Source organism: Chinchilla lanigera, unplaced genomic scaffold (assembly GCF_000276665.1).
Source record: "Chinchilla lanigera isolate Chin_1 unplaced genomic scaffold, ChiLan1.0 scaffold00006, whole genome shotgun sequence".
NCBI classification, from domain to species: Eukaryota; Metazoa; Chordata; class Mammalia; order Rodentia; family Chinchillidae; genus Chinchilla; species Chinchilla lanigera.
Window position 1 is genome coordinate 35023180 of NW_004955407.1, and position 72089 is coordinate 35095268.

Sequence of the window (72089 nt, forward strand, 5' to 3'; positions counted from 1 at the left end):
CAAAACAATAGTGTCTTCTTGCCCCAAACTTTGTTGAGAACAAGAAAAACCAAAGGTGTAGAATATCTATTGTGATAATTATGAAATACATGGAATGCTAGATGCAACAGGTCTGTAGAGATCTTTAGCCTTAGCCTCTTTTGTTTTCAGACCAGGAAACAGAAACCCACAGTCACATAGGGTAGTAAAGGTCAAGAGTCTAGCTTTCTGATTTCCAAACCAGGCTGATTTCCATGATAGCGAATCACCACCCACACTGTCGCTTTCCCCTACAACGTGACTTAAGAAGAAAACCAAGTACTCAGCCTAATTCATTTCAGGAATGTCATCTCACCTCTGCCATTCTATGTCTCCTGGCATTTAGAGACAGTTTCAGAATAATTCTAACTGGAATCCATCCTCAAAGAATAGTGGCAAATGAAAGTGAAAAATCCACTCTAAAATTAAAATCCTGGGGCGTGGTGGCACACGCCTGTAATCCCAGCACTCGGGAGACTGAGGCAGGAGGATCACTGCAAGTTCGAGACCAGCCTGGGCTACAAAGTGAGCTCAAGGCCAACCTGAACTGCATAGTGAGACCCTGTCTCAAAAAGACAAAAAAGAAAAAAAAAAAGTTATAAAATTAAAATTCTGTGGATATTTTCCCCTGGTTTAAAATGGAGTCTCTTCCTAGTCCCCACTAAAAAAAGGGAAAAAAAAGAAAGAAAAAGAAGAAGTAAAAGAAACCTCACAACATTAGTAAAGCTCTGACTGGCTGACGAACTTCTACCAGAACATGGAAGGAGATGGTACTAATTGGAAGGTAAATCCAACACCTGATTCTATGGAGCCCCAATTCTCACCCATCTCCACCCTCAGAAACCCACATTTACATGCACCAGAAAACCACTTGCCACTCCCACTCTGTGTGGTGCAAGTTCTTAGGCAGTTTTAAGCTCTTCAGAGCCTCGTCTTACACTTTTATCTCAAGGAGGAAACTAATAAAATAACCTGAGGATGGGCACGAGGGGTGAATAGGCTGGGCGCTGTAGACAGGAAGGGGCAGTTCCAAGGCCGGAAGTGACCCAGGAGCCCCAGCAAGAGATGAGGCTGGGGTCCAGTCTCCGGGATTCCACCAGGCCAGAGTGTCAGGAAAGCCATGACAACGAGAGGTTCAACTTTAGTAAGCACTGGGAGAAAAAAATAAATAGCTGGAACTTAAATTGCTGCTGGTGAGACCTGGGAAAATGGCAAGGAAATAATATTTGTCATTTTAATTAATATCTGCTGTAGGGCTGGTAAGAAGACTGGGTCAGGCCGAAGACAAAACCAGGATTAGGAGGGAAAATCTGGTGCTCAGGATGAATGGGAAGAGACAAGGAGAGCTAAATGAAGAATGAAAAGAACGAATACTACAATCAACACCAGCACCTTAGACACTACGAGTTCTTGGGGAAGAAACCAGAGGAGCTGAAAAAAAAACTGCAATAACATAATTATAAAACAATATATGAAAACTTAGAAGAGAGTTCAAAAACTATTCAAGTACATGGAGGGAAAAATTGCTTCACCAAGTTACACCCTTAGTTGATGAGAGAAGCCCCAGCAGGCACATATTCACCACTCCCAAAACACACAGGTAGATTAAACACACGTAAACTCATGCAACCAGAAGAAAAAGGGGAACAGGTTACCCACCACAGAAGGAGGGTACCTATAACAGAACAAGCAGCTGTCGCTCTGCTGGCACTGAAAACTAAGAGAAAATGCAACCACAATTATGACTAAATTTAAGCTAACAGGTATGCTCTAAGAGACTTACACTAAACAATCAAGAAATGACTCAAAAAATGTTTTATTATGTGAAAGGACTGGTGGTAAACACTGAAAATTACTAATCTAAAATAAAGGATTTTTAAAATACTGACCAAACTAAATAAACATGTAAAATACCTCTTTAAAATACAGAATAAATTTAAAAATCACTTAATGATAATAATCTGAACCTAAAACTCAGTTTATATTTTTAAAATCTCATAATTGATAGATTTTTTTTTAACTTTAAAGAGAATTGGAAAAAAAAGAGCAATAGCAAAATGCCAACAACATAGACAAAAATAAAACAAAGCAAAAACAGTAAGAATGCTACAGGGTTTCAGAACAAAATGATAAGGATTAACAGTGGCTGTTATATTACATATTTTTATCTTCATCAAAGTTGGTCAGATTATCTGATGTAAGAATGCAAGATTAATCAAACCTTTAAAGAGAATAAAAAATAAAAGCAAAAAATTATAAATGATACGGAGTTTCACCAAACATGATGATAGGAATTAAAGTCTCATAAATAAGAAAGTGGAGTAAAACAGAATAAATCCTTGTTTGATATAGAGAACTGTTGAATTATTTCTTTCTTGGTTTTTATTTTTATAGAAATGCATATTTTACATGTTTTTATAAAGTTAAGGACATATAACTAAAATTAAAAGTAAAATATACCAACTTAATCACAAGAGAAGGTACAGGTTAAAAAGAAGGCATAAGAACAGAAAACAGCAGATAGAGAAAGAAAGCATTTGCTCTGAAAGGCAGAAGTATGGTGATAAAAAATAATAAAATGGTTGAATTAGACTTTTTAAATTACACATACTCTGCCCCCAAGATGATTGAAAATAAAATGACCAGAGAAGGTACTTTAAATGTGCAAATACTAATCAGACAAATTTTTAAAGTATAGTTAAAATACTAGAAAAGTATAGCATTAATATTTTTGACAAAGTCAAATTCCAGGTATACTATTCAACAAGACAGATTGAAGTTATATATCAATAAAGACAGAATCATCCTTTTTCTCCCTTCGCAGTCAAGTCTCTTTCTGCTTTTGCCTTCTTTTTCTTCTGCCCTTCTCTCAGTGCTACCATCCTGTGATCTTCTATAAGTGTAACTAGTACATTCAATAAAAAAAAGATAAAATCCAAACTAAATGCAAAACAACAATAAACATTTTCTGTACAGCACAACATTAAATGTATGAAGCAAAAGTTACTACAAATTATTATGTAAAGAATAAAAGGCTGTATCTAGACACAGTACACATTCTGCTAAGTAATCCCTGACTAGAAAGTTAAAACAAACCAATAGACAATCTATTTTTTAGAGATAAAAGATTTTAAAACCATATTATCAAAACTTTTGAGACAGACTCAGTTCTCTAGGAAAGTTTATTTAAATTCTCTTGAAATTGAAAAAAGAAGAATAAAATTAAATGAACTAAGCACTCAAACCAAAAAGCAAACAAATCTAAGGTAAGTAAAAATACTTTCTAAAAAATAGAGCTGTTAAACTTTAAAATTACCAGTAATAGGAAAGTCCTGGGGCAGATTCTTTGGAAGACATAGATACAAATAAACATGTCTAGTCACTCAAATAAAGAAAATAAAAACAGACCTAAGTAAATGAAAGATAGAAATGATCACAAATGAAAAGAAAGTTCAAAGATATAAAAGCATATTTTATGTAGATCTATGCTAAGGAAATCTTTACCAAACAGCAGATTCTTCTAAGAAAATGTTCATTATCAAAGCAAAAATATGAACCTCTCCCTTGGAGAAGTCAAAAGCTGTAGGCAAAAACCTGGAAAAGTTATCCAAAATTTTCTTGCAAGAGTCTACAGATCATAATGGGTTTTTAAAGATAAGCTCTTTAAATAGAGAATAGATTATTTTTATATTTACATCATGTCAGAACATAGAAAGTACAGACAGCCTGCCAGCGTAGTTTACATAACTGATCTAATCCTGAAACCAAAACGAGATAAGAGAAAAAAGGAAATCCAAAAGAGGAAAAAACCTAGAAACCTATAGCCTGATTTCTTAACTATAGAAACAAAAAATCTAAATAAAATACCACTGCAAGTTATTTTGCAAGAATGACCCACCATAATAAGATCCATATACAGGGGCTGGGGATTTAGCTCAGTGGCACAGCGCCTGCCTGGCAAGTGCAACTTCATGAGTTCGATTCCCGATACGGGAAAAACAAACAAACAAACAAAAAAAGATTCACACACAGAACCCATGGACTGTTCATAATGAAGCATTGTGTTAATATGACACGTCAGAGGCAATTAAAACTACGTAACACCCAGCCAAATTAAGGAAGTCCCTAAAGTCAGCTGTTCCCATTCTATCTAGATACTGAAGAGGAAAAATAAATCCCCAAGCATCCAGACAATTCCTTAAGAAAATCAAAGTGTAACTATCCAGATATCTGGGACTGAAATATTCAAACAGCTTATCATCTAGGAAAGATAAACATTGTATATCAAGGTCTGTCCTCATTTTTATGAGCAATAGAAACTCCCCATTCTACCTAAGAAAGCCTCCAGAGCTCCAGCCTTACTGTCACTGATCACAGGTCATTGCCCCTCTATTAAGCCATAGACAATGCTCAAGTCCAATTTCAACCTCCACCCCCAAAGTTCCTAACACCCTTTTCTCTTCCTCCCCTCCTGGGCCCTAAACAAAACTCTCTCAGAATCCTCTGTCCTGATAATTATTTTTTTTGTCTGTCAGCCCTGAGAACACAAACTCCAGAGGTCCCAGTTTATGTCACTTAATTTCATTATCCTACCCTACAACACAGAGCAAGCATTCAATTAGTGGTGATTCTTTCATTAATCAATATACCAAAAAATTTGCAAGTACATAACTGCATTGATTTCTGTACAGCCATTCAAAATTCATAACTAAGTCAGAATTTCTCCCAAAAAGTCTGAAACACTCACAAATATACACACACACATGTGCATACATACACATCAAGCAAGTTTTAAAGGATTTCCTGATTTCAGCTTTTAAGACTTGAATCTTCAGAACAAAAGCTAAAAAGCATTCCGCTGTCATTTTTCTTCCTGGGTAGGTTTCATCTGTGTAGACAATGAGAAAATGCAACTAGGCTAATCCAGGTTTCTCATTTCAATTACCCACTGGTAAGGGGTAATCTTCAAATGAAACTTTAACCCCAAGAATTTACCTGACTCAGCTAATGGCCTAAATGTCTCCATCAGCAAAACCCAAGTAAACTTCCTTCTCTTTTAAGAGGTAACTTTATAGTTTTTCACATTTCCTGTACCCAGTTGTACAAACTAAGACCACACTAGCATGGCTACCTTCCACTCAGTAATTTGCCGGTCTTCATGGGAATAAAAATAGCTCTAAGAATTCTAAATACTGCATTAATTAAAGGAGAAAGAGACTGCTATGTTTCATTATTCTCACATTGAAATTATAACATAGATTAAAAACCCCTGGAATCCACCAAGTGACTGAAATAAATATTCAGTCACGAAAGAACATATTTTATTTTTGTCTGTTGCTCAATGCATCTTGCACTAACAGCTCTAACAAGTTTGGTGCTCTGTTCTCTATTTGGATTTTGAAATAGGTTCTCTTAAAAAATCAGTCTTAAAAGTTCAGGTAAACAGAAGGGAGGCTGATGCAGCATAGAAGAATAAGACTGGATTTTGTGAAGAAATAGTACAGCAGACAGACGAGATTAGCATTCATAGTGAGACCATGTCTGCATCATACAAAAGGAAGAGAAGGCTGGCGCACATCCAGGAAACCTGAGCTATGAAGTCAGCAGCTCCACATTATTCAGTACAAATCCCCATTTGCAAGAGAAGGGCCAGGTCTATAAATATAGCCACAAGCCTGTGGGCTAAATTTGAAGAAATTTGCCTAAATGTTTAGATACAGAAGTAGAACATCTACTGTGTTAAAAAGCCATTTTTACCCATCTTTTTATATCACAAAGCAATTATTGTACAGTCACCACTTTAATTTGTACTGACAGCCTAATGTCAGATACTACTAAAGAAAACAAATGAAAAATAGAAAAAATAGTTAGTCTCCTATATGATATATGTTTATGCCAAAAAAAGATTAGTTAAAAATCCATCTTCTTCCACCTGAATTCAGAGTATGTTTGAAGGAACTGTCACGAAAATCATTACTAATGAAGTACTAGACTATGTGAAACAATGCTTAGAAAGGAAACAAAGATAAATGCAGTTGCAGATGTCACAAATTTTTCATTAGTGAAGGAAAATGCTGGGAAACTTCACATTTTTGCAACAGCCTGTGATAATTACAAGTAACCTCAGCATCCAATCTTATCCAGGCCTGTGTTACTATCCAATTCTCAGCCTTCTCCCCACCTTAGACTCCTCCCACTATGTTTTGGCAGTAGACCACGCCTATAAAAATTGCAGAGCCAGTAACTGTGATCCTCAATTTTCACCAAACCTACTTTTTGGTAGTAATAAGCCGTCTATTTATAATTATTCACTCAAAATGACCTATAAACATAAAAACCATCATAACTCACCTCATTCTGAGTCATCCCCAAGTACCAATATGGGGCCCTCAGAAGACAGCTTTGCTCATGAAAGAGAAGGGCCTCCATCTAGAAATGCACACCTGTATGCCTCTGGCTCTCCAGGTTCTGTCATGGGGACTGGAGAGCAGCAAGCACTCAGAGAGGACATAGAAAAGAAAAGGACAGAAGTGGGGGCCAGCGTGGGGTAGTTTTCAAAGTAGGTTCCAATGATTCATCTCTGCGCATGGACATTCCCATCATGGCCTTTATCTAGTAACTTGATCTTTTCCAGTGGCTCTTGTTTGAAGGAATTATGGGGCGATGTCTCAGTGAGAAGAGAACAAGAATTCACTGTTCCCTGCACTTCTGCGACATTTTACTTTCAGTTTCTTTTCACCGCCACGTGAGCTTCCTGTGGCTCTGTCTACCCAGCCACTGGCCAACGCTGCCTTTCCCCCATTTACCAGAAGCTAATGCAAAAAGCTATTGTAACTCGTGTGCAGACTGCTGAATGAATGAGTAAATGATCATTCAGGAATCAGTTGGCTCCATGTCCACTATTCCTGCAGAGTACTTTTTAAGTAAGTGAAATAAATCGGATCCACATGTGTAAACATCATATTGTCTCCCTACTGTAAGAACATGAAAGAGTAAATAAAACCCAAAACATACAATGGATATTATGAAAGGGAAAGAAATTGCTCAAAAGAAGAAACAACTGGGGTAAAGGAAAGGAGAAAAAGAAAGAAAGAAGGAAAATATATATATGTATATGGAAGGACAGCTGGGATAACTGCAGTGCTGATATCTAATGGTTTACTGAAAGGAACAGTTCATGCTTTGTTTATTTATTTACTCTTTTTGGCCAATGTTGCATGCTTATACCTGGTAATCTGAACAACTAATTTGAAGACAACAATATGCAATATAACAAGCATTGTTGAATTCCTACCATCTTGTGTAGTGAAACTGTATCATTTATAATTTCTTTTGTTTTTACTTTTTATTCTCTTTAGTGGTTTGATCAATCTTGAATTCTTACATCTGGTAATCTGAGAAACTTTGTTAAAGATAAAAATATGTAATGTAACAACCACTGTTAATGCCTATCAGTTTGTTCTGAAACTCTGTATCATTCTTATTGTTTTTACTTTGTTTCATTTTTGTCTATGTTGTTGGTATTTTCCTTTTGTCTTTTTTTTCATTCTCTTTAAAATTAAAAAAAAAAAAAACACTTTAAGTAAATACACTCAATGAAGAATCTAACGAAAACCTTCATGGTAAGGGACTACAAACCTGCAAGCCAGTTCAAAGTCTTCAATTTCCTTTCTTTGGGTGCACAAAATGCCAAGATCCAAAATCGCCACATTTGTGAGATCACTTAGTGAGACTCCAAAGGTAAATCAGCCAACTCTATGGCTTAGACATCATTTCTGAATCCATAGGACTAATATTGCTGTTGTGTCAAGTACAGTTTTGGTTAGAAGTAATACAATTTTTATTTCCACAATGGGAAGTTGACACAAAAGTCGTAAAGCTTAAAACTCAGCTCACTTGTGCAGAGGAGAAAGAACTTGACCAAGTACTCAAACACAGACATGAAGGCTGTGCCAAGGCTCTGGACTACATACCCCACCAGCAACCCAGCCTGTGCAGGACTTAAGAGCCCTGGGGACAGAAGGATGCAAGATTCCAGAGGTCTGTACTTGGTCTGCATTGGTAATAGTGCAGGAACACACCAGGGGTGAGAAAGTACTCCTGCCAATTGACTGCTTACCAAAAGTCTCAGGACAGAAGAAGGGAAATAAAGTTGGAGATGCAGACGGGATGGACAGGCAGGACACTGCAGCTCACTAGACTCAGAGAAGGGAATGAAAGTTAGACTGGGCCTCATTCACTGGAGAAAATGAGCTACTTAGTGCCGTATTGGGACAGGTAGAAAGACTGAGCTGGAGTGAGCGTGCAGATCAAAGGGATTTTATCACACACAGCTGAGTCCGGCTGGGATGGACAGCGTCAAGACAAATCAGATACTTAGAGGCAGGGTGGACAGCAGCTCAGGTACATTTTACCTCCATGAGGAAACCTTGCAGCCTACAAGTCTGGAAACAGAACTTTAATGACAGGAGCTGCTAAGAAGCTGAGTCACAGGTTAAATGAGGCACTCGTTCACTCAATAGAAATCACTGCAGAAACACGCCCTTCATTGCCCAAACCCTTACTGAGCATATGCAAAATGCTGGTATCTAAAGATGAGCTGGTGGTGAATGTGAACACATCCATCTCCAGAAGAATCAAAGGGACACAGAAAGTTTAAGGCCCCCCTTGTTAACTTCTCAGTGACTTTGTATTTAACAAGTGCATCCATCACTGCTTAAGAGTCAGAGATCATGTTGACAATAGCCTTTTCAAATTGCATTTGCCCTTGGGGGATTTTTTTGTGCTTGTTTTAAACTAAGTTCTCTCTCCAGGGTTGTTTTTAAGACATTTGCTCTTTTTTGTGTGTGCTAAATTCATTTACACATACTATGTATTTCCTTGGGAAATTTTATGATGTATCTAATGTATACCTGCGTCACAGGATATGCAGCAGCTTTTGGGATCTAATTTTTTTAACTTATCACTATAGAAAGTATAAAATTAATAATGTTTTTATTTTACTTAACACTTGCTGCCAATCACACAACTGACGTATGACACAGAAATGCAGCTACAAGAACATTTCATACTCTCTCATTGTTCGTATGAACTGTGCTCCATAAGGCAGCGTTCCACTGAATCGAGTAATACAAGGCCCTTTAATGAAAAATACTTTCTCACATTTCTCTCTGTTCATCTTTAGACCCCACGTGGTCATTTGGTGTTTGAGGATGGGATGATATGCACGCTTTGCCATGGTTAATTTTATACGTCAATTCACTGGCCATGCAGTCCCCAGATTGGACATTATTGGTTCTCTATATGAAATGTTCTCTATAGCTGCATTTAGTAAAATAACCTAATTTCACCCAGATTGGATGTGCCTGTTAGGCTGTCTCCAGATGAAACTAGCATTTGATCTGGTAGATGAAGTAAAGCAGATGGCTCTACCCGAGGTGCATGGGCCTAGGGACATTCCCAGAGGGTCTGAACAGAAACAAGGCAGAGGGCAGAAGAAGTCACCTGTTTTGCTTGCTGCCTGCCTGTTTGAGCTGGGAGAGATCACCTCATATTCTTTTGGCTCCAGACAAGGAATGATACCATCAACTTGCTTGGTGACTGAAGTACACCACTAGCTTTCTTGGTTCTCTGGCTTGCAGACAGCACATCACAGAACAGCTCATCCTTTGCAACACAGTGGGCCAATTTCTCTGTGTGTGTGTATGTGTGTGTTTGTGGTGTACATGTGTAGTCATGCATTGCTTAACGATGGATATGTTCTAAGAAATGAACTGTTAGACAATTTCATCACTGTGTGAACATCATAGAGTACACTTACACAGACTAAGACGGCTATCATGTCACTAGAAGATATAATCTTATGGGACTATGTGATATGTGTGGTATATGTGGTTCTTCAGCGATATATGCTGTTATATGGCATCTAACTGTATATGCATATGGTTTGTTCTATTGGTTCCGTTTCTCTGGGGAACCTTAACCAAAACAGTGTTCCTGGAGTGATTTCCACTCAATACCAAATGTATCAGATCTTTAGTATAAGCAACTTATTTAAATCATATTTATTAAATGTGAACTTACTGAAAACTAGGCATAAATTCCTTTGGAATGAAATCTCTTCTCTAACTATAAAATTAAAATAACATTTTAAATAAATGAAATTAAAATGGCAAAAACTTCATAAAATTGTACTAGGCATAGTGGTATACACCTAAAATTCCATCATTCTGGAAGGCTGAGGCAGGAGGATTACAAGTTTGAGCCATTTAGTGACTTAGTGAGACTCAATAATTAAGAGCTGAGGATGCAGTTCAGGGTGAAGGTCTTTTCACTCCCCAGTAACTATATACACATACACAAACAAACACACAGCCATAAAATTTCAAATCAGTGAATATATTTGTACATGTCAAGTGGTGATGTGACTGTAAGTGAAACTGCTGTGGTCTAAGCCTAGGCTGGGGCATCACCCCACGTACCATGAGCTGTACCATGTACCATGAACTGGGTAGTTCTTGCCACACTTCTTTCTACTCAAACTGCAATGATCTTGGCTGGTACAACAATCGATGACAACCTGGGTCCTTCACATGGAGAGAAATTCAGTGTTTTTATCCCATTTCACTGCTGTCCTTTTTTTGGGGGGGGGGCATAGGCACATGCCCATATTCAAGTCTCTACTCTTTTGTTATGCCAGAGTCTCTTTACCAAAAATATGCGCACAGAATGCTTACCTTCACCTCCTTAAGCAACCTCACAATGCACCATCTCTCCCCTGTCTCTAGCCTCAGTCTTTCCTCTGTTCAGAGACATACTGCTAAAATGTCTCTTGAAATCAAACTTGGAATCATGTCCCATATTGTGCTAGATTCCAGAAATGCTTATGGAGTTTAGATTCCAAAACAAGCAACCAGGCCAAAAGGGGGGAAAAAAAAAAAACCTAACATTTAATCACCCTTGAAATTTTCTTGAATTGTCGATCAAGCATGAGATACATAGCTTACCTATATAGCATTGTATTGGCAGTCTTATCCCACTAAAGTTGATAAACTATTGAAATAAATTGCTATAAACAATGCTTATTCCCACAAAATTCACTGGTTGAAATCCTAATACTCAAGGTGATACAACCAAAAGATTTGGGGTACATGATTAGGCCTTGAGGCCAGAGTACTCATGGATGGGATTAGGGCCCTTACAAATAAGAGACCCCTGGGAGTTCCCTCACCCTTTACTCTGTCTGAGGACTCACTGAGAAGAAATCATCTATGAACCAGGAGGCAAGCCCTCACCAGACACAGAATCCAACAGCACCTTTATTTTGGACTTCCCAGCTTTCAGAACCATGAGATATAACATAGTTTTTTCCCCCTGTGGTTAATAAAACACTCAATCTAAAGGAATTTTATAATAATATCCTACAACTGACTAATACACAAACTAAAAGAAAGAACAAAAAAAGTTTCTCCACTGAACTCTGGGCACCCAAATCATCCAGCACATTAGACAACTCTAGTCTCACAGGTTGAACAGGAGGCCAGTAGAAAAGTCTAAGGTGTTCTTATTTTCTATAAGAATTTACTTCATTCCTTTCCAATATTGAGCTTCCAAGTGTAATAAATAACTGTTACTTAGGTAACATATAAAATTTCATGCTTAGATCCAGCCATGTCGTGAACCCTAAACAAAATACTGTGGAGTCTCATCCTAGAACAAGTATGTAAGGGAAACAGCTGAGTTGAAATGGCATGTAAAGCAAATGTGTAAATCACATTGCATTGGAGGATGATCATATTTTCTCACAGTTACCACACAGCAAAAAAAACTTTTTCCTAAAATCTTCCTTGAGCAAATAAGATTAATTTGGTTGAAAAGTACAATTATATATGTATTTACTTTTAAAAATGAATCTTATTAAAAATGAAGGATAGCATTTTGTGCCCAAAGAATTAGACCGTCATTGGACTGAGGATCAGAAGAAACCTATGTTGCATATAAAAGTGCCAATCGCAGAAAGAATGCTTGTTATAAGATAGAGGCTAATAGCATAAAGGACCTACTGCCCTTAATTAAACTAAAGCAACAGCCAGAATGTTTGTTCTGCATGGCCTCTACAAATATTCAATCATAAGAATCAAATGATTAAGGTAACAAAAATAGAAATAATAAATAATAAAATAAGTAGAATCAAAATGCCTGATTCTGTCACATTTTCCCCAGGTCTCTCTCCACTGAGCTCTGGCCTCCTAGTACAAAGAGGAATTTTTTTTATGTTCATAGCTTCTGCTCATTCTAGAACCTCTTGGCTCTGATCATCTCACTGCCATCCAAACCTCATCTTCCTCCAACAATTCTGCAACCAAGTGAGGGCTCCATGTTTTCCAGTGATCCCTCTGAGACACCTAGAAGCCGTCTTCCATGCCTCTGCTCTCCCTTCTCACAATTCCAAGCAATCACCACACCCTGCCATCACCCCTAGCTAAGAGCCAGACTATCTTTCTTCACCTGCATCACCATCCAAGCCATGTCATTTCCCACCTGCACCACTGAAACTAACACCTAATTACATCTACGTTTCCTGCCTCCTGAGGATGCTCCCTACCCAGCACCCAGAATATCTTCTGAAGATGCAAATCCATCACGTCCACACACTTGACCCTTTGACTTACTGCCCATTCATCTAAGAATTACAACCACTACTCTCCACCTGCCAGACATTCTTTTCACAATCCAGCTTCTCAACAGTCTCTCCCAGGGAAGTTCTCTCAGACCTGCTATCGTCTCATGCTCTGTGCCATTGCAGAAACTTCACACATCCTTGGTCCTCAGCCTGAGGTACCTATTCCTTCCTGCCCATCTGACTGACTCCATCAATGTCACTTCCTACTAGAGTCTCCCTATAGTTCTAGACTACTCCCCCTGCTACATCTCTCATGGTGCAATGGGCATAATAATGGTCCCTCCAGTGATGTGCATACCCTAATCCTTCGGACCTGTGGGTATGATACTTAATATAACGAAGAGTGCAGAAATTAAATGCTTGAATTAAGCATCTAGAGAGATGGGAACATGACTTCCTTTAACCAAGTGGGTCAAATGTAATCAAATGAGCCTTTAGGAGCTGAGAACCTTTCCCTTCTGTAGTCAAGACAGCCAAGAGGGCAGAAGATGAAGCAGAGAGAAGTGAACACTGCTGGTTTTGCAGGTGAAAAAAGGAATGCCATGAGCCAAGGAATATGGGCTGCCTCTGGGTGGAAAAAGCTTAGATTCTCTGATACATAAGAAGGGAATAATAATTCTGATCTCCAGGGGATATACTGAGAATTTTTTAAATAATATAAAGAAAGTATTTGGCATAAGGACTGACAAAGAGTGAAATGTCAGTAAGATACCATAAATACTGTGATTTTATTTGTGTGATTATTTGCTTTCCCCATAAGGTTATAAATTCTGTGAAGATAGACACCATGACTTTGTTACATGTGGTAATTCCAGGGACAAACACAGAGCTTCACAGAGAAGGTATTCATGTAATAAATGATATTCAAGGAAGATATGAACAAATGGGTCTACATGTGAAGTTCTTTAGGTTCAAAGAGCCATAACACACCCAGATGGCTCAACAACAGCATAAGCAGTTGCTATGTGTGCTAGACACTATGCCAGGTGCTGATGAATGGCGGGGGGATCTTTATTTTCTATAAGCTTACAGCAGCCCAGGGTTCTCAACAGGTATGTATACAATGACAGCACTACACAGCACGGGCAAGTGTGAGGAAGGTGACAGAGCATGAAGATGCTTTAGACATAGGAAGAGGAAACCACTTCATTGATCTTGCATGGGATGGTAAGTTCTCCTAAAGGTGGTGAGATGTGAGCGGGTCTTTGAGCCCAGTCAAAGTTTCTATTGGACAAGGAAAAATATATTGGTAGTGGCACACAGTGTGCTTCTTTGGTTCTGCATTCTGTTTTGTTTTGTTTAAATGGGAGGAAAATAAAGACTTCAGGGAGATGCTGACTTTCACTTTTAAAATTTCTCAAATTTGCGTCCCTGGGCTGTCTTAATATCTCCATGTGCTTTGTTTAAAAGCTGCTGAAAAGTCACAGTGCACTCACTGACATTAGGAAATGAGGGTTGAGCAGCTCCCACACTGGAGTTTCCTATAACTCCCCTCCCATAGTGTCAGCGCTGCAGTCCTGTGCTCTTGGACAGTGCAGTTTCAGGCCGCAGGTATTGAGGTACTGAGAGCAGAAAGAAGAGGTGGTCACATCCTCAGCATCTTTGCCACGAACCCCAAAATCTCAGTCTGTGGGTGACAGTCCTCCCCATCCAGACATAACACTGTCTGCCCTGCAAAAGTAGATTTCATTCCACAGTCGCTGACACAGACACAAAAGCCAAAGCCTCCCTTCCCCTGGGAATCTCAGATCTCCAACAGGCAGGTACGGATCTTTCTCCACCCTTGCTTTGAGATGACAAACTCTATTACAGAATTTTGACTGGAGAAAGGTACCAAACTGGAATTTATTGCTATTACAAATAGTATTTAAACATTTTCCAAATGGTTTCTGAAATCAGTTGTGTGTATTTTTTCAAAGCTTTAAATGTTTCCAAGCTCTTTCAAAATGTGTAGTGATTGGTACAGGTTTTTAAGCCTAGTGTAACTGCTCATGTCACATTTTCTCCTGATTTCCAGTCTTTCCTGGTACCTTCAACTGGTAAGTCATTTGATTTTATCTTTTACTGAGAGCCTTTGAATTTAGCAAAATATTGAAATGATTCATCAATCATAGTAAAAGACTTCAAAGGGACCCAAGTTAAATTTTAGAATTCTGAAATGCATACCAGAGTCAACTCCTTGTGTTTCAACTTCAGGATAATGAGTCTACTAGAGAACTTTGCTAAAGAAGACCTAATGAGTATGTTAGTCACATCTAAAACTCATCTGCTGTCCACATGTTAACATCCATATATATAACATGTGTGTGCATTTCATCCGACATCCATTTATTATGTAGCAAGATATGTCTTAGGCTATTCATTTCCACCAATCCATTCCCTGAGTGTCAGAGGTCACCATAAAAGAAAAATAAGGTGGATTCCCCAGAGTGGGATGCATGCCTGACAAAATCCAGAGAAACTATCCAGTACTTGCCTTCAACTTTGTCTATATGGGCTCCAGTTGAAACATAAAGGCAAAACCCATCAAATGTTTCTAAATCAACAATTCAGTTGATTTTTTCAATTCTATCTAAATTTAACCTTATGTTTTCAAAGTATCTCAGTGTTTGATTGTATTACTTAAAAAATATATAAAAGACAGTCTGTTGATAGTTTAATAAAGATTTTAGAATAGTAGCAGACAGTGAAGCTTTAAGAAGGAATATATGGATCCAAATGAAAAGACCCTCTTTCTAAAATATAAATTTAAATACATAGTCTTCCATTGGTCGCAATGGATTAAGTGGATGGCTATAAAATGAAGGTACTGAGGAGCATAAACAGCAATGAAACACATCCCTAAGGTTTCCAGTAGAAAATACATACCTAACTGCCCACAAGGCTGGAAAAACTGTGATAAGTAATAAAATAGGGGTAACAGTGGCACAGATTCTGCAAAGAAATGGCAATCTATTCTCACTGCTGGAATCTGGAGGGTCCTCTCATGGTAGATCCATTTAAATTGTCTTAAAAAATTAATTAAGATTTCAACAGCCAAGAAGTGGGCCCTCAGTCCACAGCAGCATGGCTGTGGGCCAAAGACATGAGATGACAGCTCTGAGGCAGCTGGCAGCCTGTGGACTAGAAGTGAGGGCATCTGACAACATCTGTCACTGACTGAGATGGTGAACTGGGGTCACAATGTAGAGGGCTCCAAATGCCAGGCCACGGAGTGGAGACACTTCTCTGCAGGAAGGGGTCCAGAGTGTTTGAGTAAAGTACTTTAGATAGATGGATCTGACGGATCTAACGGACTTGGTGAAAGCTGAAGAAAGGAAGATTCACTAAGAGATGAGTACACTGACTCATGAAAATCAGGTAGGCTTCAGCCTGGAAGGTGGCAGTGGTCGAAGGAAAGAACAGGTGAAGTCAGAGGTAAGTCCAACCCTTTGGGAGGAGATGATGATTCAATACTTTCTTGCTGGGAGAGGAAGAAAAGGGTGTAGTCAAAGAAGACAGAAAAGATAAGAGAAAATATGATTTTTAAAAACATGTAAGTAGCCAATGCTTCCTTTTAAAAAAGGCCTATGTGAGTCTCTTAAAGCTCACTGGTTAAAAGAAATAAAAGTGCAAGAGGGGCCATACTCTTGCAGAAAGATGGGAAGCTATGAGCAAAGCTACTGAAGTGAAACTCTGAGAACATCACAAATCAGGGAAGAGGACGGACACATGAAGTAGGGCCTCAGCAGCAGGAATGGTGGAGAAGAAAAATAAACGGGGAGCAGGGGATTCAATCGCATCACATTATTGCTCAAATATGGGGTTAAGATCCGGGGCTCATCCTCAGGACCTGTATGGGTCCCACCTGTGCATCCAGAAAGTCTCTCAGGTCCCAGACCTAACTGACCTCTGGGATTTTGCTCCCGCCTCTCAAACGGAGGATAGATGCACAGGAGGAGACACACTGAGGGAAGATGGCTGATGCCGTTTGAGCATGCTGAGTGCAAGGTACCAGGGACACAGAAGCACACTGGCTTTCTAAAAACAGTGATGCGGTGCGGAACCTAGGGAAATAAAGACCAGATATAAAGAGAAAAGAAGTGAGGGCCATTACCATGGAGGTAGCAAATAAAGCCAGGAGCGTTGGTGGTGTCACTCTGAGAGAGCAAGGAGAGCACGCAGTACCTCTCTGCAGACGATAGCCAAAGACTGAATGCTACTTATGTTTGAGGAAAAGAAATAGTCTTGTAGTAGTATCACAGAGAGGTAACAAAAGATTAAATAGAACAAATGACAATGGTGGCAAAGGACTACTTAAAGATTCACTTAGTGTGCTACATACTATTACATTGGTGATTGTCATCATTGTTGAGCAGAAATTTTGTCTAGTATTGGAGTCATCAATTCCAACCAATAGAAATGTCTGTATTTTCACCTGGACACCTAGGGGGATGCAACCTGTGTTGCATCCTGTGATACACGTTCAATTGAATCAAAGCCTCACACTTCCAACTTTCCAATTGAGCACGCAACCTCAGTGGCAGTGCCCTTTGCAGAGCAGATTAGGAAAAGCCTGTCTAATACTCCAGGTAAAGATGAGAGAAGTCTTGATCTTAGGATCCTATTTAGAAACGTTTAAGAGTTTAAGGGTCCTTTATTAACAAAACACTTACTTTTGGAAAACTAAAAGGGATCTTTTCTTCACAGAGCTCATGAAACAGCATGCAGCTAACTGCTTGTCACCTGGACTCACCCTCAGGACCTGTATGGGCCCCACCTGCGCACTGCATGGAGCTCTCTTTCTGCAGCTCACATCAGTCTAGAAAGGGCATGACATCATCTTGAGTGGGTGCTCTCTGAGGCGCTGACACCACACTTCACAGAAGCCTGAGAATGCAGCGACTCAGCTCATTCCATCAGCATGGCCACTCAACATGATCTGTCGTCCTGGAGCTCTATAAAACGACAAGTGTCCAGAACTTGTGGTCTTCAATTATTAAATGGAGCAACCAACGTAACCAAAGGCTAATAACCTCATGGGCTTGCTGACCGTCCTGTATGAAAGAAGCCAGTAGTCCAGATCAGTAACACCGGGGCTCCACGCCCAAGAGGAGGTGCAGGGGAAGAAAAGCCAGAGCTTAGGCCAGAGATTAACCCTTAATTACAGATGAGAATGGCTCATGCGTGGCTTTCCACCCTGGGTTTTCTATCTCCTGTCTCTCTGCCTGCCTGCAGCCCCCCAGGGAGGTTGTGTCCTTCTTTCATTTCTTGTGTCAGGTTTCAGGCTGACACGTGGTAATTGATTCCATTGCTGGTTAGACGGGTGTTAAGTGGGAGGGATGAAGTTTCAGTGAAAACAAATAGCACTTCATGGGTCTGACCTTTCCTCTCCAGCTTCTGTTGTGGTCGAGGCTGGCGTGCAGTTCAAACCCGTGTGAGCCGCCTGTGTTGTCTATGTCTGCAGTTCCCCAATTCACCTTCACCAGCTCTCAGGGTGCGATGACAGCTAGACTGTCTCAGTGGCACTTCTGGCTGGATGACGGCCCAGCAGCCGGTGGAGGCTCTGGGTCACACCCAAGAACTGGTGCCCAAGAGGCAGAGATGGTGAAGTATGGCCTGAGCCTTCCAGGAGAGCACACCTTTGTGGGAAAGATGCATATTCAGAAAATAGTAAGGATAAGTATTTGAATGACAGTATATTTGGTCCAAGTGCTGCTTCCTACCTGTGGCACAATGTTCTGCTCTGCCCACCAGAGAAGCCTGGGTGCAGTTCAAATTTCCATCAGTAACGTTCTGGTTGTGCTCACTGTTGCCCTCTGCACTTCCTAGGCCCTGCTTGGAACTAAAGAATGTGTTTCCTTGGGGCCAGGAGGATGTCAGGTAACAGTGCACAGCTGTCTGTCCCTGGCTGATGCTGCCCTTGGCAGAAGAAAGCCACCTTGCCCAAGGTCACACCCTTTCCTGGGGTAGCCGCCACCAATGACTGACTGATAGGTCAGAGGCACGACTGTCCGACACTCCAGCCCTAACTCAGCACAACTCTAACGCCACACCAGTTCCCACGAGGTAATGAAAACCCCAAGACTTCACCTCCCCCACCCACTCCGTTTTTCTCCTTTCCTGACCACAGGGGTGTCCCCTAACAAACATTCCAAAGGCTAATCCCCCCACTCCAGAGTTGGCCTCCTGGGGACAGAGGGTAGGATATTGGAGCCTGATCATGCTGCCAGCCAGCGATGAAGACCCATCACACTGCCCCAGCTCAGAGTAGCAGCCAAACTGTCGATTCTGTCCTCAGAATGAAGTTAGTGGTCTGTGAGGGGAGAAAGTACATAAGTCCCCTGCGAAGCACTGGAGAAATACATAAGAAAAGAGCAATGACAAAGCTGGTGGAACCACATGGCTCTTGCCAAGGGCAACTGATGCCTGGGAGCAGGACAAAGAAAAGCTGAGGACATCAAGCATGATATAATTCAGTCAAAGGCTGGCAGTCTGAGGATCAGGTGGGAGTGGAGATGGTGAGTGCTGGTATGAGTCCTGGAGTCCAAAGACTCAAGATGTTGGAGGTTCCCAGCTCAAGAAAAGAGAGGGAAATCACCTTGCATTATATTCTGACCCTCAGTGGATTGGATGATGCCTGGCAGTATAAATGTCTTGGTTACTTTTTTCTCGCTGCTGGAACAAAATACCTGACGCCCAAAATTAAGGAGAGAAAGGTTTATTTCGCTTACAGTTCATGGAAGTTTTAATCCGTACTTGGCAGGATTATAAGGCAGAGTGGCACATTGCAGAGAGCTGCATCTCAGGGCGGCAGCACACAGCTAACCCGCAAGCACTCACCAGGGTGGAATGGGAGAGGAATGCCCCCAAGCAGCTCCTTCCTCTCCCTTACATATGCAAACTATCCACTCCCGGGTGGGTGCAGCTCTCACACCCATATTCAACTCTAATAGCCTGCCCCATATCCGCAGGAGGCTTTGGGGGGACACACAGGCATAAACCATAACAATAGATAAAGGCGATTTTCAATACTCAGTCTACTGATTCAAATGCTAATCTCTTCCAGAAATAACCTCAGAGACACATCCAGAAATGCTTTATTAGCTATCTGAGCATCCTTTGTTCAAGTTAAAATTGACTATTTTGCAAGACAGAAAATTTACCATTATACAAGATGGCAGCAGGATTGGTTTCTTCTAAAGTCTCTATCCTGGGCTTATCGATTGCCATCTTCTCCCTATGTCTGAAACATGGTCATTCCTCCATATATCTATGTTCTAATATTCTCTATCTTCTGGAGACACTGGGCATATTGGATTAGGGCCCACCCTAATGACCTCATTTTACCTAATCATCTCTTTAAAGACTCCATTTCTAATACCATTAAATTCTGAGGTACTGGGGGTTAGGGCATCAACACTGAAATTTGGGCAAGTAGAACACAAAACTCCAGTAAGAATCTCAGGAGGTGATCTTAGCATGACACTAAGGTGGTTCTTGGAAGCTTGGAGCAAGAGATGGTCATGCAACATAAACCGGAAATGCCAAAACTACCACTGCAGACAGCAAAGGAAGTCCAAAAGCTCAGGGGAGTGGGCAGTTACAGTGGACCTATATCTAAAGCCAAAAAATTCATCAGAAGCTGTTCCATGGGAAGTTCAGTGGGTACTCCTCTTACCAAAGGGGGGATACAATCACCCATCTCAGCAACTGCAGTCCTCTGCAGGTAAGGCTGATAGTAGGATATATCTAACAATCGGGATGATATGATCTCAAAATATTAGACACCAAAAGGTTATGCTCATCTACCAGGAGACAAATAGAAAACAATCTTAGCATCCTGAAAGTCATCCAGGAAGAGGCAAGAGATAAATGTCAGAGAACAGCATCCCTTAGGGAATAGGCAGAGAGCAATCATCAGAAGAATCAATGTTGGATGATCAGAAATCTGCACCAATAAAAAATTAGGATACTTATCCCAGTGGCCAAACATGAAACAGTTTTCAGACGCAGAATGATTGACATTGATACCTGGTGGCCTGACATGTCCAAATGGTTCCCTATTCTAGGCCATTTTCTCCCAGGTAATAAGTGGCATCTAATTCATAGTAGATCTTCTGGGTGAGGGAACCCATTCCACAGTTCTATCCCGTCGCCAAATATATACTGGAAATGGACATATTTGGTAGTTGCAAGCTATCAGTGAGAATGACCAAAGGAAAGTTTCCAGAAGTGCCCTCACCCCAGCCAAAAGAGTAATTTTTTTTAAAGTCACACCCTGGGGTGGGGTCAGGATTTTGAAGCTTAGAGCTACCCTTACACATTTAAATGATGCAGAGGTGTGGCTTCTATCACACCACTATTTAAGGAATCAGTCTGGCCCCTGAGGAAACAGATGGGTCCTGCAAGAGGAGACTCCTGTAAACTTAAACAAGTAGCAGCGCAAGCTGACACTGAAGATCTCTTGCCAGACGTTGCATGTCCACCAGAGCACTGGCTTACGTACATGGTATGCGGCCTTTGATCTGGGGACTGTGTTCTTTTCATCTATGAAAAAGAAGGATCAGAAAACATTCACGTTTGTTCAGAACAGGCAACAGTATTCACTTAAGTGTTGACTTAGGGGTATGTTAATGCTCCCTCTCTGTCATAACATAGTCTGAGGAGACCTAGACCAGCTGGACTCCTGCAGAACATCACTCAGTGATGACATCATGTAAGCCAGACCAATGAGCAAGAAGTGCTAAGTATGCTGAGGGCTTTCATAAATCAGAGTCAAGCAACGAGCGGGAAATAATCTCTGTCAGGACTCGGGAGCTGTCACAACAGTACATTTTTAAAGGTGCAAGCACAATGTGATGTGGGCATGCTGTGAAGGAAAACAGCGAATGCTTATATCTTGTCTCTCCTAAAAAATGTAACATACCTTGGAGCTTTCTTTGGGTTCTGAAAATACTAATTCCACAGCTGGGACTATTACTTATAGCAAGGGACACACAGGTAGCCACTTTTTAATGGAAACCAGATGGAAAACAACTTTGTAAAAGGTCCAGGCAGGGCAAATTGCTGCATAGCCTGGCCATGTGGAACTGAAGCCACTATGACATTAGAGGTATTGGCAAAGGAAAAAGACACTGTGTGGGGTTTTTTGGACATCCACATGTAGCAAATCACAGCTCAGACACTTAGTTCTAGACCAATGCCATGTCAACGGCAGCAGAGAACTGTGTCACAGTAGGAAGAACAGCTCCTCACACGCTACTGAGGCACCGAGGAGAAGGAGCACCTGACCATGGAACACCCAGTGACCGATCATTCATGATGAGCCAGTTCCACCACACCCACAAAGCCACAGGTTGGGCAGATTCAGCGGATCTGTTGTAAGACGGAGGTGATATGCCTTAGTTTGCTTTGCAGCTATAACAAAGTACCTGAGACTGGGTAATTTAAGTGGAAATTTATGTCTCTGTTCTGGAGATTGGAAAACCCCAAGATCCTTACAATCAACAAGCTGCTTGTTTGGTGAGTGTCAGTGCCTTGAACATCACATCCCCTCGAGCCCAGAAATGCTGTGGCCTTGTGTGGCAGAAAGCAAAACGGCAAGCAGCCAAACACTGCACAGAGCCTCTTTTATATGGCCTCTCATCCCACTCACAAGGGGAATAGTCCTTGTGATCGCATCATCTCTTAATGGGCCACCTCTTAACACTATCACAGTGGCGCTTAGGTTTCAACACCAAAATTCTGGAGGAAACACACCTGAACAATACCATTGTGTATCCAGATCAAGGGCATAAGCAAACTACATAAGCTGGCACCCCAGAACCCCATGTAATTGACCTAGGTGGCATCAGAGCCTCACTTCAGCTTCTACTGCTGTCCACATGGGAGATGCTTTATGAACAGCTGATATAAAAAGAAAAACTCAAGCTTAGTTTGCCACGAGTCATCAGAGTGTGAGGGTACAAGCCCAAAGCAGCCCATTTCTACAGTACACCTTGTCAAGGAGTGGCCTTCCAGGACAACACAGCTTTGGACAGCACACACTTTATATTACAGGAAAACTGCTAGAGGATAAATGTTGTTAGCCTCTTAAAACTGGACTGGACTTGAGTAGACAGCAGCATGCTTGGGTCGTGTATACCTTCAAAGCTAGCTGAATATTGGAATCACCTGAGAAGCTTTTCAAGAACTCAATTCTTCAAAAGCCCCACACCAAAATTACTGATAGATGCTCCAGATATGGATCCCAGCAATCTACATGTTTCAAGAGATCCTTAACTGATTCTGATATCGCTAGTCCTTGAATTACATTTAGGAAACATTTGTCTAAGTGATCAGCAATGGCATAATGAAAGACAAAATACTGATAAGTGAAAAAATATAACACTATGCGTTTTAGTATGTATTTACTTTTGGCTTCTCAAAATGACCCTATAAGGTATGTATTATTATTAATCATACCTTTTGTTTGAAAAAATTGAAGTTAAGTGACTTACGTGCATTGGCAAGTAAATGATATAGTCTCATTCTATAGAGACCTTCTGCTTAACCATGATGTCACGGTTTAAAAAGCAGTCAAGGAAAGAGAATGTGATGGGAGACCTGTAATTCAAAAAGCACACAGAGCCTGTTGGGCCAGTTTCTGTTTTTGCCTAAAATGAAGACATCTTGTTTTCCCCCTCTAAGTTCAGTTTTAGAATCCATTTACAATAACATGTGAGCACCACCTAGTGGCTGTACAGGGTGGTTTGAATAATAACTGCTCTTTTAAGTTAAGTAGGATCAGTTCAGCAGAGTGGAAAAGTTGTTACCCAAATTTAACAGATGTAAGTTTCTAACTAAAGAAGGAGTAATTCCTTAACTTCTGGAAAAAGTTTTTAAATGTAATGGTGTTATAAAAAGGAAAAAGATCAAAGCAGGTGAAGTCAATAATAGCAACAGGAATGATGAACAGTTTTTAATGCAAAGATAATAGTAAAACATAAGAGAAAAAGCCTTATGCAAATCATTTTTAAGTTTATAGTCTTATAATGAATTTATTACAGTCATACATTAAAAACTTCTCATGACTAATAGCAATTTCCCAGTTATCTAAATTCAGTATCTTCTTCCTGGCCCACTATTAGGATATTATCTGCTTCCACCACGCTCCAGGAGGCCTCATGGCCACATAACAAGAAGAAAACTGTTAAGAGGTTCAGAAGGCCCTCTTCCTGATTTCTGTGAGACTGTGTTTCTCTCTGGATCTGCTGAACCCACTACAGAAAAACAAAGCAAGGCAGCCGCAGTTACGGGCACTGTCAGTACAGAGCGCACACAAAGGGAACCATGGAGACGTAGAATCTGGGATGGGAAGAAGGTAGCAGGAGCCATGAACAGTAGGAGATGCAAAGGCCCCAAGTATCCCACATCAGGGCCAAAACCAGGATACCATACAACCGAAGACAGAAGGTGGCCCCTTGAATGCATTCTGGCCCCTACAGCCACTGAGGACCTGTCCAGACTCTCATCTGTGTCAAGATTATCCCATGGGTCCTTAAAGCTCCTCCTCAGCCTAAATAGAAGGGATGGCTCTTCGGTGAGATTTATATGTGAATGAACTTGAAAACATGATTCTAAGCAAAGGAAGCAGGACACAAAAGACTACATATTGTTTGATTCCAATTACATGAAATAGCCAGAATAGGTGACTCCATCAAGACAGGGAGTAGACTGGGGGTTGCCAGGGGCTGTGAGTGACAGGGAATGACAGGATAAATTGCTTTCACTTTGCAGTGATGGAAATGTTTCAAACACAACATGCTGCTACACACTGGTGTGCGTGCACCAAATACCACTGAACTGTTCACTCTGAAACGGCTCATTTTAAATTATTTAAAGTTCACCTCAACAAATACATATATACTTCTTTCCATGGCCAACCCAGAAATATCACAAATTTTAGAATTCTCTCATCTTAGATTTTTAGATCAGAGTCCTTTACAGTTTGAACATGGTGCTAGTTCAAACTAGCACATCATCTGGACATCAACTGGGACTGGATGATTAAGAAAGATCCCACAGCTGGTAACACAGTAACTGTCCTTGCTGTTTCATTGGGCTCTGAGACTGATCTGCTGAAAGGGATCGCAGGTGGGCTGGCATTCGGTTAAAGTTCCTAGGCTGCCCAGAATGCCAAAGGGTGTCTTCAGAGAGCACCTCACTGCCAATGGGGACCATCCACTGACCTGGGGCCCATACAGAACAAAAAGGTGGGGAAGCACAGATCCAAGAGCTCTCTTCCAGAGTCCAGTTGCCCTCCTTCTCTTGCCTTTGAACATTAAAACTCCAAAGATTCTCTGACACTGAACTGTGGGGCTCACACTAGTGGCCCCTCAAGGCTCTTAGGTCTTCAGCTTCACTGTAAAAATCACACCATCAGCATGCCTGGCTCTCAGACCTTTGGAGTGACAGTCCTTACTTCCCTGGCCCTCCAGCTTGCAGCTGGCATGAGGCGGGACCACCCCACCTCCATAATTGAGTGAACCAAGTCTCCTAGCAAACCCTTTCTCATAGCTCTCTCTCCTCTAGATAAGTATAAGACAGATAGATGGGGGGACACTAATTTCAGGCCACTTTCTGCTGAGGAAAGATTGTTAGGACTTCCCTGCAAACAGGGTTTGATAGTGAAAAAGGAAAGAAAAGTGATGCCTGGCCCACTAGGAGAGAAATAGAGACCTCATCTTTAGCAGTGAAGTTGTTTAAAGGTACAACTGCAAAACAAGCAACTTCTTTGCTGGCTAAAGCCAAGGGGTACAGCTCCTGACATGAATTGAGAAGGCTTGCCCCCCACCTCCTCTGAAAGGTTTTCCACCTCATGGTCCTGGGACACAAGAAAACCAAGTCTGAACAAAGCTGGGGCCTCTGCAGCCCTTCTCTCAAACATCAGAGGGAAATCAGCAATTGGCCAACAAGCAGGCATTCTGAACACACGCCCAGCTAATGAAAACCACACACAGGAAAAGCAGAGATGCATTCTACCTGCCTGCAACAATGTGGAGGGGGAAAAGCAGATGGAAAATCGCCTTAGGGACTTTACCCAAATACACGCCATCTAAAGGGGAATTGAATTTCTAAAAAAAATAAAACCTTTCTGTTTACAAACATACTGTTTTTGCCAAAGAGAAATCTTTATTTTAGGTGCTTTGGGAAAACTGCAGAGTCCTCAAATTTGGGGCCAAAGACGCCCAAATGTTGCAATCCTAAACCTTTGGCAGTGACAAAAACATGTTTGCAAGTGGAAAGTTTTCCGTGTGGAGCTTCTCTTGTTGTTTTGTTTGGGTGCGTGTTTGTTTGCTTGCTTGGTGCCAAAGGATTTCCTCTACATCTTCCCAGAACCAGGGAGTTGGGGTCGGCACTTTGCTTGGGATATTGACCCCAAACCACCTGTGCCCTCCTTGGACATCCTGTTCAGTTTGAGGGGCGGGGGGAGGAAGCGGTCTTCACACTGAAGGAGGCACACCTTCCCTACCCTCGAATCCTAGGTGGAGTTACACATAGCTGCGGGTTTCATGAGGGCCAAATGGATTTTTACATCTCAATCTCTGATCAACCCACTGCTCCATCCAACGTTGGACAAGGACAAGGAGACAACGTGTGTGGGTGGTGGGCCCAGTGAAGACCACAGAAGGACAGCGTAGACAGGCACACAGCACACAAACCAATCGGTCACCAACTTCAGACAGGAAGCTGAGTGGAAACAGAACTGCACCCCAATTCATCCCTGAGAGTCCAGAGACCTCTGAGTTCAAGGACCTCCTCAGCCACCAGAACAGCACAGGCTTGCCCACCGACAGCGGTTGTGCTCGGCCCACCCCTCCTCCCCACAGTGATGCCCATGCTGTCTCTCTGCCCACTGTGTCTCACCAGCACCTCACACTCAAGAAAGCCCACACTGATGGCATCACATCTGTCCTTTCCTCCACCCCACTAACACCATCCCAGCCGCCCCTCGTAACTCGTTCTCATGATAATCCATCTTTTGTGTCACTAGGAGAGCTTTGGCCTTGGCTCTGCTGTCTCCATCTCCCTCTGTGTCTCATCTACTGCCAACACTATGGGCTGTCCCTCGCTGCTGTATCTCCCACCCACCCATGGTTTTTGTTATCAGTGACCCTACCCGATTCAGGACTATCATTTGGAACCAATTCAGTGATCTTCCAATTAATACGCTGCCTTCAATCTCCCCCATGTGTATCTTAGTAAACTTCTATCCTCAGTTCTAACCTGACTCATTTCTTTCTTCTGTCTGTATTCTCTCCCTTCTGTCCTCCTCTCTCCCTCCTTTCCTATTTTCACAAATGTACCACCAACCCAGCTGTGTGGCAGACAGTCGACATCTTTTGTGTCTCAAATGCAAGAGTGACCGGCTGACCCCCTTGGACCTTCACAGAAGCTATTCTTTCTACCCGGAACACTCTGTCCTTTTTTCACAAATCTGATTTTTGCTTATCTTTGTAGATGCCACCTCCTCCAGGAAGATCACTGTGCTTTCACCAATAGAAGGCAAAAGCAAACACTGATTCCACATGGCTGAAACAACAAGAAAATAGAGTAAAGTTAAGGTGATGAGTCAGCGGTCCCACACTGTCATCCAGGACCCTCTCTCTTTCCTTCTTATTTCTTTGCTGTCCTTGGTGTTGGCTTTATTTTCAGGTTTGTACCAAGATCTCTGCCTCAGTTCTAGACACTGACTGTCCAAAGGAAGAGGGGAGTGCTTCCTTCTGCACCTTCTGCATGGCATAGGAGCCATTTCCAGCAGCATCCTCATTTCCCTGCCTCCCACCAGAATTCCCCTTACATTTCATTGGCCAAAACTGGTTCACACGCTTATCACTCTGCTAACGCTGGCAAGGGGCATGGCATGAATAATGTTAGCTCTTGGTGCCCATCCCCCACAGGCAGGATGTAGGCTCTGGGGTGCACAAATGTATGAAAGACCGTGTGGCTGCCTGATCAAAGCCCAATTCCGTGTGGAAAGAAATAAGATGCAACAACAATTGGCCACATTCGCAGTCCTCTGCAGTTGGTTTACATTAAGAGTCTCACCTCCCTCTACTTCTGAGTCTTTTGTGTCCTGCTTCTACCCACCAACTCTGCTTGACCCCTTTTCTCTCCTTCACACTGAAATTTCACACTGAAATTCATTCTTAGACTCCAACCTCAAAGGCCAATCCCGAGGTGAGCCTTTTCTAATCCTTCCAACTACACATTCTTGCCCTGAGTATGGGGATTTATACCCTTCTAATAATACCACAGAGCACCTTTTCTCATCATTTTTTCAGTGTGGACTTCTTTGAAGGTGCTTTAGTGGCTAAACTGATGTCTTCCAGTGTACCTCCTCTGCTGCCTATCCCCATGCTCGCCACACGCAGAGTTGTAAACAGCTGTGAATGCGTGGACAGACCCTGATCTGAGAGTCCACAGTGACACATTTCACTCTGAGCTTAGCCATGTGCCTCTGTGTGTGCTTGGGTGAGTCTCTGGGCCTCTCAAATTCAAACTGAGCCTCTTAGATCAGATGTCTCCAAGCTCCATTATCATGCCATAGTTGTTTCCCGGGGCTGCTGCTGAACAAATTACCACAAACTGGGCAAGGTAACAGAAATCCATCCTCTCTAATCTGGAGGCCAGAGGTCAAGGTGTCAGCAGATCTGGTACCTCCTGAAGGCCTCGAAGGAGAATCTGTCACATACCTCTCTCCTAGCTTCTGGTGGTGGCAGCTGGCAACCTTTGGCATTCCTTGGCTTGTGGAAGCATCACGTCTCTCCAATCTCCACCTTTATTTTTACCTCCCCTTTTCCTAGGTGTGTTGCTGTGTCCCAAATCTCCTTTTCCTGTCTCTTTCTAAGGACCCCAGTCATTGGATTTAGGGCTCATGCTAAATCCAAGACGATTCTCATCCTGAACCCTTAAGCTGGTAACAGCTGCCAAGACCCTATTTTCAGACAGTTACATTCCCAGTTACCAGGGAGTGGGGGGGTAGATAATTGTATTTATACAAGATATAGAGTTCTATTAGTTTTTCAAGACTACCTAGATATCATATAGAAAATACAACTAAACTGAATGGAATGTTCCTTTCCTTTCTAAGAAATTACCTGTAGCCCTACATTATCCAACCACCCTTAACTTGGAAACTGAGAAGCATTTTTTTAAAGCTTTTACTTCTATTCATTTCTTAAAATACTGGCAGTGAGTTGTTCTCCAGCATCAAATGCGGATCATAAATACTACTCCCGTACTGCAAGAACACTTATTTTGACTTCCACCGCTGATCCACAGCCTACAAGTTCTCAGAAGCTCCGCTTCAGAGGGCGCGTCTGGGTCCCAGCTGGCTCTTCATTTCCCAGTGCCATAAAGGCCCTGTCAGTAAGACAAGGACCCTTTGAAGAAGCACATGGCGACCTCCATGTTTATTGAGCCCTGTTTAAGGGAAAGCAGATCGGTCTCACAGCAGACCAGAAGCATCACTGTGGCCACAGATATCACGCGGTGTCCCCAACACACGCCGGACAAACGTCATGGTTTGAATACATCTGCGGTGGGGAAATGTACTTCTGAAAGTTCTACACCAAGCTGCAAGGAATGCTACCATTGATGGATGAGGTGGGTCATTTGTCAACAAACAAAAACAATCATTTTTCTTTCTAGGGGAATGTAGGCTGCGGGCTTCCTGGCTAGCAAACCAACCCTATAGAACCCAAGTCCTCAGAGACAAAGCTCCACGGGGAAACAAGGCCAATCTGTGTGCAACTCTTACGTTATGTCTATTTCAGAAGTTGACTTTGGCAGAGGTGCTGACCACTCACACAATATATCTGCTCCCAGAAAGATAAGGCGCAAAAAAAAAAAAAAGGAGTCAAACACTGAATTTTCTTTAAATTCTAACTTGAAAGCAAATACCTTGGCTTAGAAAGAGGCTTATAATACTTGCTTCAGTGATGATGAACTAGTGTGGAACCCATTATCAAGAAAAATATTGAAGCTATACATACTTTATTTTTAAAGAACCTGTGTGCTAACGTATCTCCTGACTGGCAAATTCTAAAGAATGAAAATCTCTAGGTTATATTCTATTGGAAGCAATGTGTTTCTGCAACTATTGGAATGTGTCTAAGCAATGAAGGGAACTCAATAATCTTTTGAGGAGTCCACTGTGAAGAGATACTCCGAGGATTTGGGTATCAGACAGGCGTGGAGGACATGCATGCAAAACAAACTGAGAAGCAGTCTAAATCATCCAACAAGAAGAAGCCCCACCTCCAGGTCAGTTAGGAACAATTCAATCTATTGCTGACTTTCACCTTTAGAGGAATGAGCGGATGACAAGGGTAAATGCAAAGGGATCCCCACAACCCTTTCTACTGTCTACTCCTGCCCTATCTCAAAACACCTTAAAACTCCTCCACCACGCTTTGTCCTACAACCTGGAATAAAATGACAAAATTAAACTTTATAAAAGTTTATGAAATAAAAACTGTTACTGAGGTTCGACAATGTATTTTTAAACCAGTAACGTGAATTTTTTCATGCTAGAGTCATGTAACTGGGTCACCAAATAAAAAAAGACACAGCTGTAATAGAAACCATTTCTGGGGAGGGAAAAAAAAAAAAGCCCTGACTAATCATAAAGTGATGTACATTCAAAAGGAAATACTTAGATTGTATTTTTACCCAGCTGAGCAGTCAGATGTTTGGAAATGCCCTGGATTTTTCTAAATATTTCCTGCTGTTAATAGCAAAATGGCTCAGATGCTTCAGAAACAAAGGACAGACTTCAAAACGTTATTTTTCTGTGTACGTGTCTTAATTACAGCTGCTCCGTTCCAGTTGCAATAGGAGGTCTAGTTGTCGAGGCTTTAAAGCTAAGATGTTTACTGGGAGCTGCCACTTGGAGTTATTTTGGTGAAACTTACTAAGAAGCGCGAGTCTGGGAATACGCAGAGAACTTCAAATGAGAGGCTGGAAAAAGGAGGTGATGAAGGACTTAGCATATTTTCAGTTTGTTTCGCTTACAACCTGTGGGAGGACCCAGACAGTGACGGGCTCCAGGACAGAACTTGGAATGGCCGTGCTCCAGGGAGCTTGGCAGGACCCCTGGGTGAGGCCCAGAGACATGTGGTGAGCTAGTCCCCTGGGGAAGAAGGTGGTGACAGCAGCAGCAGCATCTAGCAGGGAGGACAAGCTCTGGCAACTGCTGAGCAGTCCCCTGTGGGCTTTTCTTCAAAAGTGAGCATGGGGGCATCTGTTCAAGCACAGGTGAGGCGGCAATTCAGAATGAAGCCTGCAGACTGTCAACTCGGGCAGCCCTAACGAGGACCAGACACCCAGAAGTAAGTGCAGAGTGTGCAGGGGTGGGAGTAAGCAGCAGTCAGCTGGCCTCACCCCACCACAGGCTCCACAGGCTGCACTGTCCCTGGGAACTCTCTGGGACATAGGCAGCACGAGAGATGGAAATTCAGACCAGGCCATGGGGGCTTGTGCCAGCTTTTTCCCTGGGTGACTGCTTGGTTCTTTCCCCAAAAAATAGCACACAGGACTTGTGAAAAATGTTCTCTGCCCCGTTATAGACCCCTCCCATGAGGACATGATGGTCAGAACTAGGGTGGATTTGCTCAAAGTCCTTCTCACTACTTACTGGTATTTGTCCTCTGACTTGGGCACTGTCTAAAAAATGGGGAAAGATCCTAAGCTCCCAGCAGCACAGGCCTGAGAGTTCTATCCTGGGGCCGTCAGAAGCCAGCACCCTTGCTGTGGAGAACACAGGCAGAAAAGCAGTCTACAGAAGCCAGGGTCCTGTTCAACAGGAAGATAACTTGCAGAAGATGCCATGCTAAATCCAGCCATGTTCTACTTGGACGTTAGGTAAAAAATAAAATATTCCAATCAAATTCTGAAACATAATCATGTACAGTTTTCCTCTGGGAACACTTTCCCACTAGCAACACTGGCACCAGAGTGGTTGGCAATTCCTTTCACTTTTCTGGAGGGGAAATGTGCAGACCTCTAAGCACAGATGACTGAAAGCTATGTGACCCCTTTATTTGTCCCACATCAACCACATCCTGTTGGTTACAAAGGAAGAAAGAAATAGGGATGTCTCCAGGAGCCTGAGAACACTGGTGGAGATTGAACTGTACCCTTGGTCACACGCTGAAATCGTTAGCCCCAATACTCTGAATATGACTTTATTTGGAAATAGGATCTAGGATGGTGGCTGGTGACAATTAGCTAAGATTTGGTCATACCTGAGTGGGTTAGCCTCTCCTCTGGTATGACTGGAGTCCCTGTGTAAAGCAACACCACAGAAAGAGACAGAGATAAAAAGAGGAAAAGTAATGTGAAGACACAGAGAAGGATGGCCACCAGGACCTAGGAGATACTTGACGAAAGCAGATGCTAGAAGCCTTGGGACGGTCTCCCTCATGGCCCTCGGACCAAACCAAGCTTGCCAACAACTTGATTTCAGACTTCCGGCCTCCCGAGCTGTGAGACAGTGAATGCGCCCAGCCTCTGGCGCTTTGTCATGGCAGCCCCAGGACACTAAAATCACATCACAAGTGACTTTCGTGGGCCCTAAGCACTTTGGTTTTCCTGTGCTCTTTCCTCCACAAAAAAAACATTCAAAGTTACCTTACAATTATATCGGTATAAAGACACATCAAAATCCAGAGTGAATCATAATAATTTTTATCCTCTGATTTTAAAAGAAATGAAAACATTTTCATGGGCCACAAAAGGTTTCATTGGCCCCTGGGCAGTGTCTTGTAGAGAATTTTGCCCTGGAGAAATAGTCACTGAACTCCTGAGGCTCAGGTGCCTCCTTGGGATTCTTCCGTCTTGATAGCCTATTTAAATTATCTGTTGTTGTCTAATGATTGCCTCACCCTATTCCTGGCTGGGCACACTCAAGCAGAAAGACTCTGTGTCATTTATCTTTGTAGCCTCAGTACAAACTGGCATGCAGTAAGTGCTCAATAAATAAGTACTGAACTAACTCGCACTGTACAGATAGGAATCTGGGGCTATTCAAGGTCATTACTGAAATGTGAAGGAAGAAAAGAGTAAAAGTAGGAAGTACTGGCAAGAACGGAGCCTTAACAGCTGGAACCTCAGCTTCTAGTAGCAGAGTGAAGATCTGGGAGCTCAGCCCAGGAAAGTTTTGAAACTGAAATAAAATGATTTTGTGACCATCCATTTTGTTTCTTTCTGTTTTCCTTTTTCTCTCCATTTTTACATTCTGCTCTTTACCCTCCAGGGCTCCAAGGGGTTTCCTTTCACCAGTTACTTGCTTCCTTCACATAAGCATTTCTCAAATTCTTACTTCTCCACTCAGTTTGCGTGACAGCAGATTCGGCCGTTCCAGACTCAGCCTCACTCACAGTTCAGGATGAGTTTACACTCGAAGCTGTTCTCACCTCAGGATAATTTTTCCTTTCGTTCTTGACCACTCTTCATCTAGGCCACATTTCAGCATGAGGAAAGTTCTTTTCTCCACCAGAAAACCACACTGGCAAACAAGTGAGCCCTCTGTAGCCCTTTTCCTCACCACATAAACAAATTTTTAAAAGAAACATCCCATGGAGCACAGGGGAGAGATAAAGAAGCACAAGCATTACACTATGACCAGGAAGAGAAGGAGGATTTTAATTTTGTACTACTGTGCCATAAAGCCTTAGAAGAACATTCTCCAAAAAGCAGTCAATAAAATGCTGGAAGTGTCATAAAAATAAAAAGTTCTAAGGGCATATATTTGGGAGGTGTAGGGGTAAACCAGCTTATACTGGACTTTGCAGGGGCTTTAAAGTGCTAACATGCAATATTAATCTCCACCCAGCAAACAGAATAACCGACATTTCATAGATTGACTTGGCCATGGGATAACCCTATGGTGGAATGGAGTAGAGACACAGGATGTAATTCAAGTGGTAAATGTTCAAGAAATACCCTGGGAAACACTAGTATAGCAATGAACTGATGAGTTTTAAAGGAGAGGCACCTATTTGCATGAAGTTGAAGCAGTTGGAGAGGTGTCTTTAAAACAGTATAATTTGTATTACAGTGCAGATCACAGCCAGATAGGACTTGCTTGAGTTAGAGAGGGAAGTACAGAGGAAGAGGATTTTGGTGTGGGAAAACTGCTCCAATGAAGGAAAATTTACATGCAGCATTTGAGGACACCAGAAGGCTAGTAGGAAAGCATCCTGTGGACACCAAGGAGAGAGTGAAGGGGATGGGGAAGAGACTCAGAACTCAACAGTGAGTAAGCACCTTATCACTTTGGATGCATGGGAAACAAGAACTCAACTGTAAGGCAAAGTCACAGACTTTGGTTGCTGCAGGAGGATAATTGAATTAGACTCCAGCTGATAAACATGCTGCCCTACCTGCTTGCCAGGGAGAGGGGCACCGAGGGGCATGGCTGAGAATGTGGCATACTGTGGTGAAGCCAATATAGTACTGGGGCTAGAGCCCTGCACATGTTAGGAAACTCAAACTCCATGCACACTGCTCTATGGTTTGGACAAGTGATTTAATCCCCAAGGACTCAATGCCCCATTTGTAAAATAAGAGGAAGTGACAAGAGCATAATGTCTTCCCACACCAACACCCTGGTAGTGCGTTGTGTTGTGAAATTCATGTCACATCTGTGTGGAGCCAAGCAGGGTTGGAGCCAAGGGGGCGTTTTGAGGTCAAACACCACACTCCGTTCACCCGCTGTTAGCTTAGCATGTGTGGTGTTGGTTGCCCTCCAAGCCTCCTCCAAAGGGAGAGCACCCAGCCTCCACAGCTAGGCAGCTGTGTCATCGAGGCAAGGGCTGGCAGTCTCCTTTATAACCATGAAGCACAAGTTCTGAGAGAATCACAGGATCATTGACTAGAGGGAATGAGAAGGCAGAGGAGTTGTAGCGGGTGTCTTTCTCCCTTTCAGAATCAAACAAGATAATCACCATGCTGTCTGAATCTTAAATGGTAGAATCAATGGGGTTCATGTTTTCTAACTCCCTAGCTACTTCCTGAACAACTGAGGATCAATTAACAGTTCCTGAGTCTGTAAAATTAAGAAATTAGTAATAGCTGCATAGAGCTTCAGAGTGGATTGAATGGCATAGGTTATATAAAACGAGAAACCCGTGTCTGGCCTGGAGAGACAAGTCAATAAACGTTCACTGCTTTGGAGTCTATGTGTGTTGCTCTCAAACCTAATTATTTCCCAGGATGCATCTGTGATGTGTTGCCCTCTCCATCTGACACCACCTGTCTCATGCCTAACACTCTTCCCCATCTGCCTGTGGGACTCAGCTCCAGCTACTCTAATGTTACAGCAAATGAATGGCATCTTCAGCTCCTTTCTACTTATAGCCAACACCATCATTTTAACTAAAATGTTAGAATAATTCGTTTTCCATTGTTAACATAATTCTTACTAAAATGAAATATGATTTCCTTTGGTTTAAAGAAAAATAATGCCCAATATGTGGCAAAAGATGAAGTAATGCTTAGTAACCCTGGTTGTTTTGTAAAACCCTTTCCTATCAACTGCTTAAGGGACCAGCTGTGGTGCTGATCCATAGCATGTCATATCTGCCTCACTTCCTGCTTCTGGCTAACTTCTTTTTTTTTAATGGAAACTTTCTTTTATTCCTACTTCTTTGAATATTGTGTATTTAGCAATGAAATTTAGCAAGTTTGATAATTGCTTAACCACTGAAACTCACTACCGGCAATGGTAAATCTTTTTTCATATCTTCCTGAACATTATCAACACCACACAATGACTTTCACAATGCAAAAAAGTAGTTAGAAATATAGCCATTTACTGTCACCACAATGAAGACCAGGATTGAGGACACATTTATGGATTTGAGACCCTGTACTGAATAACATGGATTATATTTAGCACTGATGGGTACTTTACTCAACTTCCTGTTCCTGGGACAAAAAACCCCATACCCACAACATAAAGGAAAAGATTTCTTCACTCATAGTTTCAGTCAGTGATTAGCTGGGAATAAAGCAGAAAGAGGATGGAAAAAAGTATGATGGAATAAAAGGTACCAAGAAGCAGAGAGAGAAGGGAGAAGATGGACAACAGAGTATACCTTTCCAAGGCACACTCCCAGTGACCTACCTCCATCTTGGTTCCCAATCCTAACACCATATTCAGTTACTGAACACTTCAATGCACGAATCCACTGATGAGCATGTGTCCCACAAAATCCAAACAACTTACAAACACATGAGACATCTGGGAACCTGGCTCACTTCTTACTAAGAAAATTCACTGGGTGACATGGGGTTAATTGAAATGTATAGTTTTTTTATGAACTGTACTGCCAATGCATAAATTTATGACATGTTTCAAAATTTGGAAACTGGCTAAAATGTAAGCATAGATTGTTTTAGAATAAATGATTTTAAAAGTAGGACATGGAATCGTTCACTCATTCATTCATTCATTTACTCAAAAAGTGTTAATTAAGTACCTACTAAGAGCCAATCATGATTCTAGGCATAGAGTATTATAAATGAATCCAGTCAAGGAGGCACAGCAGACATGCAAACAAATTCTTACACATATATTTATGAAGGATGTGTAGATAGGCTGAGACAGCACACAAAGTCAAAACCCACTCTGGACAGAACGTCTCCAAGGTTGCAGAAGGAAAGAGCTATAGCCATAAGGGTATAGCTGTGATTAGAGACTCACTTGCTGTGATTAGGGACTCAAGTGATTAGGGACTCACTTGCTAGATAGATGGGGAGAGATCATATCGTAAGAGAAAGTCATTCAAAGATCAGAAATTACCTATGAAAAAATGTTCCAAGACATCAGGGAATGGTGTAATTCTTCATGGCTAGAATTTAAGGTTCAGAGAGAGGCAGAGCAAGCGATGAAAGAGGAACTGCCAGATTTTAGGAAACCTGAGCATCACACTAAGGGGCATGGGCTTCATGCTGAAGGCAATACAGAATTTCCGGCGGGTTTTAAGCAGGGGAAGCACCACAGTTAAATGTTTAAAATATCACTATATTAGTCTGTTTCCCATTATTATAATAAAATACCTGAGGTTGAATACTCTGTAAAGAAAAGAAGTTTATTTAGCTCACAGTTTTAAATCCAAGCCACATGGCATTGGTTCTCATGAAGGTCCCTCTGATTGTATCACACCAGGGCTGATGGTATAGCTGGGATGCATGTGAGAGGGAGAGATCAGAGTGAGACAGGAAGCCAGAGCCCAGGGAGGCAATCAACTATTTCATAGCAAACCTCTAGTGAGAACTAGACAACACTCCATTAGAACTGCATCATTCATTCTGAGGGCAGTACCCAACGGCCCAATCATCTTACTCTAAGCCCCTCTTGAAGGTTCCACACCATCTCCCAATATCAACAAGTTAGGGACCAACCTTTCAATGCATGAGACCTTGTGTGTCAGAAATACCTGACTTTTATTTAAATACAGGTTCATGGGCCCACTCAAAGAGATTTTGGTACCATGAATCATCACCATTAAAGAGTCCAGGAATCTGCATGTTTAACAAGCACCCAAGTGTTTCCATGAGTACATCCACCAAATCCACTCTTAGAAGCACTGAGAAAGTACCTCCTATTATGTCCAAATGGGAACTTTTTAAAACAATAGCATATTAGTAACAGAAGCTTACGGGTCTTAATATCAGTTTCTCTTCCCCTTAGAAAAATGTATTGGTTTAACCTCCCAAACGACCTCAGTTCCATAGCTCTCAATGTCCTCAATAAGACCAGCAATTCTCATAACTATAATAACCTGAGTATTAAGAAAATGTATCTACAACTTCCTGTTTCCTCCCTGCCTCCTGAATCAGGCTCCTGGGGGTACAACATAGAAGTACAGAAATTTTCTAAAATCTTCTCAGAGTCTTTGGTTTAGCTGGGTGTGGAAACAACTCTAACCCAGTGTCAATGCTTAATGGTCCATGAATTCAATGAGCATCTGCAAGAGGAATTGTGCTAGCACTGCCAAAATAATGTCCTAATAAAACTCCTTGTCAAAGAAAAAGTTTAAGATTCCTTGATCTCAGCAGAGCCTGCAATAGAAACTTTAGTCCAACTGTGAGTTTTCAGAGTAAATATTATTACACTGATGTACAATTTTAGCTGGCCTGATTAATTATGCAGTTGAAGCACTTCAATGATCATGGGTGCCTTAATGTAAGCATTCAGTTCTATAACTATTACCATCAAATTCAACTGCCTCTTCAAATCAGTCAGAGAGGACTTACCACTGTTGTTGTAGCACCAAAAGGAGCCCAGGATGAATGAGCTCATAGCTCTAAAACAGGAAAATTAGATGAGCATGTATTTAAATCAGTGCCAAACAACGGATTGTCTGGCTAATTGGGATTATTAAGAAAATGAGATGCCTAAGAAGTAACATAAATGGCTGGCCATCACTATCATTTCAAAGGCCCCATTTCCTCAGAGGGAGAGTTGACAAATACCTGCAAAAGGTGTGTGGGGGTCACACCTCTAACGTTCTCTTCTCTCCTGCCAGCTGTGGTGATCTCTGTCCAATGCTAGCAATGGCCTGTGTCCCCAGTGGAGGAGGATGGAGAAGTAGGGGAGCACATGGCCTGTTAGCATCCAAGATCTAGAACTTCCTCTTATGATAGTCCAAGGAGGTACCCTCAGCTTCCCACAAAACAAAGCAGGACCCCTGCTTAAGGAAACTTCAGTAAGGCTCCCAGTGTGTACATAACAAAATTCAGATTGTTTAGAAAGGCAAGCGAAAGCATTTTTCACCCAGCCTTCATTCCCTCAACCTCCTACCCACCCTTCCTACCCTCATTTCCCCACACCCATACACACCCTCCATTCCATGAACATTAGTTTATTACTTTCAACAACTTGGGGTCTTTCTCTGCAGGCCCTGAAGCCTCCAAGGCAGTGCCCCTCCTGCTCCCTTCTCACCTGATAAATGCCTCTTTCTCTTTCCAGACCCGGCTCAAATAGCACTGCCCTAGAGAAACTGTCCTGGGTTCCTCCAAGCAAACACTCAATCCACCCTTGCTGCTATGAAATCTTTGTTTAAACTCCTGGGGCTGGGATTTAGCTCAGCAGCACAGCACCTGCCTGTCGTGATTTTGATTCCCGGTACCGGAAAACAAAACAAAACAAAACAAAAAAAAACTCCTTTAATATCAATACCGTATAACACTCTTTTTTATATAATTGCCAGTCCACTTCCACTGGAGTGTGAGCAGCTCAAGGCCAAACTCAGCGGAGATTCTCAGAGACATCTATTAGATGAACTGAAGGGAGGAAAGGAGGAAGAAAGGGAAGGGAGGAGGGAGAGAAGGAAGAGATGGGGAGGATGGATGAGGAACAAATATGGAAGAGGAAAGGAAGGAGGAGAAAGGAAACTGGACTGGAGTTAAGAGGCCTGTATTTCTTTACCTATTGACATAATAAACAGGGAGTGGAAGTAATTATGAACTTCAAGGCATTGTACTAGGAATACTGATACAGGCACAACTTCAGCCTCTACTAAGACAACTATATTAAAACCTGTACAGTCCAATGGAGGTATAGGCAGGGTGCTATGAGATCACACAGGAGATTTAACCAACTCAGTCCAGGGAAGTAAAACTGAAACCTGAACCCCAAAGCATGAGTGGGGCTGAGAGCAATTTATGTTTCCAACAGAAGGACAAGATGTGTAAAGGCATGAAAATTAAGAAAGCTTAGACAAAGAGTCAAAAAAGAATACTTGAGGTGTCTGTAAGCAAGCAGTCCAGAGAGGGGAGGTGAGAGAGAGAATCAGAGCATGCTTACCAAAGTGTCTGGAGTAAGTATGGGCAGGAGATAAGCAAAAAGGATGGTCCCGCTGAAACCAGCCTCTGCATGAGCCCTTCCTTTTATTTGGAATGTGCTCGGGCTCCACCGGCCCAATCCTGCTATCCCTCATTTAGGAAGTCTAAGTGACCCACACTTTCCATTTAAAACTCATCAACACTGACTGAACGATTTTAACATCTCACTGTTCCAGTAAGGTGGAAGATTCACCAAGCATGGCCTCTTCGTCATTGATTACTGCACCCCAAACACCTTAAGAAGTACCTAAGCGAGAGTGAGTCTTCCGTAAGACTCCATTAAATCAATGCAAGGAATGTATGTTCTTGGTAGCTGTACCTTTCCATCATAGAATTTGTGAAATACTAAACAGAGTCCCGCTTGGGAAAAGTTTTAAGAAAATCTAATTGGTGGAAAGGATCCTGGAGGAAAGCTGATTTTCATGTTTACATGTTCAGCTCAGTCAGCCTAAGTTTCTTATTTATCACACGGAGCTGTTGGGCTGGATGAGCTCTAAGGATGCTCTAATTCGTACAGTTGACAATTTGTACACTACAGCAGCTTCAGAGCCATAGTAGCCACGGGGAGAAAATGTAGGGAAGAACTGAGTGCCACCTACTTACAGGACTGTGGTCTCACTGAATCTGTCCTGAGGCAAGCAGGTGCCAGGTTCCCTCACAACTTTATTAGCTTAAAAACATGGTGAGAGATGAAAGGAAAGGTCACCCCTCCAGGGCAAATCAACTTTCTTTCAGTGAGTCCCTAGGAGATGGATATGAAAAGCCAAATGTTTTCCACTTGCAAGTTTCAAATGCCCAGAAAGATCCACTATTCCCAAGCCAAGCCTGGGAGAAAGCCGCAAGGTGCCTCATGTGGCAGAGGGCCAGGGGGTTCTGCTCTATGCCCAAGGGATTCAGAGAGTCGGAAACAAATGAAAGCTATGATTAAAGTAATTTCATCTATGTGTTTCCAGAGATTAATTATATTTATTGCATCTGACACCAGTCAGGGATAGCAAACATCTTTTGTGAGCCTTACAACAAAAGTTAAAAAGCATTACTCCTAATGGTTGATTTTGTTTTATTATATCTGACTCAAAGCCAAAGGTAGACAGCACTTACAGCTGTCTGCGGACATTAATGTTTGAAAGCAACACAGACAGCTCCCACTCTGGCTTCCCACCAGCACCTGCACAGGCTGCCCGCCCCTGCTCAGAACAAATGTGAGTGGAATGGAGCACAGAGGCAGTTCGACACCTCCAGAACTTTTAGGGCAACTACCACATCCAAAGCATACTGCTCGGAACTGCTAGGTCCTCACGGTTGGGCAAGACATGGGCCTCTACCCTACAGAGGGATGAATAATGGTCTACAGAACATTATCTCACAAAGACTATATTAATTGCCATATGACAGATAATCATGGGATGAGAAAATGTTGAGATGGGAAAAGTGAGTTCCAATTGAGAGAAGTCATAAGAGGAGGCAGCATATGAGATCAGCAGCCAAGAAGATGTATACAAGTGGGAACTGGATTCTACATGCCCAGAGCACCAAGCAAAGGAAGGAAACTGAGGAAGGCTGTGGCATGTTCCAGCAAAATTTTAGATACTATGTTTTCATGTGGGGAAAGGTATACAGTAGGACAGGAAAAATGATTTTGTGGTTGAATGCCTTGAATGCTACCTAAAGAGTTTGTGTCTTTGATAAGCTGATAAGCTGATAAGCACAGTATAGACAGCCCTTCCCAGCCCTCATCACAGCCCAGGAAGTTTGTATTTGTAACCCCATAGAAAAGTTACTGGAAATCTAGTAAATTAATTCCATCTACCACTTCCTGTACAACCCATGGCAAGAATAAAGACACTCAGGCATATTTGTAGTGATGGGGAGTCAAGGGGTCCTAAGTCCAGCCACAATGATGGCTGTTCAAAACAAAGGCCTCGACCCAGGGCCAAACCTCAATTCGTGACGAAGTGAGTGGCTTAAGGATGAGTGACTGTGAGACTCTCAGGAAACAGGTGTGTGCTGTGAGCTGGGCTAGGCAGTAGGCCTGAAATCACATCTGCAATACAGAGGGAAGAAGATGCAGAAAGAGTAATCTGCATAGCACAGCTGAGATAGTATCTAATGTTTTGGGGTTGGTGCTTTAGTTCTGATGTGTAGTCTTTCAAGGCTCAGGAAGTCATAGCCTCTATCTCAAGGCTTGATCCCAGCCAACTTGACTCTTCATCCCATCTCACCACCAAGGGAACATCGGGTGGGGACTCCAGGGAAACACACCTGCTGTATTGAAAGACTACCATCAGCATCTCGGCTGCACCGATATGCATTGCTTAAGGCCAATTGAATGGATAAGGAAAAGTCCTACCCAGCTGTGTACATATCAATACATGGAAAGAGGGCCAGGTTCAGCCAAAACGGAGACAATTGCTCCTCCTTCAGGAGAATCACTCAGGTGGTCCTCCACGTACAGGAGTAAGGTGAGAAAGCTACAGAAGGAGAGATTAGTGGAGGGGTGTTACAGATGATCTGGGCCCACAGGGGCTTTAAGAAGTTGCCTTTGTCAGCCCAATTTTGAATCACTGCTCCAGTACAGTCACACCTGTCCAAGTCTGTAGGGATGCTTCAATACTACAAAAAGTAACATGACAGCCTTGGGAAGTCTTGTTCAGCTAACCTGGGAGCCTAATACTCATGTATGCAATTTTTCACTTCAAATCACTGCTTTAGAAACAACCTTTGTAGACTACCCATTTGCAAGTTATGGACTGCCTTGCAGATGGTAGACTTTCTTCTATCTTTAAGGGGCCATTCCACTTTTAAGAACTTGAAATCTACAGGAAAAGATGAAAGTAGGTTAATCAAAAATCCAAGAAATCCAACTATGAAGTCATGGTGGGCATCCACTTGTCCCCATGACATCAGGACAAGAACATGAGCCACCAGGGAGGTCCTTACTTGCCTCATCCACTGCAACTCTTCAAATTCTTGAGGGGAAGACAGTGGAGGATAAAGAAATGAAGATAACAGTCAGAATGCAGAAAGCTGAGGTCAGGTGGAGTCTCCTCTCCTGGTGGAAGAAAAGGAACCACCCAATGACTGCAGTGCATTTATTTATACACTTGGGAGGTTGATGAGAGGTGAAACCCCTCTGCCTAACAATTTGTTTGCCTGCCTCACCTCGGCTGTCTCATGTTCTCAGGGCTGGAGCAGCTTACTCACTAGCTTGCCTCAGGCACTCTGTTCTCAAGGCTGGCATTGCTTCAGCCCCACACATGCAGTCAATCTCCAGCTTCAGCCACTCCCCACACTGACTAACTACAGAGTGGCCTCTCCATTGAGCTCTAAACACTCACACAATGGTATGTCTTTAAAATCAATAAAACCCTCACAGAGTTAATTTTACTGGAAAATTGCTCTCCCTTCTTAGAACATTACTCCCTGGGGACAGATCACAAGGGGGGGAAACTGTTTTATGAACCTGCCTAAGCAAATTCTTACACCCTAAAGACCATTATAGATATAAAATTTCATTGCATCTGTCTCTTGTTTATTTACTTTAAAACTACCACTTTAAATCTACTTGGAACACCCACTGCAAAGTAATAATAGTGCTGTTTGTCTTTATTTGGGTTTAAGGAAAAGAAAAAACAGTGGAATAAGGGAGACAAGGTCTTGGTTAATTATTAAGACAATACAGCAGAAGTTAGCATGTACATGAAATGAATCTTGATGGAATTTTTATATCTTTGTAGTGACAATGGATCCTTTCTTCTTTCCAAATGAAACATACACTTCTCTCTGCGTATTTTCTTGATCATAATCAGTATTGCATACTTATAGTACCAAGAATAAATCATCAAACATACAAAATTGTTTTTACTATTTATTTGAAAAAATATAATTTAAAATAGACAATTAAATTGTAACATAAAATTATGGGTACTAGCATAAATAGGCCTGCACACACATTTATATGTCTAGTTAAAACACATATACATATAAATATTTTAACTTTTTATTTCAATATTTTTAAGCTTATAGAAATGGTGAAGTATTCCTCAGAATTCAGAATTTCCACATACCCTTCACTTCAATATCTTAAATATCAATATTTATTTTGTGTTTGTGTTTATGTTTAGATAGATATATAAGTTTCAGGCATGATGATATTTTATCCCTAAGCACAGTGGGTTATGTCAGCTAAAAACAAGAGTATCTGCTAAAAACAAGGACAATATCTTGCACAGCCACAGTATAATTATCAAAGTTAAAAAAATTCATAATACTAATGTTCACACTTGTTATACAGACTTTATGCAAACTTTTGTCAATTAATGAAATGATGCTCTTTAAAGTTAGAGAAAATTCCAGACTTTATATATATTATATATATATATATATTCATTTGTTACATGTTTGGAAAACCCAATTTTTAAATGTAAAGCAAGGATAAACTATTACACCATTCAGGAACACACAAAATATCACTCACTAGAACTCTTCCTAAGGAATCTATTAGAACACGTGCTTCAAACAACCAAAATAACTAAAGAGTCATATACACAAGGACAGGTGATAAATATTTTACTATATAGTTTATTGTAGAACTAAGATGAAATGAAGGTGAAAGGGAGACCTTATAATATAGATAACCATATTTATATAAATCTGACAATGTGGGCATAGTGAAAGCTATGAAAAATGGTGGGAAAATGAAGATAGTAGAATTCTTCCTCAGTATTCACAACACATTGATTCCAAGACTCCTAGGGATATCAAATATGCAAATGGGCAAGTCCTTTATATAAAATGGCTATGATTTATATCTCAATGTCCCCCAAGAGCCTCATTTACTCATAGGCAGGGCTCTTGGAAGGTAATTGGCTTATAGGGACATTATAGTTGACTCTCTATTAGGAGGTGAGATTGGTCAAAAAAGGAGGGTCACTGGTAGTGTGACCTGGTAGTGTATATCTTCCTCCCATGCTGCTCCCTTTGCCCTTTGTTTCCTGACTGCCATGAGGTGAGCAGGTTTTCCTCCATCATGGCCCTCTGCCATGCTGCTCCTTGGTTGAAGCCAGCTGACTATGGGCTGAAATATGAACCCAAATAAACCTCTCCTCTTTTAAATTGTAGGTATCTGGTATTGTGTCTCAGTAATGAGGAAAGTGACCAAGACAATGGCGTAGTATGTATATATAACTTAAACATATCCTTTCTATATACTTTATATCATCTTTAGGTCATTTATAATATCTGAAACAATGTAAATGCTCTGTAAGCGCTGTTATATGATATTGTTGTTTTTTTTTTTTTTTGGTTTTTCTCCGGTACCGGGAACTGAACTCACAACCTTGCGCTTGCCAGGCAGGCGCTTTTGCCGCTGAGCTAAATCCCCAGCCCCTGTTATATGATATTGTTGAGCGAATCGTGGCAAGGCAAAAAGTCTACACACGATCAATACAGATGCACGTTTATCAAATATTTTTGATCATTACATGGTTGAATACACTGATGTAGACTATGGAGTGTCAACTGTATATGCAAAAAAATTAAGTGAGCTGTTTTTAGCAATCATGACTGGTGGTAGATATATGCTGTTACTCTGCAGTTACTGGTGGTAGTATTATGCTGTTACTCTGCAGTTTGTGTGTGTATATTATAAGGTAAAGCAAGTGAGCGACAGTCATTGTAATTCTAATATTCCAATTCTGTGGGCTTGAGAAATAAGATTCGTGATAGGAAAGAATGGAGATAGAAATGTACTACAAATAAATGAAGTAAAAGTCCTGTGGCCTTCAATTGAAGTTAGAATTCAGTATGACTCCACAGGGTACTAGATAGATAGATAGATAGATAGATAGATAGATAGATAGATAAACAGCGTATGAGAGTATATTTTCCTAGATCACTCCAGTGAAAAGGCTTGGAACAGTAGTCAACTCCATAGCTAGAAACATCCTTCAGACGTAGGTAATAGTCTTGAAATATCATTTCTCTTTTGAGAAACTAGGACTTCTTGGATAAATGGCAGGTTCCAAATCTGAGGCAAAAATAAACGTGTAAGGTGAGCTGAAACTTTAGATTTAACAGCAAGGCAACTATCCAAAGTTTCTAGGGTCATGTCAGGAAGATCCAAGGGCCACTGGCCAAAATAGCTTAATTTGAATGATGGAATAATCAAAAGTCAATGGTCACAAATGAGACAATTTGAACTCCCATAAGGATGGGAACTGCAGTGGATCAAAATGCACAGAATCACTGGGCATGATGGCACATGCCTGAAATCCCAGAACTCGGGAGGACAGACTGAGGCAAGAGGATCACTGTGAGTTTCAAGGCCAGCCTGGGCTACATAGTGAATTCAAAGCTAGCCTGAACTACATAGCGAGACCCTGTCTTAAAAAATAATGAATAAATAAATGCACAAAATATGCAAAATACATGAGTTCACAAAGATGCTTTTTCAAACTTAGTAAACCTTTGAGGACAACAGGAAATTGACACATTACCTTAAAACTAAGAAGAAAAGGAAGTGGCCTTAGTTTGTTATTGTAAATTACACCACTAGATAACCAAGTAGTAGGTGAAAGAATGTTTTTTTCTTATAAAGTCACTCCAGCTAAGAAATGAAAAGACAATGGTAGACTTAGGGCAACTCAGTTCTGCAACTTCCCAGTGAATGAATAGATCTAGGCAACATGCATCACATCTGCCAACACATACATGCACATAAAGGAGGGAATCAGGCATGTGAAAAACACATAGCTGCACCTACACCTACTGGCTTAGGGGACTGAACCTGGCACTATCAGTATACAGGGGGACAGAGATTAACGGGGCATGTTAAGTTGCACCACGGGTATATAATCAGCAAAATCCATACTGGAGGCCATTCCAGGAATCAGATGGAAAAACCCTTAGGTTAAAAGACAGTATTGTATTTAAGGCCATATACTTTTAAATAATCCATAAAAATGCAAAGAATTTATTAACATAGAAGATAAGAAAATGGTATTTTCAGTTTTGGTAGGAGTGAGAAAATATTCTGGAGTAATGGAAAAACTCCAATAAAATAAAAGGGTTTAAATATAAATACAAAAATCAGAAAGTACTTATTTCTAAATAATATCACAAAAGGGAATCCAGTATGAGTATGGATATGACATGGGGAAGCCCTTATGCTATACATCAGTGAATAAAAATGTCTGGAGGAAGTCATGAAGCTCACATACCAAACTATCATTATGAATGATGGGGTGGAGCACAGGGACTGAGAATTAAGACGGGGAGGAAACCAGGAGGTTCAGAACAAGAGCATGTGCACTTTTGCTCAATATATTTTTGTATCATGTCCATCTTTGAAAACAACTTTTCATGTATTGTTTTTCACAAATTAAATGACTACCAATCTGGAAGTAAATAGTAAGTGCCTGAGCAAGTGGGTGAGTAAAAGTAAGCAGCTGAATGAGCCCCTGAGAGAGGGAGGGAGGAAGTTAATGAAGAGGTGAGTGAGGAATAAGGGAACAAATAAATGAAGAAAGAAAAGAGCATCTTAGTACGGTAGAGAGGTCCTAATAGTCAAGTGGCCATAAAGTTATGTTCGGTGAACCTCAGGAAAGAAAAACAAATCATGCAAAATCTGGTTAACCCAGACACTTAAGAGCGTGCATATTTGAAGATATTAATTTTTTTAATGACTGATACGCTAAAATTTTGTAAATAAAAAGTTTTCAAGGACACTTCATAGTAAACCAATTGAGCATGAATTCAGAACCACCTGGAACAATCCCGTGGCCATCCTGACACCGTCCTGCCTGCCCTCCAGGAAACCTCCAATCCTGAGAGCCTACCAAGAAGTCTTGAAGCTCCTGTAAGTTTCAGAAGTTCCAGAGTACTAGAAGGCACATCTCTGCACCAACCAGAACAAGTCCCTCGCAAATATCCCTCTTACAAACAGAACCACGGCCTCTAAATCGCTTAAAACCCAGTGTCCAAATTCAGAGTACAGCAGCATTCTTTCAAAATTAAAGTCATTTAAGAACAATCCTATACCCAGTTACAAATCATTAGAATTGACTTTTGTTTGTTCATTTTTTGGGTTTTTTTCTGGTACTGGCAATTGAACTCACGACCTTGCACTTGCTAGGCAGGTGCTGTGCCACTGAGCTGAATCCCCAGCCCCAGAATTGACTTTTGGAACTCAAGATGCCAAAATGCTTGACAGAGGGAGGATGAGAAGTTGGCCTCAGTCAGGGTCCTCGCCTACAGCCAAGGGGTTATGCAGATGAAATGACATTATGGGAAGCATTTAATATAGTGCTTTGTATACAAAATGTTCTCAGAAGGTGTTTTGTTGTACTTTTAAATTTTTACTTCGGATATATTTTAGCCATACTACCTTTGCATAAGGTCTGGTGAGTCCACTTGCAGATCAGAACAGATAAACTGGGAAGAGTTTTAAAGTTTTGTCATTCACAGCTCCCTAGAGGGAATAGTGGGTGCCACCAAGGGCCACATGAAGAAGCACAGGGTTTGGTCAGGAGAAGAGTGAAAGAGCAAACGGGCAAGTGCCTGTACTGTGGCTTCTGCAGGACAGAATGGGTAAGACTGGGTACACAGGTCTGGGGTCACCTAACCTGAATAATTTCAGCAGATGCTGGAGCATTGGAGCTGTTCTGAGTTGTCTTGTTTCTGGTCCTAGCGATTAGGGCAAGTCGGTAGTGGCCTAGAATGTGACAGTCTAATACAGCAGGTGGCTGGGGTGTGGACTTAATCAGGTTCTCAAGAAAAAGACCAGAATGGCTTCTAGCCAAGGCCTCAAAACTTTGCAAAAACAGCTGGGGAAGCAGCTCAGCAGTAGAGCATTTGCTTAGCACACTCAAGGATTTGGGTGCTATTCCCAACACCACAGAAAACAAAAATGAAAACAAAACATTTGGGTTAAGACAGCACTTTTTAAAAACTGTATTACAAAATGCAAACCACAAAATATACAATTAATCATTTTAAAATAAATAATTCAGTGGCATTTAGTATATCTACAGGGCCGTTTAACCACCATCGCTCTCTAGGTCCAAAACATTTTCATCACCACAAAAGAAGCCCTGCACTCATTAATCAGTTACACCCGTCTACCCAGCACCACACCACCACCCCGACCCTCCAGCCCCTGCTGACCCTCAGTCTGTTCTCTGTCACTATGAATACTCTAGATATAGTATCTAAGTGGAATCATACAATATGTGACTCTGATGGACAGAATTATGTCTCCCTAACATTCATATGTGGAAGCCCTAAAGCATTAATGGGACTATCTTAGGATATAGGGCTTTTCAATGAGTAGTTCACATCTGGTGAGGTCATAAGAACAGACCCCTAACCAATATGACTGTTGTCCTTATATGAAGAGGAAGAGACCCCGAGCATGTGATCACACAGGGAAACAGCCGAGTGAAGACACACAAGAAGGTGACTGTCAGTCCCCCTTCAAGAAAAGAAAAGGTGGCAGCCTGCAAGCCCAGAAGAGACCTTGGGAGAAAGCAAAACTGCCAACACCGCGATCTTGGACTTCTACCCCTAGAACTCTGAGAGATAAACTTCCGTTGTTTAAGATACTAAGTTTCTATTTTGTTTGCCAGCTGGAGAAGAATAATACAGTGACCTTCTGTGTCACTTTGCATAAGGTTTTGAAGTATGTACCACTACTTCATTCCTTTTTATGGTTGAATAATTTTCCATTGTATGTATATGCCATATTCATTCATCTGCTGATGGGTGTTCAGCTTGTCTCTACCTGCTGGGTATTGTGAATAATACTGCTATGAACATTAAGGTACATCTATTTGATATTTGAGTACTTTCAGTTTTTTAAACATATATCTAAGAATGAAATCGCTGGTTCATGTGCTAATTCTACATTTAACTTTCTGAGGAACCACGAAACAATTACTGCTTTTCATTCTCATTTCAGTGCCTACTAAGTAGGTGCAGGCGCTGTTTCACAGAGGTGCTATAAACGTGCGCGAGCCATGGCCCCTGCTCCTCAGCTAACTGCAAATGTGAGCTATTACTTCAAAAACAGAAGTAGCCACGATTTTCATCGATGATGGCAAACTCAAGACAATTAAATTTCAAATTTCAAAACAGACTTTATTCTCCAAATATTCATATTTTAAATGTTTATAAATAAAGAAACTTACCCTCTTAATTAATGCTAATAACTTCTAAGTAGACCAAACTTGACTTTGTATAGCAAAAATTAATAAAATATATATCTAGGTCTTAAACCATGTGCCTCCACATACATACAAATGTTAAATGGCAGAAAGCCTGTCTGGTATAACTGGTTGGTGGATCTATAGCCAAGGGAAGTCAGGTTGGAAAAATTAAGATAAGCAAGCTGAAAGGGAAGCGATTAGCAGAGTTCATAGAACACAGATGGACTGAAAACATAACAGGCTTTAGAAAAAGGAAGTCAGAGCAGAGATTCAAAGAGCAGAATGACACAAGAATGCCAGGATGTAGAGAAGATTTGCCAGTTATGGAAGGAGACAGAGTTAAGAGACGAGAGAGGAATGTTAGCTTCATGCCCTCGCCAATATCTTTCATGGCTAATTACACCCTGACAGCCTATAAATTCCTCTAATAGTTTTCAATGGAGAAACTATTCTTCTACCCACCCCAGCAGATAGGAAGTGGTGTAATTGGTTTGGACTAGCTTCCAGAATCACCCAAGTGGTGTTGATTATCAGTGGTGGGTGTGGGCAAGGGAAAAAACAAGAATGCATTCCTCTGACAGCCTTCTGGGCAAAAATCACCATGTACGGTAAATACCAGATTTCACACCTCGAATATCCCTATTTCTCAAGTGAAACAAATATCTGCAGCACTCTCTGTCTCTGTCTCTCCTTCCCTCCCTCCCTTACTCCATCACGACACGAGGACCCAGTGCAATAGCTGACCTCTCTAACCAATCCTCAAAATCATTTTTCAGAGTCAGTGGGTTTATCTTTTGTACTAGAGAAGAGTTCTGCTTCCAAATATGTCAGATAAGGAGAAAAGAAGAAAAACGGAATATTTCAGAGAAAAGTGCTAACTCATCTCCAAACTGCAGCTTCTCTCATGGCTTCAGATGAAGACAATTATATTATGCATTTATACTGTACCTTTCAGCTCTAAGGCACTTTACACAGTTCAGGAAAGGTAGGGGAAGAGTAGTAGGTTAACTCTAGACCACTATCTTTCAGGAGATGAGTGTATACTTGTAGTGGATTGATAACTGGTGGTCAACTTATAACCCCCAGCTGAACTGAGTAAGTGGTGCTGGGTGTGGGAGGCCCACCTGAGGACTGTTGCCTTCAGTGTAAGAGGCAGACCTGGAGAAGAAGAGGAGGCTGTTGGGAACTGAAAGAGGCTGTGGGGAGCTGGCTTTCCTGATGAACTTGGCTGTTTTCATCCTCCGAGGAGCTCGGGACCTCGCTGGCACTGAGAATGGCTTCAGTTCACTTTGGAGAGCTCTGGTCGTCACTTTGAGCATAGCTGCCTGGCTCTGGAGGGGAAGATGGTGCACTGCCGGCCTCCTGGAAAAGCTTGCAGCATTGGCTTCCCTGATGGGAACTCAGCCATCCTGATCATTGGAGGAGCTCGGGACCTCACTGTTGTCGAGGATGGCTGTGGTACCTTTTGGGGAAACTCTGGTTTTTCTGAGCATCACTTCCTGGCTCCAGTGCAGATCCCTCAGCCTGCTAGCACAGATCCTTCTTCCTGCTGGCAAAGACTTTGTAGATTCCACTACTGACATGTGGGCCTTCCCAGCAGATCTGTGAAACAGGTCTGCATGAGACATTGTCATGGACTCTGGGCCTCCAGTTGGACTCATGGGAGGCATTGTTATGAGCTCTGGGTATCCACCTCAACTCATGTAGGACATTGTTGTGGGATCCAGGCCCTCAGCTGGATTCCTTGGTCTTAGTGTGTGGACAGATTTCCTGCACTCTTTTGTATACTGTTCTTTGGGTGACTTATAAATAATCATATAAAGTATGTGTCCTGTATTATGTTGTTCCCCTTGCAAAATAAGCCCCAAACCAATACAATACTTTTGAGTGTTTACATAAAGCAAACACCAGACAAAGTCCCAAGTTCTTAATAGTGAGTGAACTACCTATGGAGCAAAAGAAAGTAAGTAACAGGACGTGCATCAAGTCTTCAAATGTAAAGCCCACATCTGCTAAAGATCGCTGACTTTGGAGTCCGACATACACTATCTCACATTTTATCCTACCTCTTACTGTTCCTATATCCTCTGAAAACACCAATATCCTCACTGGAAAATAATACCACCTAGTAAAAACTCACAGGTTTTAGTAAGTTAATGTTCAGTTCCACTGTCAGTAATGGTGGTAGTAATAAGAATACATGCCCCATACCGATGACCCAACTTTTAAAGCATAATTTATTATTTGATAGGACTAAATCTTTCCAAAATATTAAATAATTTATGGATCCATGAACACATTGAAAAATTAATAAGTATTTTGCAGTTTTGATCAATTTGATATTTAAAGGCTTTGCCGCTAATGCCGTAACAGAGCATGCTGAGAGCCTTCAAGCTGCTTGTGTCAAGCTGGGTGTGAGACATGCACCGTGTGAGACATGCACCATGTTAAAGCATACAGGCTTCTTCTCTGATCCATCACCACACTTACTTCCTTTCTTTACTTGGACTTTTACTTCTATTTTTGGCATGGATGAGGAGGTGGTGTCATTTGTGGAAAGAATTTCCACAAGGCAGAAAGACTTGCTAAGAAGGACTGATTTAAGGCTAAAAGTTGTTACTCTTATGTGTGAAGATGAGAGATGAAGACCATTGAAGCTTAGAGTTGTTCTCTCATTGGCAGAGAACTTAGACATGTGAAATAAAGTTCTTTTACTGTGCAGATGTTGGGCAATATCCCTGTGTAAATACAAGCAATTGAATAGGGCCAGGCCAGAAAATTGGAAATGTGCAGCTGACTATCACTGATGACTTCAAATCTCTGTTTCTCCAGCCAAGAACTTACCTGTGACTCCCCAAACCATAGGTTCTCCTGGGAACTTCAAACCCCACGTGCTCAAATCTGACCTACGACGTTCTCCGTAAACACTGCTCTTCCCTTTCTCCTTGTATCTCCTTCGGTGCCCCTTCCCGTATCAGGCTTTGCGGGGTTAAAATGAAGCAGCCATCCTTAGCACCACTTTGTCTGTCTTCCCAGCCAGTCCACCACCAACTCTTGTCCATTTTCCCTCCAAATTGGTTCTCTCCAAATCCTTGGCAACCAACCTACAAAGCCCAAAATCCAATGCTGTTGTCTGAACGAGTCCCCAGCATCCTCCTTGCCCTTTCATACTCTCTTCCCCACAGTCACCAGAATGAATTTCTTCAAACTCAGAGCTCCACCTTAAATCCCACCTTGGCTTTCCCTTGTCCTCAGGTAAAGGAGAAGACACTGAGCATGTCCTAGAACATGCCCCATGTTTCAAACCTCTTCTAAGCTCCAGCCAGAGCCTCCCTTCAGTACAGGACTACTTGTGTCACAGCTCTTTGCTCATTCTCTTTCCCCTGGCCCTCTTGCTGGACACTTCCAACTCAACCTTCAAGCCTCTACTCAAAAATCTCTCCTCCAAGAAATTATCTTGATCAGATGCATTGGTTCTGTGTGTTCTTGGAATCATATCTCTTTCGTTCATTGCTCTCCTCTTGATCTGTATTTGTTCCCTCACTGTTATGACTGTGTGTCACTGTCTGCCCCTCCTAGATTACAAGTTCAACAAGAACAGAGACTGTGTCTGGTTTGCCAGCATTGTATCCTCCCTAGCAAGCCCAGTGCCTGGCAAAATGCAGGTATTTAGTTAAAAAAAAGTTGTGTGAAGAAGTGAATGGATGAACATGGACACGTATGTGGGGGTTGTCTAATGGAGAGATACGGAAAATGTAACTGTAATCTTAAAATGACTCTGTAGGACAAAATCCCAGAGCATGGCAAAGGAAGGACAGAGGAGCTCTTATTCCCCAGGTGCTAGTCTATAAGAACACCACCACTGTCTTGTTGCTTCTAGCAAATTCAATAGCAGGACAGGGTGCAAACCTTGGTCACCTTCTCCTCATATCACCACTCAGAGAACCTCAGCTTTCAAAGGGTCTACAGTAGGGGGACAGAAAGGAGGAAAGTGCCATTAACAAATGTTCTAAAGCTGTCTGGACCAATGCAAATGTGCTAGAGTCTACCAGATAGAAATTCATTCATCTACAGTCTTGGAAAATGAACAAGAAGATTTCATAAATACACATGTGTCTACATCTTTTACAAATTACATAGCCCTTCTCCCAGCTTAACAACTGTTGAAAATTCCCAATTAATGAGGAACATAGTGTGTAGCCTTTCTTCAAGATGTCCAAGGAAGGGAGACTAGACAGAGGTTTGTGATGTATCACAAAAGCCACATGACAGTTCAAATGGAAAGTAAGAAGAGCTCTATCCTGCCCAGAACCACAGAACTGCTCAGCTGAGAACAGCAACTGGATCTGCTACCAGTAGAGAGAACAATCAAGAGATGTCTGCTTGCACTGTGAAAGGTCCCCGGCCACGCGCCTTTCCTATTTTAATAATTATTGATTTTAAAAGAAAACAAAAGACATGAAAAATGGACATTTCTCTCACATGTGTGACCACATTAGAACAAAGCTTCATGAGGCATCTTAACGAAACTGAAACTCTAACAAAGTGAGGAAAAAAACTGGGACTCTCCCAAAAAGCTATCACTCAAGTCTTTCCAGCACTAGAGGTGAAAGTTTACTTTTTTGTTTATCTTTAAAATTTCCACTTTCAAGCAGTCTATAGGCTAACCTAACATCACATTTCAAGCAGAATAAAAAGCATTCTAAACTCATTTATACAAAAGTACAAAAATAAATATGTGTCTGGCTTCTCTCGCCCAGGCTTAGAAGACTGAGAAATGTTCGAAAACCAAATCCCATGAAATATATGTGGTGTTGACACACACCCAACTTTCTCCTGCTCTTGTGAATCACTCACTCCTCAATTCCCCACCTGTATTACACTGTCCCCTCTGCCTGAACCACCTCCAAGACAAGACAGAGACCTTTTCTTCTAACTTTATTAAACTTTAATCTCTACCTCTCTGACATTTTCTTGCCTTGGCAGAAACCCTAAAGCTTTTAGGGTGGTTAACAAACAGTAGGTGTCAGCCTAAGGGTTAAGAATTCACGCTCCCAGATGATAATCATCAGTATATTGTTCTGAAAAATTAAATACACCTGGGCCAAGTTCCTTAAGGCTGTACTCTTTGGAGATGGTTCAATTTTTTAAGAAAAGAAGAAATGGTCCAAGAATGTGAACTTCATTTCTCACATATATTTTCCTAGGCTTTTTTTTTTTTTTTTTGGTATTTCATTGTGTGTTTTGGGTTTTCCCCAGATTTTTACCAACCCTGTCTTCCTTTTGACATGTGAAATCTTTTATTGCATTCTCCCACCTTAGCAGAGGCATCAAATAACAAAAGAAACTGCTCATTTAAGAAGGCCTGATTGTACTTCTCATTAGATTTGGACTAATATGTCTGTACAGACCTCCAGAGGTGAGGATGGAACATGTGTCTAACTCACTGGGTAGGTAAACTCATTCAAAAATACTTATTTAAGTCCTTCTCTGTGTTTATATTGAAGTTCCAAGGAACTAATCAGGATGTTCTTCTGATTATGGAAGAATCAACATCTGTTGGGAATGATGAACTAGAATAGAAGAAGGCCCAGATTCTACTGGAGGAGTGGCCACGTTTCAGAACAAAGGCCAGGAAACATAATCTGTGGTGTGGCTTCTGCTTCACTAGATGGAGTGGGCGTATAACAGGCTCTCCAGCAGAAAAGACCAGCAAAGGTGAAGGCACGGAAACATTAAAGGTCATAGGACCAAGGAGACATAGCCACTTCAAAGTGGCCAGACCAGGCCACGAGGAAAAGAAGCAAAAATGAAGCCTAGAAATATCTGTTAAGAATAGATTAAAGCATTGCCATGTCATGCCAGGGAGGCTGGATTTATCCTGCATGAAAAGGAGAGCAAAATACAACACGAGCTTTCAATCTGGCAAGAGGCTCAACAAGAAGCAATAATAGAAACCATGATACAACATGTTTCCCCTAGGGCAATGGGAAAAGCATATGTGGGAGAACAAAGAGGAAGCAGGAATCATTTTCAACTAAGGACCATTCAGGGGAGACTTCAAGAAGGCAGCCTTTGATCAGTGCCTTAGGATGAACAGAACTTACAGTGTGAGTGAGGGGGAGGGGTGCACTGGTCGGAGGAGAGACTCGGTCAGCAGGTATGCGTGCTCAGGAAGAAGCATAAGACAGACCCACTGTGTTGGCCTGAGGCTCCAGTAGGGTCACATCAGAAAATTACCTGAGATCACACTCAGGAGGCCTCTAAGTGTTGTGCTAGGGATGTAGTTCTGAAGGCAACAGGAAGCCTGCAAGATTAGGGGTTTAGAAGTTAACTCTGGCATCACTGTTGCACGTGGGTTTGATGTGGAGAAAGAGTAGACAAGGAGAACAGTGCCCAGGCCACTGCAAAAGCCAGGTGAAAGACAAAGAGAGCCCTGTGGCTGCAGCTGCCTATGCAAATGAGCCTTGCCTCCAAACTCCATCACAGCTGGGAAGAGCCAGGTGGAATGTGAGTGGAAGTGATGTGCTGTTTTCCCTTCCTTCCTTTCTGCTTTCCTCCATCCTAGTTTCTTTTTCCTCTTGAACAATTTCTTCCCATTTCAAAATTTCTTCCCATTTCTATTGTATATTGTAGATCTTATTTATTCCTTCAGTTTCTCACACCAGGGAGGCAGTATGATGTTACACATGTAAGTCTGATTTATTTCACTAATGACTATGGCCTCAAATTGCATCTATTTAACTATTAAAGTCTCAAGTTTATCCCTCTTTATGGCTGAGTAGTACTCCATTGTATAAAAATACCACATCATTTTTATCCACTCCTCAGTTGATGGGCATTCAGGTTGCTTCCAGGATTTAACTATTACAAATTGTGCTGTTATAAACATTTGTGAACATATACTACTATGTTGTGTTTATATCAGTTGAAGTTTTTTTATGCCCATATCTTGTACTCTGAGTAACTACTTTAAAGATAATAACATGTAATGTACTAAACATTGTTATTCCTCTACCATTTTGTCTTACCTTTTTTCCATGAAATAAAAAATTAAAAAATTAAAATTTTAAAAACAAAAGAAGTGATGTGCTGAGCTGTCAGACCTTCCCATCAAAGCTCTCAGAGAACATCTTCATTCCCAGTTCCCTCTAATTGGCAGGGATGAAAGTGACCCCAGGTGACCCTGCAAGTCCAGTGAACATGGCTGAGCTATCACTAGTCTGATTCCTAAGTGGTTGTATGGATAGGGCCACAGTGATGAAGACCTTACTCACCTAGCACTTTTACATGAGCAAAAACTAACCTTCTCTTGGCTTTGTGCCATTTTATCGTTTGGGGTGTACTTATTATACGGCAATACCTACTCTACTAACAAGGCATGCTTCTAACTTTAGCCTTATATAAGAGACAGAGTATTGTAAAGAGACATTGTGGTAAGTAGCTCATCATGGTTGCCTATGTTCAGTGCAAAGTGCCAACCAAAAATGGCACCAAGATTTTCACCCTGGAAGAAGGGAAAGATTATGAAGTCATTAATCTAAAAGACTGACCATGCATTATGTTTGAATCTAAAATGTTCCCCAAATAGCTAGGTGCTTGGAATTTGATTGCTAGCCAATAGACTTGGGTGACTGGATCATGAAGGCTCTAACACTGTCAGTGGACTACTACACTGATAGATTCATAATTTGCCTCTTCCTTGGGTGTTCTCTCCACTCTCTGTCTTTGTCTCTGTGTTTCCCTCTCCCTGTCCTTCTCCCTCTCCCTCTCTTTCTCCCTCACCTCTCTCCCTCTCTCTCTCTCTCTCTGTCTCTCTCTCTCTCTCCTGTTCTCTTCCCCCATTATGCTGCCACTATGGTTTATACCTAAAATATTCCCCCAAAGTCTCATGTATTCAGAAGGGGGACTTTTGGAAAGTGATTGGACCATGGGGGCATTATACTCATCAGTAGATGAATGCACTGGTGAGTCCATAGATGAAAATGCTATTAGAGGATGGGCCCTAGTTGGAGGTAGGTCAGGAGGGATGTGGGGATGACCTCATACATTGTCCCCATTGTCTCTTTTTCTTTCTGCTTCATGTCTGTACCACCTCAAGTAGGAGTCCTCTCCACACCCTTCCCCCATGCTGTTTCTGCTTTAAAGCTACTTAACCATGGATTGAACCCATTGGAAACTGTAAGCCAAATAAACTTCTCCTTCTTTAAGCTTTAGGTGTTAGGTATTTCGTCCCAGGAATAAGAAAGTGACTAATAATGGAATACTGGTACCAAGAATGGGCTTTGGCCATATCTTAAGATGCCCTCAAGCCATCTTTCCTATTGTCCTGATACAAAACACTTGGCTTCTTTGTAATGCTAATCTTTTCAGCAGCCATGTGCTCCAGGGCCCAAAATTTACTTAACTTCCTTTATGGCCGTGCTTTAAATTTTTCAAATTTTTCTGCTCTACCTTTACATCCCTGATTCTTACTATGAAGCCGACTGAAAGCAGCCAATGGCATCCATACCACTATCTGAATGTTGGGCTGCTTTGAAATTTCTTCCTCCAGATTAACTAGCCCACCACCTTTAAATTTAGCCTCACATAAAGTTTTAGGACACAAACAAAATAGAGAAAAATTCTTTGCCAAAGTGAAACACACACAGCCTCTAATCCAGTTTCCAATAGAATTCTCATTTCCAGATGAAACCTCATAGCCAGATGTGGTGGCTTACGCCTGTAATCCCAGCACTCAGGAGGCTGAGACAGGTGGATCACTGTGAGTTTGAGGCCAGCCTAGGCTACAAAGTGAGCTCAAGGCCAGCCTGAACTACATAGCGAGACCCTGTCTCAAAAAGACAAAAAAAGAAAAAAAAAAAAAAAATGAAACCTCATAAAACAAACTGGCCTTTACTCTCAATATTACTGTCAGTATTTTGGTCTTCTAAGCTCTAGCCAGTATCACCCATCAACCACGTCTCACAATATTCTAGGGCCCCTCTAAACATTTCCAAAATCTTTCCATGAACTAGCTCCAAAGCCTTGTAAATCTACATAGTCAGGTACAGTCACAATAATGATCCCACTTCTCTAGTACCAATTTTCTGTATTAGTCAGCTTTCTCATTCCTGAGACTCAATACCTGACATCCACAACTTAAAAGAGGAGAGGTTTAATGTGGCTCACAGTTCAGTACATACAGTTCATGGTCAGTGCACTCCAAATCAGAAACAGCATGTGGAAGAGCATAGCAGAGGAAAGCATCCTTGCTATGGCATCCAGGAAGAGAGAGAAAAAGGAGGAGCTGGGGAAGGAGATATAACCTGCAAAGGCACACTTCCATGACACACCTCTTCCAACAAAGTCCCATTTCCTAATAGCATATTTAGGTATGAACTCATCAATGGATTGATCCTGTGATTCAATCACTTTCCAAAAGCCCCACTCTAAACACATGAGATTTGGGGGTGACGTTCTAGATTTAAACTGTAACTGCTGCCATGAGGTGAGCAAATTTGCCCCACCAGGCCTTTCTGCCATGATGTTTCTGCCTTGCCACAAGCCTGAAATCAATGGAGCCAGCTGACCATGAAATGAAATCTCTGTAAACATAAGCCAAAATAAACCGTTGCTCTTTAGGTTGTTTTTCTCCCATATTTTGTCATATCAACAGACTAACCAACATACCATGGAAGGAGAAGATTTGGGAAGATGGTAACTGAGACCCATTTGAGATATGTAGCAGTTGGGCTATCTTGGGGGGAACCTGGATGGAGTTATCCACGGAACAGTTAACCACTAAAGAGACAAGAAGTTAAACCATGGAAGTCCTGGTAGAGTTAAACAGATGATGACTAGAAAAGTCCACAATACCCAGGAAGTCTCACTTTTCACTTTCCTCCCAATATAGGGAAATGGTGCAAACATAAAGGACACAGATTGTATTAGTCACCAATTGAAAACCTTTCTACATTGTTGGTATAAATGTAAACTAGTAAAACAATTATAGAAACCATACAAAGATTCTTCAAAAAAACTAAAACTATAAATTTCATTAAACCTACCTATTCCCCTTCTAGGGATTTTCCTGAAAGAATTAGAGATGTCATACTACAGTAATACAAGGCATACCCACATTTATAGCTGCACAATTTATAATAGCTAAATCCTGGAAGCAGTCCATGATCAAAAGATGAATGGATAAGGAAAATGTAGTATTTATACACAATGGAGTACTATTCTGCTATAAAGAAGAATAAATTTGAGTCATTTATAGGAAAATGCAGCAACTTGAGACCATAATATTAAGTGAAATAAGTTAGATACATAAGGTTGAATGTCATATAACTTCTTTTATATGAGAAATACAAAGTAAAATAATTTAAAGAGAACAAGAAATAAAAATTATTATTTGTAACTTTTCAAGGTGAACACTGCATTGCAGGTCCTAAGTTTTAAATTCTAAGTCCTTCAATGATATATCAAGGAATAAATTTAATCAAAGATGAAGTATCTCTACAAAGAACAGTATAAAACATTGATGAAAGAAATTGAAATGAATGCCAAAAAATGGAAAGACATTTCACATTAATAGAAGAATCAATATTATTAAAATATCCACACTACCCAAAGCAATCTACAGGTTCAATAAAATTCTTCACAAAAGTAGAAAAAGATTCCCAAAATATTATGGAGCTATAAAAATTCCTGAACAACCAATGTAATCTTCAGTAAAAAGAACAAATCAGAGATGTCACAATACCTGACTTAGAAATATACTACAAAGCTACACTAATCAATACAGTGTGTGACTGGAAGATACATAGATGAGTGGAAAAGAATAGAAGTAAATCTATGCATGTATTGCCAATTGATTTTGCAAAGGTGCATAAAATACACACTGAAGAAAGGACAGTCTTTTCAACCACTGATACTAATAATGTCGGATGTCACCATGCAGAAAAACAAAGCTAGATACTTTTTGCTCATCATACATAAAAACTCAGATGGATTAAAGATTCAAATGTAAGATCTGAGACTGTTAAACTATTGTAAGAAAACACAGGGTAGATGAATTAGGACATTGGAATAGACAAAGACTTTTTATAAAACCTCAAAAGCACAAGAAAAAAAAACACAAAAATAGGGTTACATCAAATTAAAGATTTCTGAACACAAAAGAAACAACAGAATGATGAGACACATACAGGATGGGAAAAAAATATATGTAAATATTACATCAGACATAGGGTTAATATCTGGAATATATAAGGAACTCAATTAAATACCAAAACCAGATAATCTGATTTTAAAGTGGGAATTAAACATTTCTCAAAAGAAGACATAAAAATGGTCAGTAGATACAAGGAAAACAATTTTCAGTTTCATTAATCATCACATACACAAGGCCATAAGTTCAATCCCCAGTACGACAAAAAGAAAGGAAAGAAGGAAGGAAGGAAGGAAGGAAGGATGGAAGGAAGGAAGGAAGGAAGGAAGGAAGGAAAGAAGGAAAGAAGGAAAGAAGGAAAGAAGGAAAGAAGGAAGAGAAAGAAAGAAAGAATGAAGGAAAGAAAGAAAGAAAGGAAAAAGAAAGAGAAAGAACTGGAGAGAATGTGGAGAAAAGAGCATGTTAGACACTATTGATGCGAATGTAAATTTATACAATCATTATGAAACACAGTATTGAATTTTCTCAAAAAGTTAAAAAGATAATTACCATATGATCCAGCAAACCTATTAATGGATATATATCCAAAGGAAATGAAATCAGTATGTCAAAAAGACATCTGAACTCCCATGTTATAGTGGCACTGTCCACAATAGCCAAGACATAGAAACAACTAAGTGTCCATCAACTGATGAATGGATAAAGAAAATGGGGTACACACATACAGTGGAGTACTAGTCAGCCTTTAAAGGTTGAAATCTTGTCATATGTGCTATTATACATGGAACTAGAGGGCATCATATTAAGTGAAATATATCAGGCACAGAAATATCACATGATCTCATTTAGGTGTTGATTTTATAGTATGTAAGAGTAGATAATGGCTAACAGAGGCTGGGGAGAATAGGGCAGAGGGAGAAAAGGGGGAAAGTTGGTCAATTAATATTAAATACAACATGTTCTACTGCCTAGTAGGATGACTACAAAGAAAAATAGCATACTGTATATTTTCCAAGAAAAAGCTACAAGAAATGATTTTCAATGTTTGTACCACAAAGAAATGATGAATATTTTGAGGAGATAGACATATTTGTATTGATTTAAACATTCCATAATGAGGACATGTATCAAAACATCATATGGTATCCCATTTGTACACTCAATTTTAATGTGTAGTAAGAAGGGAAAACATCTCCAATCTGCCATTTACTACCATATGAAGAAACCTTCTCTCTCAGCCTCTACTTTCCTCCTGGTCAAAATGGTTACTTCTGTGCTTGCAGTGTGGTTTAAGGAATAAAGGGAGAATCAGCACCACACACAGGCACCAGCATGTAGGTTACCATAAACCATTCTTTTAATAGTGACAAATGTTGGCATGATTAAATTATTCTAAGTGTACTACCTGATCCACTCAATCTTGATAACATCCCTGGGTAGGTTATAACACTTTATCCATTATATAAATGAGGAAACTGAAAACAAAGAGGTTAAATAATTTGCTTACGGTCACACAGCTAATGGCAAAGCTGGACTATCACCCCAACAAGAAGAGTCTGGCTCATAGGCTCTTCCCTCCCACCGGGCACATTCATGACAGGGCACCTATAGCAAAACAGGGAGCCCATGGGCTCTCTTCCTCTCTAGCCTACCCCTCTCTCCAGCCAAGAACCATCTCCAATGGCTGTGAGCACTTGCTTGTTGTTTTTATGGAGCATTTCATCAGGGAAGCTGGCAATTCTCAGCAGGTTCTAAATAGTTACAAGAAGTTCAACTCATTTTTGAAGAGCAGTTTCACAATAATGGGGAAAAAGCCAAGAATTCCAGAGAAGCAAATGCCAATCAGGAAAGATAATAATCCTGAGTCTTCTATGATGCTCTTAATTTCTCAAAACATGTTCATGTGCTGCAACTCATTTCCACCAAAGAAGACTGGACACAGGATATTCATAGGTTTGCAGTGGGAGCAGGAACCAGACAACCCTGGCAGAGAATATGTCAACTGTCACTCTTGAAAGTTCTCTGCACCTGTGCCTCCTCTCCCTCAGCCTGCATGTCAAGAGTCAGAAGAAGAGTGCCATGGGGAGAGGGCAGAGATCGGTCATTCAGCTGCCTTGGCTTTTGCATGGGCTGCAAGATGCAGCCCACTGGAAAATGCCCTGCAGGGAGAGGAGCCCTATGGAGTCTGAAGCTGCTGCAGTACCCAGTGGTCTGTCTCCTCCAGGCTATGGTATGGCAGCTTTCACGCTTGGTGACAAAATCACAAAAAAGCACAGGCTCTGCTGCTGCTGCCTCAATATTAAAAGTACCAAAATGCTGGGAGGAAACAACATAGCTGAATAGAAGAGGAGCCTCATTCAGAGCTACTCAGAGAAATTCAACTAAAACACAGGTAACTGGAAGAAAGAGGAGGGACATACACCCTGAAACTAAGATCATTCTGACATAAGAGACTAACAGATCAGGCAAAACAAAACATAGATAAAGGATTTCATAAAACAACCAGTCAGCCCACCTGGCTGCGGGTGGGTCTCCAGATCGGAACAACTGCTTGCCATACTTGGAATTTTACAAGAAGCAAAAAAAAAAAAAAAAAAAAAAGTATATAATAAAATAGTGTGGCTAAACAAGCCATACAGGATATACTTGGGATACAACACCCCCTGCCTCTTCTGCCTTCCACTAAACAGAAGACACTACAGTGAGTGTGAGAGCTGCACCCAACCTGGGGTGGATAGTTTGCATATGTAAGGGGGAGGAAAAGAGTGCTTGAGGCCATTCCTCCCCCATTCCTCGCTGGTGTGTGCTTGTTGCTTTTGCTGTTATCTGCCACCCTGAGTTGTAGCTCTCTGCCATGTGCCACTCTGCCTTCTAATCTGCCAAGTATGGACTGAAACCTCCACAAACTGTAAGCAAAATAAACTTTTCCTTCCTTAATTTTGGGTGTCAGGTATTTTGTCTCAGCAACAAGAAAAAAGTAACCAAGACAAATACTAAAAAGATTACTGAAAGATATTCTAGACAGCAGTAAAAATGACCACAATTCAAGAGCAACAACAAAAAAAACACCAAGGAAGGGAAGCAATTAAACAGAGCAGAAAAGTAGGTGACCAATAGAAGGAAAATAGCATAACAAGGGTAAGTTAATGCAATTCAGTTATAAACATCAATGTAAATGGCCTCAATTCATCAATCAAAAGAAACAGACTTCCAGAATTGATCAAGAAACAAGATCCAACAATATGCTGTATACAAGAAATATATTTAACTCAAAAAGAAATTTACAGACTGAAGGTCAAAGGATGGAAAACAATACTCCACGCAACAGAAACCCCTCCAAAAAAGCAGGTATAGCTATTCTGCTTGCAGACATTGTACACTTCAAATCAATAATAATTAAAAATGTAGGGGGCAGTGAATCTTAGCATATTATTTTAGATAAAATAGTTTTAGTAAAAGCCTACATGGTGCCTTGGGAAGCCTCCCGGGACAGTGTAAGAGCTAATTCCCCACATCAACACTGCCCAGGAATGTCTCCCCAAGATAAGGGGGTGCCTAGGCCTAGGTAACCCTCTGTGACTCTGCCTGGGCAGTTCCATCTCCTGGCCCTAGGTAAACATTGCAACCCTAAAGGAATGCATAGGTTGTAAAAAAAGGAGACAAATGGAATATAATGGGGGAAACATCTCTCATGGTTAGACATGCAACCTGCAACTGACCTGGGGTCCAACAGGCTGAGAGAAATACCATATGCCCACTGGGGTCAGTGAATGCAACATCCCAATCTGTTGCAAATGGAAACCAAAATGTATATAAGGTGAAACGAAGTTGGCCTTGGCCCAATTCCAGATTGGCAAGGGAACTGAGGGTGGCTAGCCTCAAATTAAACTCTGGTTTTGTTCTCAGTAGACTCGGGTCTCTTGTGGAATACAGCCCAATTTGTGCCAGGGGAATTTCTGCCATAACAAAAGAGATAAAGAAGGTAACTACATGTAAGGGAAAAACTTCAAAAGGAGGAGATAACAATCATAAATATGTATACACCAAATACAGAAGCAAATAACTATATAAGACAAATATTAACAGATATGAAAGATCAAATGAGCAATAACAATTGTAATGGGGGACCTTAATACCCCACTGTCACAAACAGATACATCAACCACACAAAAAGTTAGCAAAGAAATATCAGAACTGAACCAAACCTGCGAACAAATATGGACATACCAGATGTTTACAGAGTATTCCACTCATCATCAGAATTCACATTCTTCTCAGCAGTACATAGGATGTTCTCTAAAATAGACCACATACTAGCCCATAGAACATTCTAAAGTAAATGCAAAACAATTGCAATTATCTTATGTATACTATCTGACCATAGTGCGATGAAATTGGAAATTAATGGCAAAACAAATCACAAAAACTCTATAAACACATGGGAATTAAATAACACCCTCCTGCACAACTGTGGGTTACAGATAAAATTAAAGAAGAAATTAAACAATGTCTACAATTAAAGTAAAATGCAGATGCAACATACCAGAATCTGTAGGACACAATGAAAGCAGTACTAAGAGGGAAATATATAGCAGTGAATTCTAACATCAGAAAAACAGAACAAGCACAAATAAACAACCTAACATTGCACCTCAAGCTTCTAGAAAAAGAAGAGCAAGTCAAACCTAAAACCCACAGAAGGGAGAAAAATATAAAGAGCAGGGTAGAAATTAACACAATTGAGATGAAGAAAACAATATAAAGAATTAACTGAAGAGTTGATTTACTGAAAGAATAAATAAAATTGATAAACCCTTAGCCAATCTTATCAAAAAAGGAAAGAAAGAACTCAAATTCATGCAATGAGGAATGAAAAGGTTGAAATCACTACAGATCCTGTGGAAATTCAAAAAATCATCAATACCTACTTTGAAAATCATTATTTTTGTAGGATGGAAAACACAGATGAAATGGACAGATTTCTAGAAATGTATGAATTACCAAAGCTGAATCAAGAAGATATAAAAATTCTGAATAACCCAATATGTCAATGAAATTGAAAATGTAATTAAAACTTACCAATAAGGAAAAGCTCAGGTCCCGATGGACTGATTCACTGTTGAATTCCATAAGAAGTTTAGAGAAGATTTAATACCAATACTCCTTAAATTCTTTAATGAAATTGAAAGGGAAGCAATACTCCCTAACACATTCCTGGAGGGAAACATTACCCTGATACCAAAACTAGAGAAAGACCCAACCAAAAAAGAGAACTACAGCCAACCTCCCTAATGAACACAGATGCAAAAATCCTCAATAAGATAACTAGCAAACAGAAGGATCCAACTAAGAAAGAGAACCACAGGCTAATATCCCTAATGAATATAGATGCAAAAATCCTCAATAAGATACTGGCAAACAGAATACAACAAATCATGAAGAAACTTACACAACATAACCAAATGGGATTCATCCCAGGAATGCAGGGATGGTTCAACTATACACATCAACAAATATAATATACCATATCAACAGAACCAAAGACATAAATCACATGATCATGTCAATAGATGCAGAAAAACCTTTTGATAAAGTCCAACTCTCATCCATGATAAAAATCCTACAGAAAATTGGAATAGATGGTCTTTACCTTAATCTGAAAAAAAGCCATCTATGACAAACCAACAGCAAACATCATACTAAATGTACAAAACCTGAAATCTTTCACTCTAAAATCAGGAACAAGTATATCCACTATCAACACTCTTGTTCAATATAATTCTGGAAACATTAGCCAGAGCAACTAGACAAGAGAGAAATAAAAGGAATAAAGATAGGAAAGGAAGAAGTTAAATTATCATTATTTGCAGATGACATGATAGTGTACATAGAAGACCCCCAAAACTCCACCAAAAGGCTTCTAGACTTAATAAGCAAATTCAGTAACATAACTGGACACAAAGTCAACACTCAAAAATCAACAGCCTTCCTGTACACAAACAACAAACTTACAGAGAGAAATTAGGGAAACCACACCCTTCACAATAGCATCCAAAAATGAAATACCTAGAATTCAATCTAACAAAGAAAGCAAAGAATATATATATTGAAAATTAGAGTACTCTGAAAAAGGAGAATGAAGAGGGTATCAGAAAATGGAAAGATATTCCTTGCTCATGCACAGGAAGAACCAACATTGTGGAAATGGCCATACTTCCAAAACTGTAATACAGATTTAATGCAATCCCAATCAAAATACCATTAGCATACCTCACAGAGCTACAGAAAATATTCCTAAAATTTATGTGGAACCAGAAGAGACCTAGAATAGTAAAAGCAATCCTGGGCAACAAAAACAAGGCAGGAGGCATCAGAGTCCCTGACTTGAAATTATACTATCAAGCTACTGTGATAAAATCAGCAAGGTACTGCTTTAAAAAAAAACAGACATGAAGATCAGTGGAACAGATTAGAAGGTGCAGACACAACTATAAATACTCAGCGACCTTATTTTTGGCAAAGGGGCCAAACATGTTCACTGGAAGAAAGATAGCCTTTTAATAAACGGTGCTGGAAAAACTGGCTTTCCACATGCCAAAGAATAAAACTATACCCATGTCTATCACCATGCACTAAACTAAAGCCAAAATGGATTAAAGATCTAAATATTAAAACAGAAACACTAAATCTACTGGAAGAGAAAGTAGATAGAGATCTTGAAGACATATATGCAGGCAGAGAGTTCATGAACAAAACTCAGACTTCATGAGAAATATTTCAAAGAATCAACAACTGGGATCTCATCTTATTAAAAAGCTTTTGCACAGCAAAAGAAATCACCAACAGAGTGAAAAGACAACCCACAGAGTGGAAAAAAATTTAGTCAATTGTCCTTCTGACAAAGGACTTCTATCTAGAACTTATAAAGAATTGAAAAAATCAGACCCCCCACAAATTCAATCAAAAAATTGGCATCTGAGATGAATACATACCTCTCAGATGAAGAAATACAAATGGCCAATAAATATATGAAGAAATGTTGAACATTATTTGCCATTGGACAGATGCAAATTAAAACGACAGTGAGATCCCATCTCACCCCAGAAAGAATGGCTATCATCAAGAAATCAATCAATAACAAATGCTGGAGAGGCTATGGAGAAAAAGGAACTCTTCTCCACTGCTGGTGGGAGTGTAGACTGGTATAACCACTGTGGAAATCAGTGTGGAGATTCCTCAAAAAGCTAGCATTAGAGGTCCCATTCCACTCACCTATTCCCCTTCTGGGTATCTTCTCAGAAGAATTAAAAACATCATACTGCAGCGATATGCATGCACCCATGTTTATAGCAGCACAATTTGTCATAGCTAAACCTTGGAAATAATCCAAATGCCCATTAACCAAGAAATGGATAAAATGACATAGTATTTTCATACAATGAAGTACTACTCAGCCATAAAGAAGGATAAACTTGAGATTTTCATAGGTACATGGATGCAACTTGAGACCATAGTCATAAGTGAAATAAATCAGACTCACATGTGGGTAAACATCGTCTTGTCTCCCTGGTATGAGAAACTGAAAGAATAAATAAGTTGTAAAACATACAGTAGATACTGTAAAATGGGAAGAAATTGTTAAAGAGGAAAGAGGAGCTAGTGTGGGGGAAAGGGAAAAGAACAGTAGGGAAAAGGGAAAAATTCAAGTCAGTTATACGATTAGTGTCTCTTAGTTCATTAAAAAGGAAGATTTGTACTAATATCGAGTGGGGAATTTTTTATGCCTGTATCTTATACCCTGAGCAACTACCTTAAAGATAACAACACATAATGTATTAACTATTGCTATTCTCTTATTAAATTGTTATGAAATTTTATTTTACCTTTTTTCCATGAAAAAATAAGTACCAGAATGCTAAACCTGAAGCAGCAGAATAACACCTGGAGAGTATCCATGATTAGAGGCATCGCAGACCACAGAGTTCTGCTTAGTAGAGAGTAAATTCCCAACTAGGAAGGCTGTACTGTATGTATTCAAGCAGGGGCTGGATGACCAGTAGGCTGGAAGGCCAGAGAGATGTCCACCTGAGTGGCAAATTGGTGGGAGGACATTTAAGCACACTTCCAAGCACAGCAGGGTGTGGTCTTTTAGGTAAGATCTTAGTTTGAACCCCGTCTCTTCTCCTTCCCAACTGGGTGAAGTAGCTCTCTCTGCTTCTTCCCTCCATACTTAAATTGGGGTAAGTATCAGTGTCTTCTTATAGAGTGAGGATTCAATGAGTTCACCCCTTAAGGGATCTTAGACATAATCAATGTTTGGTAAGTTCTTATTACGATAATGTTGTTATTATTGCAGGCTCTGATTCCCTCTCTTTCACTGTCCATCATCACAGGAGCCCTCACAGTAGACTCCACTGAAATGGGCTACACAACACGAGACAACCAAGCAGAGGCTGGTACAAGATACCCAGCCCTCTTCTAAGGCTCACTGGGTTTCTTTCTTTTCTTAATCAAAATGAAACCTAAGACAGACTGTGATTTACAAGATGAGAAGCATATTTTAAAAGTTAGTATCCTTATAACTACTGTTGAAATATATCTAATCACATTATATTAACTGATTACATTTATATCTATTTAAATATACACCTACATGCACACACACACAAAGTGTGTATTCCATCATGTGTGCCTCAGTCTTATTAGAATTCAACTGTATTTCTAATTCTGGGAAAACCACTTTGTGAAGAAGAATGGAAATTCAGACAGGGAATACTTCGTCCTTTCCACCCTGGCTCCCTGGTGCCGCATTTCTCAGGAAAGCTTGCCTTGAACTTCTACACACCTCTTCCAGTCCCCTGCAATTTACACACAGAGCACCTTTGTGAGCGAGGGACCGGGCACAGGCAGAGCACAGAGAGGGTTTGTCAAGCCAAACAAGTTGATTCATGTGCAAAAATCCCGCAACTACATTTAAGGATTAAGTTGGAAAGCCTTTTTAGCTGCTCCTGGTTGAAAACTCCACTCAAACACTTCACCGTGCCCATGTCTTCAGTGTATGGAGTTCCCCTGCTTGCACAGTAGTCCATGCATGCAGGCACACATGCTCGGTGTTACACAAGCGATGTGTAGTTTCAAGATCTCTGTATCATTCTGGGGCCAACAGTCACCTGCACATTTTCAATGTAAACACATCTCTGTCCTCTGATGTGCTGTGTCAGTGATATGCCCATAACCTTAACAAGGTTCACATGGCAGGGCACTTGGATTTTTGAGCTTTACAAAACCAGATGCTTCAATGCATCTAGCAATGGTAACTTCACTAATTTGTTGGATGCTTGCACCTTCTTAAGAAAAGTTCTATTGATTGTGAAGGAAAGTTGCAGATCTGCACCATTCCACAGGACAGTCAACAGCACTGTGGCTTTTGACACTTGAAATGTTGCTAATGCAAATGAGGGTATCCTATAAAATGTATATCAAATTCTAAAGACACAGGACTAGAAAGGTCAAATGACTCATTAATAACCTTTCAAGAAATCATATTTAAACTAATAATGTGCCTATACTGGATTAAAGAAAATATATTACTAAAGTTTCGCTGGTTTTATTTCTATCATGTGGCCACTAGAAAAATTCAGTTACACAGAGGACTCACATTACATTTTCATTATTGAGGGCTGAGCCAGAGTATTGATAAAAATCAGAATCTCACAGACGTGTCCCAGGAATCTGCATGGTCAACAAGCATTCAGATGACTGAAAGGACTACCATCTGGGGATCTCTGAAATTGCAGACAGTAACTTGAACCATGAGTTCCAAAGGCTGAATTCTATACTTCATTCATTTTTTCCTCATACCTCGTCATCAGTTTCACCAGGAACAGAAGGAAAAATGGTTCAACTTAGACATGGAAAGCCCCTTGATTTAAGGCTTCCAATCCTACCACACACAGATTGTATGTTCACTGACACGAGACTCCAGATCAGTGGAGATGCCCAGGGACCAAGTGAACCCAGATGGATTCAAGCCAGAGAGGCATTCCTTGTCTTCAAGAACAGATATTCCAGAGGACTCTGAAAGGTCTGATCACCTGGTGGCTTCCTAAGGGAGGGCAGCCACCTCTGGCCAAACTAAGTAGAACCTTATCTGCAGCAGCAACACCAGCAATGGACTATAGACATGTTTGAAAAGCCCAGTCTGCAATTGCTGGAGCAGACTCACTAGCTGTCCTACAAGTGGCCAAGAGTTCATGCACCAACTAGGGTATGACCCAGCCAACCCCAGTGAAGTCACCTGGCCCCAACTACCAGTCTATTCAGCCAGAAGAAGCCTTTTTCAGACAAGCAGTGGGAGCCAAGTCTTTTTTTTTTTAACCTTGTGGAACTATCAATTTTCCCTTTTCAAGAGAGATCTAACAAAAGTTGTTAGTTCAGTTCCTCAGAATCTCTGAAATTCATCTTTCTAATTGAAAAGGTTTTCCATTGGGGAGAAAAAGTGTTTCATTCAAAAAAAATTCTTTTCTAAAAATAGTCAATGAAATGGGGGTGGAAAGAATGTCATATGATGAATAGCTGTGATAACTGTATTGCTGGTGTCTGATGGTGTATTGAAATGAACAGTTAATGATTACAATTTTTCATGTTCTGATCAACTGTGCATGCTTGTGTCTGGTGGCCTGAGCAACTGATTTGAAGGTAGCAATGTGCAACGGAATTATAATGGTGAATTCCTACCATCTTGTCTAGTGAAACTCTGTATTATCTCTATTGTTTTATCCAAGAATTATTTTCTTATTCCCTATAATGGTTTGAGCAATCTTTCATTCTTACATTTGGTAATCCAAGCAATGTAGTTGAGGATAGCAATATGTAATGTAACAACCACTGTTGATTCATATTATTTTGTCTTGAGACTCTGTATCACTTTGAATGTTCTTGCTTTGATTTGTTTATGTTTGTGATACTGGTATGTTGTTACTGTTCTATTTGTTTCTCATTTACTACTCTATTTAAAATAAAAAAAGAATATCATATGATTTGGGGGTAAGGGAAGATAGTAAATAAAGACAGAAATGGACAAGGACTTCCCCAATCTGAACCTCAAATGTGTTTAAGGGAATGGGTGCCAGACAGTCTCTGTTTC